The following is a 72,089-nucleotide window of genomic DNA, read 5'->3' as shown; positions in this document are numbered from 1 at the left end:
TACAACACAACCAGGATTTAAATTCTCCAAATGACTGGTGGCCTATGGTAGCTGCTACCTGTATGTAACCAGATAGAGGACAGGGGAGAGAACAGCAGTGGCCCAAGTCCCTAAAGTTAGCTTCATGACCGGTCATGATGGACTCTGCACAGATTCCTAGATAAGGAGACCCAGAGGGGCCTTCTGGTACCAGCAGGTTTCCCCTTGAAATTTTGCCATATACCTTTTTAGGAAAACAAAAGATCCTGACAGGATATAATTTTAAAAACATTATTTTGTTGCAGGCTCAACATGAGTATAATCCAGAGGTCAGCTTAGGGACCTTCTGCTCCTCGCATTCTAGATTTACTTTCTCTGATTTACTATCCCCATCACACATTGCATCAGCTCTCAATTTCAGTGGTCTGGGGAAGTTCAAAGCGTGTTTCCACCATCCTCCTTCCCCGTGTTTCTGTGAACTTACAGAGATTTGCAGCCCCTAGATCTGTCTTCCGATGCATCAACTGACAGAATCAGCCTTTCACAGAATCAGTATCCATAGGAGATTCAATCACAGCAGGTTTCTCAAATTACATGGGGAGTAAGACAGTGGTGATAACAGAAAGGGCACAGGATTCTGTCATCATGCTCACCATTGCCTTCTGTGTCCTTCTCTCCCTCTCACCATTCTCTACCACCTTCCTCCTGAATCCACCTTCCCTTCCCCAGCTCCAAATTCTTTTCCATCTGTTATACAAACCATCTTTCTCCTTCAGGAACCTTGGCACCAACAGACATCCAGGCCCTGGAGGCTCAATTTATACCCCAAGTGGGCTCACAAGGCATTTTCCTGGGAAAGGAGGTGAGACATTGCTTCAGAGGAATTCTTATAGCTGCTGCTAAAGGTGAACCATCTTTTTGTTAAAAGAGGAACGCCAGGTTCAAGAAGCAGGAATCAAGCAACTATATGTTGAGTTCTTAATAGATGCAATGTATGTTGGTGCGCTGGGGCAGTATAAGGCTTGCCTGCCTGTGAGATGCATAAAATCTAGGTGGGCAGCACAGGAAAGAAAGGGTCAAAGGAGGAAAAGTCACTTCCAGTTGTGAGCTTCAGTACAGAAAGGATGTATGATGATTATAAATGCGCCTGAATAAGGAGCCAAGGCCCAGGTAAAAGTTCAAAGCCAGGTAGCATCCAGCTCTTCTCAAATCAGCACACAACTTCATGTAGAGGTAAGCAGGCAATATTTGTTTCCTGAATCTTTCCTTCTGCGAAACAAAATAGGAGTGAGCTTGGAAGTCAGAGGATGAGAGACATCCAAAGCTTAAAAACAATAGCAAGAGGTCAAAGAAAATGGTAATTAAGGGTCTGTACAGAAACTAACCCTGCCTCCCCAGAAGGAAAAGACCAGTAGATGGGAGACTCCTGGGTGATTAAAGACCTGTAATGTTGGCCATTTTCGTTTTAGAGTCTGTTTGGATGAGTACAACGGGGGGGTGGGGGGGTGGGGGGGGTGGCTGTGGTAATCAGATACTGTCCCTCTCACACCCATATCTTAAAGTAGCAGAGATGAGAGTTCTTAGTTACTACAATGGTTCAATGACTTTGTGTGTGTCATTTAATTTTCACCATCTGGAAGGCAGAAATTATTGTTCTCAACTTACAGGTGAAAAACAAATGAGGTTCAGAGTGATGATATGACTTGCCCAAGATCATAGGGCTTGCAAGTGACTGAGCTGGATTTCAGCAGTAAAGCTGCTACCTCAAGTGCCCCAGAGCCTTATAATCTGGTAGGAGAGGAAGACACATATATGAATAACTCAAAATCAAAGCTGACCATGGTAAGTGTATCACAAACAAAAAGACAACGTGCATGAGGACTGTCGGGAGGGGAATGTTAATCTTGTTCTTTTCCCTGCCTCATTAAAATGTGCACCGACTATGTCACAGGCAATATTAACAGAGAAGACCCACAGCCAGGAAGAAGAACTGGACTTCATCTGCCCATCAAGAACAAAGAGCATATGGATGGAGACCTGAGACCGTCCAGTTCAAAACAGTGGTGACCCCTGTCTCCCTCATACATTCCTCCAGGCAAAAAGTCATCCTCCAACGCAACAAAATATAATGAGGTGGTACTGAACCAGGAGGGGAGTCAAGAGAAATGTTTCCAAGTTTCAACTTTTCCATCAACTTGCAGTGTAGCCTGGAGCAAGTTATTTAAGACATCGAATCTCTGGGCCACAGTGACTTTGCCTTAAAATGAGGGAGACAGACTGGACGGTTTTCTAGTCTCCTTGCCAGCTCTGAGCTTCCAGGATTTTAGCATGATGCACAGAGCAGGAGACTGCCCCTGAGCATGGGTCCAGATAGAGGACCATGCAGAGCTAACTAAGTCTCTTGAATTTTTTCCACTTGACCACATCCTAATCTGCAGGGTAGCACTACTGTCAGGCTGCCCATCAGATTGAACATTCCACCTCACAGGTGGATGCATTTCAGTGGGTCGCCAATAACCTGCAAAGAAACCCCTGCTTCTAGGATCAGATAGTCTGTAATGGCAGAAGTATTAACAGACTTCATTTTCAATGCAGCTCCCCTGTAGAACCAAAAGCAAGCAAGTATACCCTGGCATGTTCCAAGTTTGGAATTTAAACTTTAGGATCCTCTGTGGCCTGAGAAAAGGTAATTATATCTAAGTTTTCCCTTACAGGACTTAATTATCATTCACTCAGTGATAGCAATAATAATTCCAATAATAAGTTCTTACGTCAGGACTTTTTAGCTTTTTAAATGGCTTTGACATGCTTTATCTCACTTGAACTTAATAATAAGCATGCAGCATAAATAGGGAAAGTATTATTATCTCTATTAATTCTAATAATAGCTAACATTTAGGTAGCCTGTTGCATTTATAAAGAGCTTTCATACATATTTTCTCATTGTACTAGAGGTTGAGTTCCTGAAGACAAAGACTGGGTCTTATTCATCGCTGTCCCCTGTGGTGCTTAGCACAGAGCCAGACACATACGAGTGTGTATGTAATTAGAAATTAATTTGGTCCTCATGAAAACCCCATCAAGTTGATAAGGCAGATATTTTTATTCCTAGTTCTCAGATAGAGAAATTGAGGCTCAGAGAATTTTCATGACATGACCAAAGTTGCACTGGAGTGTCAAGACATAGGAAACAATCGTTTCTAAATAACATCAAAATTTTGTGCTTTTTCCTCTATACCAGGGCTCATCAAACTTTAATGCATAAATAGATATCCAGCAATCTTATTAAAATGCAGATTCTGATGCAGCAAGTCTGAGGCAGGACATAAGACTCTAGATTCTTTAACTAGCTCTCAGGTAATGCAAATGCTGCTGGCTCAAGGACTACTTTTTGAGGGGCAAGAGTCTAAAGTACAGTGAAGACAAGGAAACCAAGAACAATTAAGTTATTTTCCCAAAGTCACCCCCTGAGTTAAAAGCAGAATTAGAATTGAGTCATTCCACTGACTTCCATTCTACCCTGGACTTGTGTTTAGACATTTGCCCTCATGATACAATAAAATGGCACACAGCATATAGTTTCCTCACATACTCCCATCCCCCTCGTATTCGGGTAAAGTTTCTGAACCTTTCACACTTAAAAAAATTGAATCCTAGAATCAGAAAGAACAGTTTATTGTTTAAGAAGCAAAGCTGCATCAAAAACTGCACTTCAGGAGCCATATAAATGAGCTGACTCAAAGAGAAGGAACTCAGTGCAGCTGTGAGTGACATTTTGAAGAGGAGCTGTAGCCAAGAGGGACACTTTGAAGAATGCACAGAAGCTGAGAGAGTAGCTGCAGATGAGAAACAGTTTGAAGATGGCCATTGAAAGCAGACTTTTGCTCTGGAGAAGCTAAGAGAGGACAAATGCCACAAGAGCAACTGAGAGTGACGTTTTTGAGGAACTGCAGCCTAGAGAGGAACGTCCTGGAAAAAAGCCATTTTGAACCCAGAACTTTGGAGCAGACGCCAGCCACGTGCCTTCCCAGCTAACAGAGACTTTCCGGATGCCATCGGCCATCCTCCAGTGAAGGTACCTAATTGCTGATGTGTTACCTTGGACACTTTATGGCCTTAAGACTGTAACTGTGTAGCCAAATAAACCCCCTTTTTATGAAAGCCAAAAAAAAAAAAACTGCACTTCAGACAACCTGATTGGATTCTGTTCCTGTTATGCCATGACGTTGTCCTGGCTCCCTGCAAATCCTAGTATTCTGCTGATTTTATGCTTACATGCTGCCTTTAGGCCCATTAGGCAGATATACCACTTCCCCTTTAGTCAGGCAGGCTCCAGTTTTCCCTAATGGTCTAGAAAGTCCCTCTGGGAAACATAAGCAGAGCAGGACGTGGCCCCAAGTCAAGCCAGGCTTAAGTATCAGAAACTCCGATTCTGCCAAACTGGAAACATGAGACAGGAGTCTGGAACCAGGCACCAGCAAGGGCCACACATGCTGGCAGAATAACTTTTCTGTGAACATTTCGTCTTTCTCCACTGGCACCAGCCAATCACCAGATCACAGGCAATGCCAACCTGTGACCTAGAGACCGGGCACCAACCACATCCGTATGCACTTCAGTTTCAGAGACAGAGCATTAAAGCCCAGCAGACCCTGAAACTTGCAACAACGAGCTTTCTGTTTTGTAGAATCCCCTCTTTGCTGAAAAAATTCTCTCCATGTGACTCTCTAGCTGCAGCCTGTGGGCCAGCCTGGCTACCAGTTCTCAAGGCATATTCGGAAGATCCTGGCTCTGAGAGGCCCCTTGCCAGCAGGGAGGTGGGGCAGAACGGAACACTATGAAGGCTGTTTTCATTTTAGCATCCTCCCTGTGGTGTCCATTAGCACATTCAAAAGGAAGAGCTCTAGCCTGACCTGTAAGTCATTCTTTTCCCTGAATACAAGACCTTTATTCCTAAACTCAGCACTCCCCCTCCATAGCTCAGAAAGGAGGGACGGTTTCTCAAAACTCAAATCAGCATTAAAAATGAATAATACAAAGAGCAGGTACATCCTTAGGTCAGGGGAATCCCCTAAGTGGTTAAAGGCCATAATTTGGCCAGTCCCCCAGAGTCAATGAAATCATTTGCTGACAACTATGCTCCAAGAAGACTCCTCAGCTATGGGCCTCTCTAATCTGCACTGTTGTCAAGCAGAGGACCTCGGAAAAGAATTGCCAAGTTACTTGTGTCCAAAAGGGGACAACAGAAGTCTAAGAAAATAAAGTGTGTGGGCTAATGGGTAAAAGGAAAAAAAGAAAAAAGTATTGTGTCAAGTCACAAGAAAGTGGAAAAGGTAATACTCACTGGATAGAAGAAAGGGTGGCATGTGTATTCTGCTTACTAACCCTTTTCCTGGTTTAATCCAGACACAGGCTTGTAGGAATCCCAACTACGACCACTGTGTGTGGTCATCCAAGTTGCACACTGTACAGTCATTTGTGGCATTCAAAAAGTATACCCATTATTTGCCAAGCATGGCACTAGTTACTAGAAAATATACAAAATACATATTAATATGTTCCATTTGCAAAAAGCTGTATCATTTTTCATATGTATGATCCCATTTAATCCCTACAACTGATTTCTGAGTTATATGTTGTAATCCCCATTTATAAATGAGGTGACTGAGACTAAGGAGGGTTAAGTACTTTATCAGAGATTTGTGAATAGACTAGAACAGAGATGGTATAACTAAAACAAGTCAACATATAACTGCACTAAGCAGATGTCTATCATGGTGATCTTAGAAAGCCACAGAGGAGTATCTAAAGTGACTGAATGAAACCATCCTGGAGTCTTCAGCCTCCATCTCCATGATGTCTTACCCCAAACCATCAAGTATCCAGGACCCTGATGGTCCACCCCCATTCCCTCCCCATCATCCACCAAAGTCCATTCTCAGACAAAGCTCTGGTATTCATTATGGTACTGGTCAGTGTGACTGACTGAAACCTCTTACATGTGTTACTGTACTGTGAAAACTGTACATTTTCTTTCCAATAGCAAAATGAAGGTAACTGTCCCCCACTAATGGAAAAAATGTTCTGCCATCAATTACCAAAAATTTAGAGGTGACTTGGAAATGGTACATAGGAAATCAGGAACATCTCTCCTCACACAGACTTCTACCCCAGGCACAAATCAAAACTCTAAAAAAAGGCATAGTCAGCTATTTTGACTAGCACTCATTCTTCATTTATTCATTCAGCATACATTTATCACCTATAATGCACAAGGGACTAAGGATTCAGAGATGAATAAAACCCAAGTGGGCCTGATGTCCTACTGGAGGTGGGGGAGAGAGGGCAAGACAAAGAAGTACACAATCACAATTCAAGTGCCACGACACAATTATGTGCAGAGTATTGCAGAGAGCTGGGGACCCTGACTCACACAGCCTAAGTGAAAAAGCTGCTCAAAAACGTGAAATTTGAGCTGAACCTTGAGGAATAAAGTGGAGTTTTCTAGACAAAGAAAAAGACAAAGTAAGGGAGGTTACTGAGCAAAGGCATGGAGGTATGAAGGGCATGGAATGTGAGTGGCTAGAACATAGGATATATGGGTGGAATCATGAAATTTATAGCTGGAGAATAAGTTTTAACTTAATCCAAGAGCAAAAGGAAATCAGGAGAGGTTTTTAAGGAGAGAAGCACCATGCTCAGCACCCAAAGTACTTAGCATATAATAGGTGCTCAGTTATGGGTTGAATAAATAAATAATAGATTTGGTTTTCAAAAATATTACTAGTATCTTGTACAGTTTAGATGGGCAGGGGAGGGGGATAAGAAGGAAGCAGGCAAGAATTCTCTTATCAAGAATGAAGAGCAGAGGAAAAGCTACATGCCTCAGTCCAACGTGAAAAGGTATTTCTTATGAGATGGCCTACATCAAAAGTCCTTAAATAATTTGATGGAGTATGGACTTTTAATGGAAATGAGGCTCTTTCTCCTACCAAAATTTTTCTTATCTTCTCTGGGTCTAAAATCTTCAGAAAATGTATTTTCTCAATAAATTATGGCTATCCTCTTGGTCCAAAGAAATCACAGAATTGTCTGCTGGGCAAACATGACATGCTACAAAGCTATAACAGAATTTTATAGCAATTTCCTGGAGTGCAGGCAGACAAATCCTGAACCTGAGCTTCTTCATGCTCACTACAGTCCATGGCCAGGCTCAGACAGGATAAAAGGTCATCTGTGGTTAAAGTTTGGTGGTAGGAGATTGCAGCAAAGTGTAACACCCCTTTCCATACTCTCTATATTATGGCTTGGTTAATGGAGGGCATTCTTTGCACAAGGCACTGTGGGGCACACTAAAAGTCTTTAACTCTGAGATGTAAATGGATGGAATATTAAATAGTAAAGGATGAGCAAACAATGCCTCAAAAGACAATCATACCAGGAATAATTTCAAGGCAGTAAATGGCAATTTACTAATGGGTGATATGGACAATAAGTGCTAGGAGGTCATTGCCCTTGTTCATATTGAATTCGTACCAAGACACTGCCATTTCCTCCTAACAGAAAGTGTGTGACAAACTATACACTTTAACATGTAGCTATGGGTCCAGGAGACCCAAGATTAAGTTGCATAACCCAGGTGACATTTCCTCAGTCATCAATTGGCAAATCATGTATGATGCCTCCATGTGCTGAGTACGCCAGTTGACACCACGGGTTAGGCAGAATGTGTAAAAGGCTTGATCCCTTCTCTCCAGGAGACTACAGTTGAATTTATACACGTATTTGAATCGATATTGGAGAATAGGTCATTGTAATATAATGCTGACTAGAGAAACAAGCGGAGTTGAGAGACAGAAAAAGTCAGAAGCGATTGCTGGAGGAAGTGGAACTTGCACTGTGTTTTGAAGGAGTGGAGGGATTTCAAGAAAAGACAGAAGGACTATCAGTCAGAGAAGTCTGTTTGAACTTGACTCTGTGGACAATGGGGAGTCACTATAAGAGCTTCTCAAATTCAGGAGTAACCTGACGGCATGGCTTGGGGAGGATGGATGAATTATTACCAAAGAAAGGGTGAGATGGCACTTGCCTAGATGGCCTATGGAATAACGTATCTTCTTTATAGTTCGGAAAGGAAACCAGGAATCAGCCTTATCCCCACAACCTCCTCTGCCTGGTACCTTGACTTCCCAGGGACTGCTCAGCCTGCTTGGAGAAGATATTTTGATCTTATTTGAAAGAACATTAAAAAGAAAGCACTGAGTAAACCAAAAGTGGACTCAGATCTTCTGCCTCAACAGGAAATCTTCCTTGTCTTCCTAAATCCATTTTTCTGGAGTTTTGTACCAGCTATTCCACTTCTTGCATTTGACAGAACAGTCTCAAGGTTGACCCTGAGAATCCACCTCTTTCAAACTCACCTCTGGTCTGTAGTAAACAACCTGGCAAAATATTTCACATCAAATTCATGCAATGAGGGCTGTGTTTTGTTTTGGTTTGGTTCAAAGAATTCTGAACCGGCTTTCAAAACTTCATTTAGCTTATAATTCACTGAGGTTTGACATATCTTGTGTGGGGGAGAAGGATGACTTTCATTTAATATTAACCAAGCAACTCTCCACTACTTCCTCTTTCCCATTGTTTCACTTTAGTAAACAATGGATTTAGCAAGTTGTTTAAAGTCGGCTGGGCTCTGGGGCATTCTTCTAAGGACTGCCTCACACATGACCTTCTGATGATTTTATTCATCTGTTTAGAAAAATACACACACATTCCATGCACACAAGACCTAAACAAACTATTGTATTGTTTCTAAGTAATGGTCATAACGTACTTGATATTTCTTGAAAGAGAAGTACTAAAGGAAAAAAAAAGTGTTTTCCCCTAAATTATTCATGCTGAACAGGAAAAAAAAAAAAATTGAAGTCAGAAACATTAACCCATGGCGAGTAACTCCCTTTCTAGCTGGGGAAGGATCAGTGATTGAAAACAACCCTTACAACTTCCTGGTTCCTGTCTTTATCACATTCACTAGGGTGCAGAGGAATATGAAGACTTACTATACCAAAAACTATGGCTTAGAGACCATGTAATGTCAGACCGTATTAGTAATTTCCACTGAGGAGAGCTGCATTGAGAAACACCAAATCAGCTTTCTCCTTAGTGAGGTCTCAAAACCAGGCTTCACTTGAAACAAGAAGGAAAAGATATCGTACGGATATAAATGGGCTGGAAGAAAGGAGGCAGTGTACCCTCCAGGAGAGACAAAAGCACTGTGGGCCTGGGAAAGACAAAAGAAACACTAGGAGCAGTGCATACTGGGAAGTACCAAATATCCTCCATAAATACTGGGTACAAACCTAAAACAAAATGACCCAGAAAGTTCTAAAATAAAAGAACCAGCAAAGATATGCCAGGTAAGTGGCAACAAATAAAGCAAGGATAGCTATATTTATAGCAGACAAATTAGAAATCATAGCCAAAAGCATAAAATGTTCCAGAAAGGGTTTTGTTATGGGGCTAATGGGTAGCATTCACAACAAAGAAGTACTTGTGATTGTTAGGGGTATATATTCAACTGAAGAGTAAAATATTTTAGGTTCCTGACTGTACATTAAATAGAAAGCCCACTAGATGCATAAATGCCCATTCCTTTGATCTCCTAAGACAGTATTCCAGACTGTGTACTGAGGTGCTCTGAGAAAGGACCTCAATGTTTCTAATCATTTGGAATCAGGAATTAGGGACAAAATTGCTGTTCTAAGACTACCACAACCATGCTTCCAGTGATTCTACCTTTGAAAGCTTGGATTTATCTAAAGATGAAGGTCAAGCACTTTTTGTTCTGGAGGCATCTCTAGGTGAGTCTTCTTCATCCTGCAGATGAACTTTATTAAAATATCTATTATTTAACCATGGAGGCTGCAGCTATGGTGAATTTTCCCAATTCAAATTCTGCAGAGTGTTAAATTTCGCTATAATGCTACTTTACAAACCAGCTAAACTGATAAAATCAACAGATTTGTTGGTGAATGTTACATTAGCCTCTGACGCTGCTTAAGAACACACTGGCATTTTACAAGGACTGTCCAGAAATAATGCTCTACTCCTTCATTTCTCAAACTTGAATAATACCAAGTCCCTTTGAAAGCTCTGGAGAAAGAGAGTACCATCTCAAGCAGTGGGAGACCATGGTGTAGGCTGGTGATCAGTGGCAGCAAGCAAGAGGTATGGCCCACAAGCACCTGGAGAAAAGCTTTGTATCCAGCACTGAAGCAAGAGTGACCCCATCCCTTCAGGCTCATGAGTTATTCCAGGTCCTTGCACCTTCTGCTTAGCACCCACTATATTGTCAGGCTTGAAGACATAAAAGTGTGACCATAACAGTAGCAGCAGCATGAGAAAGTTTATGTCAGTGATATCATCAGCATCAGGGAGAAAGAACTTGTCCCTGGAGCAACATTGCCAGAGTTAAGCACCCTTAGTGCTTACAGGGAGTATCTGTGATCTTCCTTTTTTTTTCCTGCACAGTGGATGTGTGGGTACAGAGAGTTCCAAAAAGGTTCTTCCCACAAAAGTGGGAGCTGAAATGCCAGTCCTTTTTCTTATTTCCAGGAATGCTGGCATCCAGCCTCTGACCTGCCCTGAGGAAAAATGAAGGTATAGGATGTTATTGTGAGAATAATTAACAGTACTGAATGGTGTGTGAATGTGGTGGAAAGGGAAGTTTAGAGTCATGTGTTTTGGTTTGCTAATGCTGCCAGAATGCAATATACCAGAAATGGGTTGGCTTTTAACAATGGGGATTTATTAAGTTACAAGTTACAATTCTAAGACCGTGAAAGTGTCCAAATCAAGGCATCAGCAAGAGGATACCTTCTCTGAAGAAAGGCTGCTGGCATCTGAGATTCCTCTGTCAGATAGCAGGGTACATGGCCTGTGTCTGCTGTTCCTTCACTCCCAGGTTTCACTGCTTTCACCTTCTGATTCAAGTCGCTTTTTCTCTGAGTATCTGAGGGTTCTCTCTTAGCATCTCCAGGGTGTTTCTCTCTCTCTGCTCTCTTGAAATGTTTATGCCTTTATCCTCTCATAAAGGACTCCAGTAAAGAATTAAGACCCACCTAGATGTGGGATGGGTCACATCTCAATTGAAGCAACCTAATCAAAATGTCCCACCCACAATAGGTATTTTAATCCACAAAAATGGATTAAAAGAACATTGTCTTTTCTGGAGTTAACGTAGCATCTCCAAACCAGCACAGTCATGTATTCACCAGAAGGAAAGTTTGGAGGTCAAAACATGGGAATGTTTAACACAATGAATCTTGTGGTGGACAATATCTGTGATTAACTGTACAAATATAAAAAAGTTCTTTCATGAACTAGAACAAATGTATGACACTATTACAAGGAATTAATAATAGAGGGATATATGGGGAAAATGTACCTACTGCAAAGTACCAAATGTACCACACCAACACTATGGGTCAAAAATAGGGGGTGATAAGGAGTATGAGAGAATTGGTTTTCGTTTTTCTTTTTATTTATTTTCTAGAGTGATAAAAAGGCTCTAAAATTGATCACAGGGTTGTATGCACAACTATGTGATGATACTGTGAGACAGTAACTGTATACTTTGGATGGCTTGTATGGTGTGTGAATATATCTGTGAGGACTCAGGGCCCAGGACCCCACCCCCTCTTCCATTATGAGATACACACAGCCACCTACATGACCAGGCAACAGGCCCCTCCCCCCAGGGGGGGAAGCATTAAAACTTCCCTCTCATAATCACTGCTGGTAACCAAATTTCATAAAACCTTGTTGTAATCAAATCTCACAAGATCCTGTTGTAACCAACCTCATGAGAAACTCCAATGTCACAAACCTTTATAAGCACCCCACCCCCAACCTTGGCAGTCCTCTCTCTCTGTGCAGAACGCTGACTTCACTATTCCCGAACTGCCACAATCAGGAAGATTCATCTCCTGTGTGTAAGTCCCTAAGTAACACATGGATAACTCTGTGCCGGGCATGTTCTTCGGTCTTGGGGCTAATCTGGGTTGGAACAATATCTCAATAAAATTGCATTTAAAAAAAGAAGTGATCTGGGATTTTTTCTCCCAATTAAATTGCACTTCATAAACTCATTAAAAGTTGCTATTCTAAGGATTTGGAGAGACCAAGAGGGATTTTTTTTTTCCTTTGGTTGCATGCCAACTTTTTTCTAAATTCAGCAAAACTTTTTTTAGAAAGTACATTTTAATACATTTCTCTTGGATTTGTTCTGCAGTTTATTAGGAAAAAAAAAAAAAAAAGGTGTGGGTAACTCAAGAGGCCAGACCCTAAGAAGATGGGAATTCAGGTGCCAGAGCTGCCATATCTGCTACCAAGTTGGTCACAGAAGATCCAGAGAGTCATGGATCCAAATTCCATAAAAGAGTGAGAAAAAGAGGGTGAGGGCCATGATGGCTGTTTCCCAGAAATCCAGATGTAGTTATTATGGGATGGAAGAAATGCACTGGCCATTCAGGATGTTTCTGGTGATCACATTGCTGATAGCCTTTGATCATCATCCTAGGGCACTAAATGACTGTTCAGGTAACTGGAGTTCCAAAAAATGGGTTCTTAGCTGGAGTACAGTTCAGGGAAAACCATCCAGAAAGACAAGTTGAAATTCCTGGCAGGGTCAGGCCAAATGACAGCAATCTCATAAACTGAGAAGAGTGAAGTAAAAAGCATCCACAATCTCCGACTGCCTCAAGAGTTAATAGGGGATTGGTATTATTTATTCAGTTTTCAAGGTGGAGGTATCACTATTGTGATAACTATCACTTATTATTGTTTTGTGACTTTTCAAAATTTTGAAAATGGGATATTGTTAGATTAAAAGAATAACTTCTGTACAATTGCAGGCAGTTGTTAAAATTTGGTGGAAAATGAGGAATAGAGGCCTACATATCCCATCCAAAGGCTTTCACATGCAAAAACAACAACCAATGGAGGAATGACCTCCATTAAAAATAGCACAACACAGATAAACAAAATGTGGTATATACATATGATGGCGTATTATTCAGCTATAAAAGGAATGACGTCCTGATGCATGCAACAACATGGATAAACCTTGAGGACATTATGTTGAGTTAAGTAAGCCAGGCATAAAAGAACAAATATTGTATGGTCTCACTAATATTAACTAATTATAATAAGCAAATTCATAGAGTTAGAATTTAGAATATAGGTTACCAGGAGATAGAATGAGGGTGGAGAATAGGGAGCTGATGCTTAATTTGAACAGAATTTCTAATTAGATTGATCGTAAATGTTCGGAAATGGATAGAGGTGATGGTAGCACATTATTGTGAGTGTAATTAAAAGTGCTAACTTGTATGTGAATGTGTTTGAAAGAGGAAGTTTAGGATCATGTATGCCACTAGAAGGAAAGCTAGAGGATAAAACATGGGATTGCATAACACAGTGAACCCTGTTGTGGACAATGACTGTGATTAGTGTTACAAATATAAGAATGTTCTTTCATGAACTATAACAAATTTATGTCACTATTATAAGGTGTTAATAGAAGGGTGGAATATGGGAAAAATACAACTAAGGCAAACTATGGACTATAGTTGACAATACTTTAATATTCTTTCATCAGTTGTAACAAGGGTACCACACCAATGCTAAGTGTCAACAATGGGGTGAGGGGTATTAGGGTTATGGAGTTTTTCTTTGGGGAGTAATGAAAATGTTCTAAATTGTGGTGAAGCATACACAACTCTGTGATCATACTGAGAGCCATTGATTGTACACTTTGGATGGATTGTATGGAATATGAATATATCTCAATAAAAATGCTTTAAAAATAGCACAACAGACATGCTTAGACATAAATTTAACTAGAAATGTTCTACTGAAACAAGCAAAAGAATACTTAAGAAAATAAAATGACGATTGTAATCTTGAGAGTAACATTATAAAGATATCAATGATCTTTAAGTTCATTTGCAAATTCAATGTAGCAATGAGGCTTTTCAACTATACAAATTGATTCTAAAATTATATAGAAAAATGAACAAGAAGAGCCAGTACACTTGTGAAAAAGATTAATAAAGAAGAAATAGTTTTATCATATTTTGCAATGTATTATAAGGTTATAACAATTATACAGTGATATATTAGTATATGAACAGACTGATCAATAAACAGATTAGAAAATCCAGAAATATACTCAAACAAGAGTTAAAATATAGTAAATTACATGATGCATTTTAAGTCAGTGGTTAAAAAGTAAGGATTTTATTAAGAATAGTTTTGTGACTACCAAGTAACCATCTTGAGTTATAAATAAAATTGGCTCCATATTCCATAACCTACATCAAAATAAATTTTATATGGATCAGATTAAAATCTTTAAAAAGTGAAAACATAAATAGCACTAGAAAAAATCATGGGAGGATTTCTTTTTATAATCTCAGAATGAAGACAGTGTTTTCTAAGTATAACACAAAAGTGAGAAGCCATAAATAAAGAGACTGACAGAATTTCTGCTTCTGGCCATGATGGAATTACTAGTACTATATAAGCCTTTCCATCATAAACAACTAGACAACTGGACAAAATATGTGAAGCAATTCTTAAAGCATTGGATAACAGGAAGGATAAGCCTGACATTTCTGGGAGAAGGGAAACAGGAGGTGAGCAGAGCTCAGGAGTCCCGCTGAGCTGAGGCGATGGAAGGTAGAGTGTGGAACAGCTGAAATGATGGATTCTATAGGGCAAGGCACAAAAGAGAAAGAAGATGTGCAGAGATGGGGAGGGCAGAAACCATAAGTCAATAGCTGAGGGGTGAGTTTTACCTGTTCGGGACAATTCCATTCAAAGCTTAGCAGATAGCAACCATTACCAAGATTCTGGAAGCTGAGCTGCGCTGAAGGGAGAGTAGTACCAGGGAGCTCTGGTCCTGCCAGAGTGAAGAGACCTAATTAATACCCCAACATTGGTCTGAACTACCAGAAAAGCTTTCCTTAGGAGTAAGAATCATACCCTAGAGCAAGATTTATTCTAGATCTGCTCCCAACAAAACCTAAAACTATGCCCTGTCAAGATCCTTAGGGGCTGGAAAACATCCTAGGTTTTCTACATATCCACCAAAACAAAACATAAAATCAAGCCTACACAAATTCAAAATCATAAGCCAATAATTTCACAGCCTGCTAAAACATGTCTCAATATTCTTCAGAGAAAGATAACAGAATCCAGAGTCTCTACAATGTATTATTCCAAATGTCCACTACTCAATTAAAAACCACTATACATCCAAAGAAACAAGAAAATGTAACTCATCATCAAGGAAAAAAGTAATCAATAGGAACCAAACCCAAGATAGCCCAGTGGTATATTTAGCAAACAAAGATGGTAAAGAAGCTGTGGCAAATTGTACTTTCAAAAGAGAACTACAATAATGTCTTCCATCCCACATGCTCTTTTTAAGAGTGACTCTGCCATTCTCCCATCAAGGGGTGCAGTCTAATTCCCACCCTGGGGAATCTGGGCTGGCCTTAGAACTTTTTGACCAACAGGATGAAATAGAAATGACACTCTGGGACTTCTGAGGCTAGGTCATAAGAACTCCTATGGCTCCATCTGTGTCTCTTGAAATGCTCTCTTGATAAGCATCCTCTGAGAAGTCCAATGCCATGGTATGAGAGCTCAAGCTACATGGAGAGGCCACATGAAGGTGCTATGGTTGATAACCCCAACTTAGCCTCCACCTGACAGCTAGCATCACCTTTCAACCATGCGAGTGGGTCTTCTTGGATATCTAGCCCAATCACCCTTCAGATGATGACAAATCCAGTCGACACCTAATTGCATCCACATGAGACATTCCAAATGAGAACTGCTCAAATCCACACATAGAATTATGAGAGATAATTCACTAAGTTTGGGGGTGATTAATTCTGCACTATTATTACTTTTAGCTGTTATATAAATACAGTCTACATACAAAAATATAATCACCAAAATAAAGAAAATTCACTGGATAGGCATGATGTTATATTAAAGATGGCAGAAAATGTCAGCAAACTTGACGACAGCGTAATGGAAATTATTCAAGCAATGGGACATAGAGAAAAAAAATTGAAGAAAAATGAACAAATCCTTAGGGATCTGTGGGAAAATATCAAATGGTCTTACATATGTGTAATAATCTCAGGAGGAGAGAGACAGTGAGATGGGGCAGAAAAAGTATTTGAAAAAATAATGGCTGAAATGTTCTCAAATTTGACCAAAAATACCGACTTACAGATACAAGAGTCTCAGTGAACCCTAAGCAGAATAAGTATAAAGAGAGCTACACTTAGGAATATCATCATAAAACAACATCAAAGATAAAGTCTTAAGATCAGCCAGAGGTCAAAAAGCACATTATAAGTAAGAGAACATAGATAAAGGCTACTAACTTATCATCAAAACATAATGGCAGCCAGAATTTAATGTAATGGCATCTTTAAAGTTCTGAAAGAAAAAAAAAAAAGTACCTAGTATTTTATATCCAGTAAAAATGCCCTTCAAATATGAGGGTGAAATGAAGACATTACAAGAGAACAAAACCTAAGAAAATTACTTGACTGCAAAACTGTATTACAAATAACGCTAAAGGATAGTCCTCAGTCTGAAGGAAAATGATACCAGATGGAAACTAGGATCTACAGGAAGAAATGAAGACAGCCAAAAATGGTAAATAGTGGGTAAATATAAGATAGTATGTTTTCTCTTTCCCTAATATACTTAAAAGATAATTGATGGCTGCAAGCAAAATTATTGACACTGTAGGGTGGGGTTTAAAATGTATAGAAGAAAAAATATGACAACTATCTCAGAATTCATAGGGAACAGGTAAATGGAATTAATTTTATTGTATATAAATTATACCTCAATAAATTTAATTGGAAGAAGGTTGAATATCTGACCACATAAAAATTTTAAATTTGTAAACATATGCAAGATAAAACCTAGTCTAATCAGAAATCAAAAGACAAACTCAGGGAAATACAGTTGCAATTCATATTATAAAGGATAATATTCTGAATATATAAAAGCACTCCTGCAGATCAAGTAAAGAACAATAACTCAATAGAAAAAAAAAATAGACAAAGGAATGAGCATATAGTTCACATAAGTGAAAATACCAATATTTCTTAAATACAATAAAATATGCTCATCCTCACTCAAAATGAAAGAAATGAAAAATTTTTAAAAATACACCCTATTTAAACTATAGACTATAGTTAATAGTACAATTATAATATTCTTTCATCAACTGTAACAAAGGTACCACACTAATGCAAAGTGTTAATAATGGGGCAGGATATATGGGAACACTGTATTTTTTTACATGATTTTTCTGTAAACCTACAACTTCTCTAATTTAAAAAAATTCAAAAAAATTTAATAGAAGTACACTAGCATGTCATTCTTTACCCATCATACTTGTAAATGCAGATAATTTGTCACAAATTTGAAGACAAAGGCACTCATATTACTGGTAAGGCATAAATTAATACAACTTCTATGGCCAGTAATTTAGGCAAAAATCTGTCAAAATTTTGAAGATACATACATTTTGACCCACCAATTCCACTACCAGAAATTTTCCCTATTCTAAACATTTACCCTAAATATATAGTCACAAGCATAAAATAAAATCTATATAAAGGCATTCATTGCTGCATTGTGTTAGGAGCAGTGAGTTGGGAAGCACATAAATGTCTTAAAAAGTTAGGGTACATTTGTACTATAATAGAGGGACACTATTTAAAGTCACCAAAAAGAAGTGGCTATGTGCGTACTGATATGAATTGTTCTCCAAGATATCCAAGATGTTAAATGAAAAACAAAACAAACATGAAACTGTATATAATACGCTACCATTTGCGGAAGGGGGTTCCTAACCAGGAGAGGGGTATGTCTTCGGAAGGATACACAAGAAATTGATTACAACAGTTACTTCCAGGAAGGAAATGGAGAGCTAGAATTAGGATGAAAGGGAAACTTCACCAAAAAACCATTTGTGCCTTTTAAATTTTGAATCATGTCAATGTTTTACCTTTTCAAAAATAAATTTAAGTTAAATAAAAATAAATCAAAACAAAAAAAAAATCTCTACCTAAACAAATTCCAGTAAAATCCCAGATCTCTAAAAATAAACAGAAAAACCAAAATCATCCAGAAAATTAAAAAGTAGCTAACATTCAATGGAATGCATTAAATTCAATGGAATGGAGTAGCTTGCATTAAATGGAATTGTGTTCGATGGAATGTAAATCAAATTGGCATCAGATTTCTTAACTGCAACACAAGATGCTAAAAGGTAGTGGAAAAATACTTCCATGATCTTATGAAATTATATAGAACATAAAGTTCTATGTCTAACCAAACTATAATTAAATGAGTTGAAAATAAACATGTTTTCAATACGTAGAACTCAGAAAGTCTAGCAGACACCCTTCTGAGAGAGTGACTTAAGGGTACATTCCATCAAAACAAACAAGAAAAAAAAATTTGCCTTAAAAGAGGAAAATATGGAATACCTAAATAGTGGTCACTAAAGAATCCAATAAAAACTTATAGTTAAGGCCAAATAATTACAAATGTATAACTTTAAAACATTAGTATGATTCTGTATCTAAAATCCCAGATAACAATTTGGGTGTTGGTAAGAGTGGAAAAGGGGAAAGTCATAGCATGCTAAAATATTCTTGAGGAAGAATGAAAATACTAACTAATGCTAGCACTCCCTAGAAAAAAATATAAGTCCAAATATGTCAAACTATTAGTGATACATTAGGAAACTGCAATTATGATATATAACATCTAAGCCATTGGGGAAGGAGAAACGGAATAAGAAATACCTCCTTCACTTCAACATAAGGCAGGAAGGAAAGAGCAATAAGCAGACATTAGAAACTAATAAACAAGATTCAAAAAATAAGTGAGACATATCAGGAATCACAACATACATAAATGTTGTAAATCCCCCATTTGAAGATAGATTCACTTGTATTGGGTTAAAAATATCTATACATACTATTTAGTAGAGACATCTAAAACAAGGTTTCACAGGATATTTGAAAATAAAAGGAAATAAAGTTACATATTACTCAATTGCAATTGAAAAGAATACGAGTGGAGCTGACAAAATAGATTTCATGATGAAAAGCATTAAATGGGACATAGAGGAATAGTTTATATTGTTAAAATGTATAATTCACATACAAGGTACATATTCGCAAGTCTTTTTGTTCCCAGTGACATAGTTTCCAAATACACGAAGCTTCCTGGAATCTCCCATCCTTTACTGGTTATCCTCCCACCTCACTGACCTCTAATTCAAACTCTTTTATGGGATCTTCCTCCCTTCCCTGACCCCTAAAAGAGGTTTGCCTTAGGGGAACCTAGATGATTTCATCCAGTCTCTAGGCTTTAAATATCATTTGATGACTTCCAATTTCATTTTGAGAGTCTAAACCTCTCTCCTGAACTCTAGACTTGTACAGACAACTGCTCACCCCATTTTCTGCTTCAGTATATATTGTCACACCAATTTATGTATAAAATCTTTTATTCCCCTTCCCCCAAACCTAGAATTGCCCCTTTAAAAAATTACTTATCTAAAAAGGAAATCCAAAATGAAATTACAAATTACTGAGAAAAATTGATAAATAAGAGTACCACTTAAAAAAATCTTTGCAATGTGGCCAAAATAGCTTTCAGGGAAAATGTATATACTTAACACATTATAGAACAAAAAACAAGTTTTAATAAATTAACTCACATTCCAATCCAAAAGACTATAAAATTAACAGCAAAATAAACATGTAAAAACTAGAAAGAATAAATAAAGATAAAAATGGGAGTTAATAACTGGACTCAAAAAAGAACCATCAACCTCTCCATCTCCCCCATTTCATGCACTCCCACATTCAGGGCTGCTTAAATGAGCAGGCATCTTATACATATACTACGTAGACTATGCTTTGTGATCCCTGGAGTTGTGCAACACAGCCACCCTGCTCCCACTGTTGTCTAACTACATTTCTCAGTTATTCATCAGACTTCAGCTTAAACACTTCCTCCTCTAGGGAACCTTCTCTGACCAAGCCAGGTTACATCTGATTGTTGTCTTAAATTTTTGAGTTACAACACTCAGCACCCTCATGGCTATTTGTTCAAAGTTAGCTTGTAATTTCCACTAGCCAAACTAATTAAATTAATAGAGATCTGAACATAATGCTATACATTAGAATATGGTTGAACTTCTCCCTTGGAATGTGTCAAGTGCCCTAAGTAATATTTAACAACCTGTATTTTCTCCCTATCCCTGCTGATGATGTTAGCTTACAAATAGTGTGAAAGAAAAGAAAAGTAATATGATAACGCTTTTCATTTCAATAATTTGGCTTTTTCAGTTTATTTGTCATTTCACAGAGCTATGAAGCCTAGAGAATGTACGTGTGTCAATGTCTGCACCAGCCCCCCAAAAATTAGGCGTAGGAAGGCTATCAACACAGAAAGGCTTATAGACCAGACCTTACTAATGAGGAACCTTACTAATGGGGAATCAAATATTTGGATGGCACACAAAGGCCCTTCTTTGAAAAGGGGTGCTTTAAAAATTAGATTCTGCAACCTTTACCAGACGTGCCCCCAAGGAGAAAGAGATAAGCTTAGAGTTTTCCCAGCAGTTATAAGGAACAAGGAATTGGGATCCTTCAAATGAACAGTAGTAATAGCTGTAACTCTAAAGATCCTCTCTTTATGCAAAGAGAAAGCCAAGAAAACACTGCACTCACATAGACTCATCGAAGCAGTTATTGCGCCCCCACTTCTGTTTTTTCAAGAAAATAGCCCACAACCAGAAAGTGGGCCAGTCGCTGAGAGGCAAAAGCCATTTCAACGGGACGATGAAGGAAACAGAGAGAAGGGCAACCCAGGTGGTTTTGTTTTGCTGCAGTGTTTTGGGTCGCCAGGAGCAAGCTCAGCAGCAATTACTAGAAGGAGCAAAGTAAGGAGACAGCCAATGGGGAACTGTGCCCAGCAGAGAGGCACCAAATGAAGCAGTACTCCTAAGCCTCTGGGTGCAGCCTGGCCTGACAATCTGGCATCATCGGTAGCAGCAGAGACAAACTGCCATGCTGGAGAAGAAATACCCTTCAGGAGTGACCAAGTTACTTCCCACTTACTCTTCCAACAGGTAGTTTGGAAGAGGTTTGTTCAGTGGAAGATAGCATTTTCAGGGATGTAAAGAGAAACACATCCTTTCTGTTACCCTTACTAAAGTAATACAAAGAGGACTTCTATGTACAGAAATGGCAGTGGAATGAAAATGGGTTATTGTCATGTCCTGGACATAAATATAATTATTTCTGCATAAAGTGTATCAATTTGCTTTTATAAGCAATACCAGTAGTTAAAATCCTGGGATGTCAGACAGCCTCAATGTTGAATCCAGACTCTACTTCTTATTGACTGTGCTTCCTTGAACCTCACTCTTTGTAGATACTACATGCATACTAATACCTGTATATTACACTGCTGTTATGAAGATCCAATGAGTTATGTCAGGCACCTAAAGCCCTGTAGGCATGTGAGTAAAGGTAGGTCTAATTGGGAGTATGGCTGTAAGGAAAGGAGCCTGGGAAAGCAGGGACAAAAGCTGGTCCAATGCAGAACAAAAGCAAATCCAGAGGATTTACATGGGAGCTAATAGGCTTTAAACTAGCATTTCCCAAAGTCAGCTCTAAGGAACACTAGTTCTGCAGGACACTAAGAGGTGTTACTCATAAAATAGGGTTCTGAGTCAAAACAAATTTAGAAAACCTTGGTTTAAAAAAAAATTATAAAGCTCTCTTACTGTAGGATTCCTGGAGAACCCATGGTGAACCTCACCCCTAAAACAGTTTTGAGCATGAGGTCCTTTTTCCTTAGTGCATTTCAGAGAACTAGTGCCTCTTGGAAAATCCTCTGGGATATGTTGATCTGAATGAACAGATCTCTAGGTCATGTCTCATAACTGCTGCTTGAACCTAAAACTCAGAGCCATGTTATTCATTCATGCCTATATGAGCTTTTCAAGGGCTTAACAGTGATTGAGAACAGGGGAAAAAGTTGACTGACTCCAACAACAACAAAAAAAACCCTGCAAATTCAAAAACAATGTTTAAGTAAATATCTACAAAACATGACATTATGTCATCTAGTGAGCTGCCATTTAACACATTATATATAGTTAGATAAAAATATACTTATCATGGTGTGTGGATGCATTTTCTCCTTTTTATTTTTATTCTTTTTGTATATTTTTTATTTTTTATTATTTTTCTTTTTTTAAATGTCTTTTTTTTTTTTTGGAGGGAGGGGTGTATTTTAACATGTTTGCTATGCTGTGATTCAGAGGTTCCAATAGAACAAGAGCCTAAAGTTTATAAAGCCCTTTGGTTACCTTGCAAAGGCCATACCTTTATGTCCACTTGCATTATGTGTGCACTCGCATGATACACACACACACACACACAAACACACACACACACAACATACCCTGGAACTGGAGAAGTTCTGGCCAACAAGGAACCATAATTATAAACCAAGCCACAGGCATGAGAGTAGCAGCTTGATACAGTTACTTAATCTAATGGTGGAGTAGAGGGGCTTCTCCACCCCCACCCTCCACAAGCCCTTGGTGCCCACCAACTCAGCAGATTTTAGATTCTTAACTATGTAGCAAGTTCTTTTTGGCAATAGCCAGAGGATCCTGCAACAAAGCCGGGCTCTTTTTCAGCAAATCTACCCCTCCCTGTGAAAAGCCATTCACAGGACCTGTTTTACAGCTGATGTCTTCGCATTCACTGCTTCTAAAAGGAGCCCAGGGCTTTCAGTGGTTCTTTCCAATTCATGGCAAAAGGCAACATTTTCTGGGGGCTGAGAGGGACTGAAAGAAAATCTCACACTTTCTAAAGGTCTTCTATAGACACAATTTGTTTGAAAGGAGACATGCAAGGATTAGTTGGAGGAATAGATTAGCAGAGCCTCGCTTACTGTGGACGTGAGGCAGCTCCTCACGTCCTCCTCAGCTTCAGCCTGGGATGGGATAAGGAGCTTGTGTTTTAGGGCAAGACACGGGTCTTTAGAGAAATGACTTCATTTCCAGGCACCTCTTTCAATGATCTGGAAAGACATCTGGGCTCATGGAATTAGTCTAGGCTGTCAGTCCGATTCTCTGCCTTTTGGAGAAAAAAATGAGAAGGCATGACTTAAAAGGCCCGAAACATTGATCCTTCCTTCAAATCAATCTAATTTTCAATGTCTGTTTTAATATCATCTCAGGATACACTGTTTTTATGCTTCTAGTGTTTGAATTTAAGAATATGGCTCATTTCTCATTGCTTTCCATATTCCAAAGTCTTTGTGAGTGACATAAACACCTAATGAAGAAAGGGATAAAGCCCTCTCCCTGACACACACACAGAAAACTGCACTTCATTTGTTAATATAACAAGAGAAACAGTAAAACCAATCAATTACAACTATGTTGAAGAAATTATAAGCACAAATATGAGAAAGAGCAATGAAAATATAATTAAAATTTGCTGTATGTAAAGATAATATTCCACTACCCCATGCTATTTTTAGCGAAATTTCCCTGTCTTAGTGTCAGTGACTACACTGATGATGTTGCTTGCGTTCAGGATTTCCCACTTCCTCCAAAGCTGTAACATTTTCTCTCTCTTCCTCTCCCTTCCTATTATTGTCACAAGGGAGTACAGAATGACATGTTTAAGAAAACGTTTGCCTTGAGGCCAGAGTGTGTTTCCTCTGCACTTGCATTTCCATTTACTCCACTAAATTTACTTACAATTAATTTTTAAAAGGGCTGAGAGAGTTCATTTCCCAAACAGCTGACAAGAACCGTGATCCAGGAAAGCAAATGAACTGGCTCTTGGTGGCCATTTTTGCTACCAATATAAAAACCCTTACAGTATAAATTCTGACTCTGCATTCTGTTCTTTATTACTCTGATACAATAATCGGAATATATTGATATTCCCATGATAGCCATCCAGAGCCAGGAAAGAGTTTATCTTAATTGCACTTTTAGCCTTAAGCATATCAAATGCAACTTGATTATAAAATGCATCTGAATTGCCATAATAAATTTCTTGGCAAGATTTCTAAACATCAAGTAAGGAAATCTATAATCAACTAGTCTGGCTCTTTTGCTGGCTTACCAGGTAACTTTGTATAAAGGCTGTTCCCTCTCCATACCTCCTTTTCTCAGCCAATAAACTAGTAATAATAGATTTGTCTAGCACTCAAGAATGGCTGCAAGACACTTCTTTATACTTGGACAGCATTTTGCAAATGACAAGCTGGCTTTAGGCTAAATATGTCAGAATGGTGCTTCAGCATGTGTTGTTGGAGTGAGTTATTTTCTTAATTTCTATTTTGCAAACTCATTGCCATCATCAATCAGTCCTATTTTTCATAGCCCACAGTTTAACACTGTACATATGCCACCTTGTGTTCCACTCATGCATCCATCTCCTGCCCGACAACTTGATGGTCTACACTTTTCACAATACTTACGCCATTCCAGGCACAGAGACTTAATGAATGCTCACTGATGGATGAATTAATTGTCTGAAGTAGTAAGCCTGACCCTATGACTATTAATTGCAGCAGGTTTGCACTGACCACTGTGTACGAGGCCTTCCTTCTCATACCATGTGCATTATGACAAGCCTGCCCAACCCCTTGTGTGTTCCAAACCCACCCCATCATCTAGCAGAGTGCAAACCCCTTCTTTTGTAAAAGGGTTATGCAAGGCCCAAGAAACAGGAGAGCACTCATGCACAGGTTTGCTTCCAAGTCTGCCTCCAGGATAACACTGAAAGATTTCCAAGCAGCAGGATAGGCACAAAAAGTATCAGAACCAGAGTGAAATGTTATTCAGCCTTGAACTCTGTGCAGAAATGGAAGAGAGAATGCTAAGTAGAAAAATGGATGAAAGAAGTTTCTTTTTTCTTCAGTAATGAAGAACAATGCTCATTACCTGCTTGAAAAGGAATCCCTTTTCCAAACCATTCAAACCAAGGAGCTCACAGTGACATGTGTGTTATTTGATTTACCCTCTCATCTGCCCTGAACAATTAGAGTACAGATATTTTCCTTCCCCTCAGCACTGAGCAGAATAGCTAAGAAACTTTGTCTGCAACCCACTTCCTTATTAGCCAGTAATAGAAGGAGGTACATCGAGAAATGTAGTACTTTGGCAAAACTTCCAAATACATAAAACCATACCAATCCGCAAGCTCACCTACTATGACAACAAACATACATTATACCCCTAAAACAAATCTTGATGGCCTGAAACATGGGCCAATTTAAAATAGCCAGGATTCACAACTTTTTTTTTTTTTTCCTTTAATTTGAAGGAAACATTTCCTCGGTGTTGGTTGGTTCGAGCGCCCTCATGTGTCTCAACAGAGTAATTTCGTTTTAGGTCTTCCAAAGGGCGATTTTTAACGACAGAATCCATGACAGACAAATCCTTTTCATACTTGCTCCAGGAGCCTCACAGGACACTCTGAAGACTTCAAGGCAGCAATAGCACTGCGAATCCATCCTCTGTGACCTAAAGTGATATCATAACTTACGCCTGAAGGAATGAGAAGTAGATGTTAACAGGACTGGAGGCTCATTTCAGCTTCCCGGTTCTGGTTTAAACGTGTTAGGCCATCTTTCCTATTTCTTTATCTCCCACATGCAGCCCACCTCCACCACAGTGATGGTCACACAACCGAAGAACCCTGAGCTACTTCTATCATGAGCAAAACTCCAGAGACCAGCTCCACCATCCACTCTTTGACTGTGGGTAAGCCATTCCCACTGGGTCTCAGTTTCCTCCTATAGATAAAACACATTTTTTTCCACAGGTAAGGGATAAGAAAACATCCACAGCAATGCATGCCAGAGAGTAAATAGGCACCTAGTAAATGTTAATTTAATCCAAACCTGTAAACTCAATGCCAACCTACTTGCTGTATTATGTTTCCAGAAAGCAGATATTCTTCCTCAAAAAAAACATTCATTCTTTAAGAACTAACTTGTGAATTCATGGAGCACATGAAAAAACTCACCATTTCTCTGCATTTCCCACAGCATCTAACCTCGTGCCAGGCACGTAGTAACCCTCGATAAACCAGCAGGGGGTGGTGTGCCCTCCTCATATATTTTCTGGCTTTCTTTCTTTGGTAGAGTTTAAAGCAGTCAAAGACAAAGGGGCACAGATTCACTCAAGAATTCGGGACCATCCACACAGCAAAACTGGTATCCTTGAATAAGGATGAAAGAATTTCTTTTCTTCTCTTTTCCCTTGCAGGGTCACAGTCAGGGCATCATCATCCAACGTTAGGTTCTGGCAGCTTCCCTCACACACTTTCCAGCACTTTCCCTTGTCTGGGGCAAAGACGACCCTCCCCTCCCATCCCTCCCTACCCCACCCCCACCCCTACCCACTGGATCTAGAGGCATCTCCAACTCACAGGGCCAGACTTGAGAACGTTCCAGACTTGGAAAGGTTCCTCATCTACCTGAGGTATAGTCAAGTCCTCCTGTTAGATCATTCTACTACCATAAGGAACTCCAGAAAGTGCCAGCCTAATAGAGGTGTTATCTAGTTCTGTCAACTAAAAATTGTAACTTATAAATGGGGAGGGAAGAGCCCTGATGTACACTGTCTCCATTATCATTAAATCGGAAGAAGAGTTTTTGTTCAATAAAGTTCTTAGGTTAATTGACAATTTCCATTTTATTCGAAATAGCTCTCATACATATCTCTTTTCCTTCCCTACTGGCACCATCTCTGCCCAAGACTACATCACCACAAACTGGTAATAATAACTGGTGTTAGAGCCAACCTTCTTTTCTTCCTCCAAACCATCATGAGTATGATCAAAACTGAAAATGCTAATTTCAACACATAGTTCAATAATTCCTACTCAAAATTATTACTGACTCCCTATTGCTGGGAGGATAAAATCCGAATTCCAGAGTCTAATGTTCAAACGCCCCTATATTCTCCCATATCCCCAAGAGAGGTTACAAAGGAATCAGACATCTTGTCCAGAGTTCCCAAGACTCTTATACTGATGTTATATCAAAGTCCAAGGCAAAAGCACAATGACTATGGACAATCAGATATCCTCCACCATGGACACCTGCAAAGAAGCCCTGACAATGGATATTTCCCCTTAGACTTTCAGCTCCTCCCTTTATATTTTCCAATGCATTGACAGTCACACTAACGTTGTCAGATCAATGTGGCTGGCCACCACTGGATTTCTTAAAATGGCAGTTTGCCTGTCATTGTGAGACACTTTGCACACCTAACAATGCACCTCCAGGCACAGGACAGTAAATCAGCAAAATAATGAGGAACAATAAATCAGCATCAGAAAAACACACAAGACACATCATAACACTTGTAGGATTTCGTGTTCTGGTGGAAACACCAGAGTTGGCCAAAGGGTGTAGATGTTGGGAGGTAAGTCATCCCCCAAGGGCCAGTAGATTAGTGCGAGGTTAGTACAAGGAAAGCAAACACCTCTGCCTTTAGCAATGGGAAATGCCTAAGGACATAGAGAATATTATAGATCAGAAATCAAGGTCCTCAGCAAGAATATGCATCTGTCCTCTTCCTTCCCTCCTGAAAGAGAAGACTGAACTACCATATTTCTTTGCCATATATCAATTGCTCCTGTTGAAAGCAATAAAAAACCTCCAAGATTCTTCAGAATCTACAAACTTTTTAAACATGAAATATTGTAACTTTTCTCTAAATTCTTAAAAAGCAATAACAGCAACTCATGTCTTTTTCCCACTGATACTTCTTTGAAGATCTCTCTTGAAGTCTTCGCCACACCTCTAGCCAATACTGACCATCGCCATGTCTTAACCATTCAAGGTCCTGACATCCTGAACCCTAAGGAAGTATGACTGAGGTTGGCCATTTCCCACCTTTACTGCAAGTTCTGTGAAGACAAAAATCTTTACTTTTTCTTCTTCCACATCTCTTCCTTTTTACCATCTCCCACTTGTTTCCTCGCACACAGCACAGAAGAGGCCACAAACCAGTTACTCAACAAATACTGACACTTGGTCTCAATTGAAAAGAAGGTGTTATCTGACGGAAATCTGAAAATTCCCTTTCTTTCCTTTACTGGCCTCTCTTCTAGCAAAGCAAAGGTTCATGTTTTCTAAACCACTCTTTTTTTGCAAGGGGAACTATAATCACCCAGCCAGCCCACTCTCTCACCATACAGAGTTGATTACTGGTTTGGTTTGTAGTTAATAGAGTTGGCACTCTTTCTTCAATTTTTGTGTGAAGGTTTTAGGATTTCAGCTGAAGCCGCTGGCTCATTCCTTTGCAAGATGATGCTGCCCCTGACTATTCAAATCACCAGTGGCCCTTTCTCATTTACCTCCAGAAAAGTTTTAAAGGTTTTATTCCTTAATCCTTTAACCTCCTCCCCAGCCTTAGTGATTACCTGAGAAGATCTCTCTTGGTTCTTTAGCCATCTTCACAAGTTAGAGACACTGATACTTATAGCCTCCTTGCTAGAAAACACTAGGTATAACTTGTGATTCCATTGTAATTTTCCCATTGTTTAATAAATTGAGTCTAGAACTTATCAGTATTCTCTCCTACACATTCTGATCTTTCCCTACCCCTTCTTCCAGTCCTGTCCATCCCTTCCCTTCCAAGAAATGAACAGGTTTACTCAGCAGGTTTAGTCTTGCTTTGGCCAGTTTATTGTTTCAACATGATTATGAAGTTGCTGGACTTGAATATACAGTTTATTAATTTTCAGACATTCATGATGTCTGCCTGTTGAGTGCAATGTGTTTACGTGTGCATGTGTGTACACATGTGCATGTATATGTGCCTATGATAACTGACACTCCTGGGGTATGGCATTCTGCCAGTGACCCAAGAGACAGAGTCAAGGTTAATTTGTGTTACTAGAGAATCCATAGTTTCAGAGGTGTGAGGAAGGCTGAAGCCCAACTTTGGCAATTTACAGATTAGAAAACAGCTACTAATCAATAGAATAATTGGGGTCACAGTTCAGAGCCATCATATCTCAGGCCCTTCCACTCATCTACATGCTTCCTGAAAAGCTCAGATATGTGAGAACTCAAGATGCCCACGGACAGCAAAAATACATCATAGATCTGTGAACATGTACATGCAGAGAAGATGGGGCGGCATTATGTATGTATGTAGCCTACAACACAGAGAATGTGCTGTTAAAATTACAGTAAAACTGCTGTGATTGGGTTAAATTAGAATCCAAAGAGATCACCCCTCCCCATTTTGCCCATGATACCCATTTCCCCCAACTAGCTCATTAAAAAGATGCACATATTTTAAAAAGCACCCTGGAGAGATTTTCATATGATTTTCCTTCAGTTTGATCAATACAAAGTTATCCCTTAATTCCGTGAAAACAGCGTTTCATACATCTATGCACACACATTCACACACACAGACATAAAACATTGGCAGCAGGTACTTTTAATTTGCTGGAAAATATTTCTAAGAAGTCAAAAAGCTCCAGCTGAATGAGAGTGCCCTCCTATTGGTTAGCCAGACTAGTTAAGGGACCTGATTGGTCCCTGATCCAGAGGACCGATAAGAACGGCTATAAAATCCCTGGGTGCAGCTCTTGGGCCCCCAGTTTGCAAAAGCCAGAGGTGCAAGAAGCAGAGACTGCAGCAGCAGCAGCAACAGCAGAAGCGTCAGCAGGAGCAGCAGCAACAAAAAAAAAATCCTCATCAAATCCTCACCTAAGTCTCCAGTGTATCCAGATCCACATCTTCACTCAAGCCGGGAGAGGGAAAGAGGAAAGGGGGGGAGGAAAAAAAAAAACCCAACAACTTAGCGGAAACTTCTCAGAGAATGCTCCAAAACTCAGCAGTGCTTCTGGTGCTGGTGATCAGTGCTTCTGCAACGCTTGAGGCGGAGCAGAATGACTCTGTGAGCCCCAGGAAATCCCGGGTGGCAGCTCAGAACTCAGGTAAGCAGCAAACCCAGGACCGGTTTCTCCCCTCAAAGAGCTGTCCTCATTTGCCTCTAGTTTTTGCAACTGTGTCTGTGACGGCTGATCTTGATAATAAATGTGCTTCATGCCTGATGGCAATAAACTGCCAGTGTAATCTAATAGCCTTAGGAAGTGGAGCTCCTTTGTTTAATAAATTGCATGCAACTAACGAAGAAGCCGGGTGCTCTGCTGAGGGTATTTCATTGCATAAGCCTAGCCTGATTGCCTGAAATCTGGCACGTACCCTTCTGCAGGGGGAGGGGGCGGGGGAAAGGCTTGAATGTTGGCATGCTTCAAGGCGCTCTCTATACTTTCCAAAAGCTGATCTTAAGGTGAGGCATGGCTCAGCTGATGCTGCCCCTCTTCCATCCCCCTTAAGACCCTTTAACTTGACATCTCTGCCTCTTCAGACAACCCGCAGAAAAGCTCCATTTGCAGACCGACTTACAGAACCATAACCTTCCAGTCTGATAAATCCAGGGTGGATTCAGAGAAAACTCTACACATCTACCACCCACCCACCCACCCCCACCCCACCCCCACCACCACTGCTTTTTCTCTCACTGCCTGCATTCAGGCTCATTCAATCGCTGATGCAGCCACTGGTCAGACAGCCCCCTTGGAAAAGAGTATTTGTGAAATGTAGCAGCTGTTTTCCGAGGGAGAGGTCTCACTTTAGTCCTGTCTCCTGGAGCAGCTAATTGTGTATTATCTTGGCCTGTAAAGGAAAAGAGGCACTAAGAGGCCAGTGTTGACCCCTCTGCCTTTTGACTTCTCTTGCCCCACTTGCTCCTTTTCCATTACTGCCCTCTCTCCCACAACTGTCAGCAAAGATGGGATCGCAGGTGTCAAAATGCTGCAGACGACAACGCTCCCCTTGGAAGAGCGCAGGTCCCTGCTGAGAGGAGGGCATTTGCTTCACTTCCTTTTGTACTTAGTTGCTATAGAGATGCAGTGATTCACAATTCGAGCTTGCCTAAAACAATAGCAACCCTAATGCATATTAAAACTGCTTAAAGCAAAGTTATAATTTGAACCCGTGGAAATATATAATTAGGGAAATGACTTGTAACATCCCAGAGGCTGCGGGTGGCGGGAGGGGGTGGGGGAGCCTAACTGAACCACGCGCTTGATCTCAGAGGAGAATCCTATGGTTTGAAGGTTGTGGATCATTTGTTGCCTGAGTTGCCTGCCAGAACACCCCCCCTACTGTAGGAGAGAAATTACTTTTACAGGAGATCGTATCCAAAATATAGAAAGCCTTATCCAAGTTCTTTGTGGTTTTCTGCCAGTCTTGCACAAGGGGTGCCTTGGCCCTTTTACTCCACACCTGTGTTTCTCTTAAAAAAAAAAAAAAAAAAAAAAAGGCTTTGAATATGAGAGATTATACATACCTCTAAGCACTGTCCTATAATGGGGGGTTGGGTTGAAACCTGAGCAGATCAGATTCCTTTCTGCCCATATGAAAGTAAGTTAAATGCCCAAAATCAGAAGGGTCTCCAAGTGGACTCCTGGCAAATTCTTCTCAGCCATTAAGACTAAAATTCCATCCTCCTTTCTCTAGAGCACATTTTCGGAAGGCAGATGTTTTCCCTGGCCCTCCCACCTCCCTAAACCTGACCATCAGCCTTTGCTTTCTGTTTTCCCATGCTTCCCTTTCAAGGGATGACTTCTGATTCTATAGAGCTGCTTTTTAAATGCATCATGCATTCCATGAAGTCTAGCCTTTCCTCTCCAGCCTCCAAAATTGCGTGTAATGGTGAGATGGAGGGAATGTGTCTCAAAGGGAAAACTTATTCCCTCTCCTTCATGCGCTCTGGCTCTTAAAAGCAAAAGGGGCCTGTTTGTCCCCTCTCTTTCTCACCCCCATGCTCCATGTTGAGTGGGCTCATCTACTAGCCCCATCATAGACTTCTAAGTAAGTTCTTCTGACCCCTGCCCTTGAATTTTGCATCTGCACCTACTTGATCCCACTGAATTGCACCCACTATTTGACCTAGATTGAATGGATTTCTCTCTTCCAGCTGAAGTGGTTCGCTGCCTCAACAGTGCTCTGCAGGTTGGCTGTGGGGCTTTTGCATGCCTGGAAAACTCCACCTGTGACACAGATGGGATGTACGACATCTGTAAATCCTTCTTGTACAGCGCTGCTAAATTTGACACTCAGGTAATAAGACCTTGACCTCTGCCCCTGCTTGCTGCTTGCCTTTAACCCTGTATTAGACTATTGTTCTTATGAATCAGTCTTGTAAGAAACCAGTTCTGCTTCTCAGCCTCCCCACTCTAAATTCCCATCTCCAACATACGAGCCCCCGTAAGTTCCCCATTTTTGTATGCCCTGTCCTCTCTTGTCAGGTCACGCTAAAGCTTTTCCTCCTATCCTGTCTCCTTGGCAGGGAAAAGCATTTGTCAAAGAGAGCTTAAAGTGCATCGCCAATGGGGTGACCGCCAAGGTCTTCCTCGCCATTCGGAGGTGCTCCACTTTTCAGAGGATGATTGCTGAGGTGCAGGAAGAGTGCTACAGAAAGCTCAACATGTGCAGCATTGCTAAGCGGAACCCCGAAGCCATCACGGAAGTCGTCCAGCTTCCCAATCATTTCTCCAACAGGTACAAAATGAGTCCACTTTTTTGCAGTTAGGGGATGGAGGGGATTGGCTGGCAGAGTCAGACAGGGAAGAGGGATTAAATTGCCACAGTCATGCTCTTATTTTAGCTTACAGTCTTCCCAGTTTTTGCAGAAAAAATATGTTTGTGACTGGTTGTGACAGCTTAAGCAGCCTGGATTTTTTTTTCACTATTATAGAAAAAGTCTCTCCATGCATCTAACAGAAAACTTCATCGGCAGCCTCACTAGGGGTATTTCATTGTCTATTTCTTGCCATAAGCCTGAAGGAAATTGTGAAGTTTCAAGCTTTTGAGACATCAAATTTGGCTGAAATCATGCCTATGCAGCAATGCAATTGGCCATTACAAAAACTCTGGTCAAAATGTCATAATGCAGACTTTAAAATCTGCATGGATTTAGAATCAGTCCCTGGCTCAGTCAGGCATTTCAATGGATAACCCGGAGCAAGCCGTCTCACTTCCCTGGGACTCAGATTTCCTGTGTGAAAAGTAAAATGACAGGACTAGATGATTCCCATGTTTCCTTCCAGGCCTTATGTTATCCCATTCCTCTATTCTAAGATTTTCTGAAATGATTTCCGGTGACAGTCCATATCAGCCCCTCATCTTGGAATTCTAAGTTTTACTGCCCTAGTAGCATCTGATCATCCTGCTTCTGTCAGCATCTGGGCCACTGTCCTGACCAGCCAGGACTGAATCCCTCCCACAAGAGAGGGCTGGTAATCCTCACCCCATGCACATGGTTGGAAAGGTTCTCTTCAAGAGTTAGGCTTCCCCATCTGTGATTAAGTTGAGAGATCCTGACTGGGTGGGAGCATGGCAGGGGCAGTGCAGGCTGGTCACGTTTGGCCTTCCCAAGCCTACCGTGGTGTCCCACAGCCTAAAACTTGAATCCCAGCTCTGAAGTTCTATGATTCTCTGACTCTCCAGCCATATCTGTACAAAGTCAGGAGGACTGGCTTTATACACATTACTCTGACCACCTGAGCATTACCACAGGCTTAGTGACTCAATTCCTAGCCAGCTGCTGCCACCTCCTACAGATAGTGCTGACAGCCAGGTCCCTCTGGAGCGTATAGGTGACTTAGCCACGTACATACATACTGCTGGAAGATGGCAAAAGTAGCTCCTTAGGGAAAGAGTAAGGCCCCTAACATAAAATCTTTGTAAAATTTCCAATTCATTCTTAACCACCCTTAACTGAAATTCAGTGTTCTTCAGAACTGCATGCCAGTTTGTAAAACTCATTTGTCCAGTCTTGGAAGTGACTCTATCATAGGGTTCTAACCAATGCTCAGAACAGTAAAGGCAAATCCATCATTTCTCTCAAATGACCTCTTTATTTTGACCTTGGTTTTAAAATTCTGCTAGGAAGATTCTTGCAGCATTTGAAAGAAAAAGAGAGGTGTGCCAAATTTTTAAAGACTGCCTTCATCATAAGGAAAAGAAATAAAGAACCCTTTTGGTCAGACAGGGCTTAAGAGCAAGTACGTGTTTGTATGCAGTAGTTGGGGTGTGGGTGGGGTTGTTAGCAAAGCCATTATTCCACATTTAGATCTTGAAGGATCTTTGATAATTCATGATCTATGATATGACATGTAAGCAATTTTCACCTGTTTCAACTGAATTAGCACCATCCATTATGAAGGGAAAGGTCTTATAAAAAGGATGACACAGATTCCAGACTGCTGACCCCAACATATATAAGAAAAAACTAGTAAAAGAATTGTTAACCAGGCCATTTTTCCTTTTAATGGGTGCCTGCATTCACCATCTTTAGCAAATGGTCACAAAGAAAGTCTTGCTATTTCCCTCTTTCATCTTAGTGGACTCACACTTATTAGAAAGGTCAGTGGAAAAAAAAAAAAAAAAAAGATTGGCCCTTGAAGGCCAGAATCTTCCATGCAATCCTTACCCTTCTCCAATTATTTCACTTCAGCTGGCTAATACTATTCCTATTCAGAACTGTAGAGATTTCCGGTTCCACGCTGGGCTTGATTTGCTCTATTTAAGCTCCTCACCCTTTTGAAACATCCTGCTTTCCCAGCCTCTGTCCCACCATAGACACACGCTAAGTTGGTGCCAGTTGGCACAGAATTGTGAAAGGAAGTAGTTACAGGTTCATTCCACCTTCCTGTGACTTATCTAACGTGAGATTTGGGGCTGGGAGAATCTAAAATCCTGTGACCGAACCAGGAGCCAAAACAGGGAAGTTTTCCATGAGAGAAATGCAGCTAGAAGAGAAAGGATGGCTCCACTGTCCCTCTGGCTGAATTTGCAAACTATACCTTCAACCATAAGGGAGGCAGGCACAATTGATCAGACAGGCAGGGTAGTGTGAGGGTTGGGAAGCAATTAGACCAATCCAGATTCAGAGTAGGAAAACTGACAAAGCTTCCAACTCTCTGGGGCATGGATTGGGAACAGGAAACAGAAGAATAATATTGATCAAGGGAAACAAAGGACTATTTATAAACCCTCACACAGAATGTTCCTAGGCAGTGTATTTGGGTAAGCATGGCTGAAACAGTAGCTATGGAGAATATCTGATCTTATTCTTTACCAAGAAAAAAAATCAGAGATGGAATTTTCAAAGTGGGAAGAAAGAAACATGCCTAAAAAGGTCCTCTGAGGCTGGAGGATCAGAACATAGTCCACCCAGGCTTTGCAACACATCCCCTCCTCTCTGACCCCCATAAAGATGAAGCATCTTCTTAAATAGTTCTAACCCTTCCTGAAAAGGATGAACCTTAATCAAATCCACACTATTGTTTGTTAAATTGAGAAGGAACATATGTATTGAATTCCTAGAAACATGGAAAGTCACAACTGCAGATGGCCACAGAAGTCATCTACTAATTGTCTCATTTTAATGATTAAAGAATGGAGGCCCAAAGATGGGGAGGAACCTGCTGAAAGATACACAGTTAGGGAATGGCAGAGTTGGGCCTAGAACTCATGTGACCTTGAGCCAATCTATTCAGTTACTACTTCAAATATAGCCATCCACAGAACTTGCAGGATATATCCACAATCCAAAAACAGAATGCCAAGTACAAGTGAATATATGTGTACCATGGTGATCAACAATTAAATTAATTTTCATTCCCTCCTAAAAGAGAAGACACATCTTACCAATAGCTATAGTGACAACAGGACTTGGAACAAAAAGTGCACAATAAATAGGTGACAATTGCTAAGTCAATTTTTGCTAGAGACACAATTCCTTAAATAATCGATCTCACTTAGTGACTTATATCAAAGATCTATGTCATCAACCAATACACTTCCAGAGGTAAATGCCACATCCCAACCCTGAATGGAGAGGCATGGGATTAACCTATTGCTCTCTCTGGAAAACTGCATTGATATTACACAGCAGCCTGACAAGTTTTCCAGGTTTTGAGGAGCTACTAATGAAGCCATGGACTTTTCTCCTATTCCAAAGAGCACTCTTAGCCTGCCTTTCTTGACTTAACAAAGTTCAGTGAGGGAAACAGGTAAGGGTAGATTTGGGGAGGTCACTAAGAACAGTCAGGCTGACAAGGGTCACCATCAACAAACACCAAGATTAGGTGTCATATCTGGGCCAGCAGGAGTAATGGTAAAGACAGGGACATTCAAAGAGAAAAAGCAGGCACTTTGACAGAGTGGAACCAGAGTGAAACTTCTAGCCTGAAAGAGGCAAGATAAACTACAGAAGCTCAGTTTCCTTAATGGAATTAGACTTCATCCAGACAAGAGCTTTCAATGTTGGTATCTGAGGAGAGACTGTATTTTCTAGCCCATTTGGAGGCTCAGCCAGTGCACAGTTCTTTCTGGAAGTGGAAGGGTTAATTTCCTAGTTATAAAGTCCTTATGAGGGAGAAGGGTCGTCATAAACCTTATCTTCTCAGTTCTAATCATCTTCCGAAAGAGACGCAGAGATCAGTGGAACCCAAGTCCTAGCAGAGCCCAAGACAGGGGATGCCTGAGGATCTATGTGGGTGTATAAGTGGCTACAGCTATTGCTACCAAGTAATTTATTCTCAGTTTTTCCAAAACCAGTTTTCTCCCCATTTCCCCATCCAAGTGAGATCTGCTTTGACTCATGTACTTTGTAATTCCAAAGGGTTGGAAAATGTCCTTCTCTGCCAGAGAATCCCAATTTTAACAACAACTGGATATAATCCACCCTTGAGCAACCCAGACCCAGCACTTCTCTTTCCATCCCCAACTTCATTCTGCTCACCCACGGAAAGGTCATCATTTTGCTTCATTACTCACGTTCCATTCTATTTACCATACATCCTTGAAAGGACCTCTCTTGGGGATTAAATTATTCTGGAAAGATGTTTGACTCTGTGCTCTTTGAGGTAAGTTAAAAATAAACAGGGTTCTTTTCACGGAAGATCCTGTGGCCACAAAGATCCTCAGTCTCCTCCGAGGAAAGGGTCTCTCCCCATAAATACTTCAGGTCACTGTCATCAGGAAAGTCTCTTATTAGTGAATACAGAACTAATGAGTTTTGACAACTGCCACCTCAAAATGGAGCAAAAGCATCCCTACCCAAACTGGAAAGCATCTGAACTGTCTTCCCAAAGAACAGGACAAGCAACTCATATTCTATAAATATTAGACAGTTCAATCATTTCTGAGCCAAAACATGTCACTGCATTGTTCGGGATATTTAAAGAATTTGCATCAAAAACGAAGGTAACTTACACCAACACAAAGTTTTGGAGGGTTTTGTTTTGTTTTTGTTAAAATTCATTATACCTACAGATAATCTTGCTTCTGGGAATTGTGACTTACTGGAGAGAATTATATTCTAAAAAATCCATTCCCTCAGTGGCCATAATGTAAATCAACAAAAATGTAGTGCTATGACACTGTGCCATGAGGGATACAAGGAAATAAGGATGCAAATCCTACCTTCAAGGAGTTTATAGCCCAATTAGGGAAACACAACTAACCTCATAGGCCAATTACTAGACTATCAAATGCTAAACTGTGCGATGCTAACCAAATGTCGATAAGAAGTCCAAAAAAGGAGAAGTTAGCAAAAGCTAGAGCAGTGAGAGAGGGCTTCATGGAGTTACTGAATCTGAACCCTTAGGAACACCAATATTTCAATTTAATTGCCCCCATTGCCTGGCATTTGGCCTTCTTACTACAATGTAACTTGGGAGGAAGACTGAAAATGTGGCCAGTCAATAGCATTTATCAAGGCTGGCTGAGTGTATGGTACAGAATTTAGATTTAGTAAGAAAATGCGTAAGACCCAGGAGACAGGGGCCCACTTTTGAAAACGAAGTTAAGGCAGAATCAGCACTCATATGCACATGCATCTGCATGCACAAAGCCAAGATAAAGGAACATTAAAAAGAGGCATCAAAATAACTGCAAATTTGTGTGCAAAGACTATCAATACAAGTGTTGAGTGTTTGGCTTACTTCATTATATTTGGCTGAGTCCTGCTTCTACGACCAACCCAGAGTATGATCTTGGGCAAGTCACTTCATCCCTACCACCTTGGTTTCTTCTCTATAAAATAAGAGAGCTGATCTCTGCCATCCCTTCTTCCTCTGAGAGTGTACCCTTCTACAAATTTTAAACATCGCAGTTTGCCTACTATTCAAATTGTTTGCTAAATCTCTGGAGCTCTAAACATGATGACAGGCCTATCTTGTATTGTAAATTCAGGGAATAGAGGTGCACACAAGCTAAAATGATACTGTATAAGGGTTAAGAACCAAACTTCAGCTTCATCTGAGAAACTATTTATCTTTACATGCTCTGGTCACTCAGGAATGCAAGTCTTGCCTTGCTCTCAGTGAATGACGACAGCACCTGCTCTCTTCTCTCCCGATGCAGATACTATAACAGACTTGTCCGAAGCCTACTGGAATGTGATGAAGACACAGTCAGCACAATCAGAGACAGCCTGATGGAGAAAATTGGGCCCAACATGGCCAGCCTCTTCCACATCTTGCAGGCAGACCACTGCGCCCAAATCCACACCAGAGCCGAATTCAACAGGAGGCGCCCCACCGAGCCCCAGAAGCTGAAAGTCCTCCTCAGGAACCTCCGAGGTGAGGGGACCTCTCCCTCCCGCATAAAACGCACCTCAGATGAGAATGTGTAAGAAGGGAGAGGCAGTCACAGCCTCACCGAACTAGTATCATGTTAGGGGTGTTATCACACCAACTTTGAGTGTACTGTGCCTGGTTCGTTTTCCTTTTTTTTTTTTAAGTAGTTCCTGTTTTCTTTCCCCCCCTTTAAAGAAAATTGCATGAAACTAGGCTTCTGTAATCGAAATCCCAACATTCTGCAATGGCAGCAATCCCACAAAGAGATTATGTGTGATCTTCCTGCCTCTCCTCAGGAGAAAGTACCCTCTTCTGTCACCTTCCTCTACTGTGTCCATCCCCACTTCCCCTCAAACTACCCTCAAACCCAAAGCATTTATGTAATTCCCAAGTCATTGTAATTTGAAGATGTGGAGCCCTTTAGAATGGTTGCCCTAATAGAATTAGCTGATAAGAAACAACTTAATTTAAATGCATGTCTTAAATGCTCATAAAGATGTTCAATGGAATTCGTGTTATGAATCTGTGCTGGCCATGGACGAATATGAATGTCATGTTTGAATTCTTGGTCTCTAATGAGCTAGTGTCTTATGGTCCTGATCCTCCAGTGTCGAATTTCCTTTCCAAGTCATTTACCAAATTGCTCAAGCCTGGCTCTTCAACCAGACTTGGAGCTTGCATCTTCTTGCATCTAATGAAAAACAAAAAGCTAACATCTTTATGTACTGTAACTGCTCAGAGCTTTAAAAATATCTTTAACAATTGTCTTAAAACCAGAGAATCTTAAGGTCTAACTGTGGAGTATACATAGCTGAAAACTAATGTACTGTACATAAATTCCAGAGGACTCTGCTTAAACAAAGCAGTATATAATAACTTTATTGCATATAGATTTAGTTTTGTAACTTAGCTTTATTTTTCTTTTCCTGGGAATGGAATAACTATCTCACTTCCAGATTTCCACATAAATGCTCTTTGTGGCCTTTTTTTATAACTAAGGGGGTAGAATTAGTTTTACTTAACATCAAAACTTAAGATGGGCCTTATGAGATAGAAAAACCAACAGGTTTATCTGAAGGACCCCAGGTAAGATGTTCATCTCCCAGCCCACCTCAACCCAGAGGCTACTCTTGGCTTAGACCTATCCTGAAACAGCTCTGTCACATCCGTCTGGGAATTACAGGAATCAAGAGCATCCCTTTGGGCTTGGACCACTTACAGTGTAATAAGGTCTATACCTTGAGAAGTGGCAGTTCTTGACCCGTGACATTTCATCAGTGCCTAGTACTCTGGCAAAACAATGGCGGAGCAGGAAACTTCCCATTAATTCAATCAGGAATGAGTCATGCAGCCTTTGGGTCTTTAGCTGGGGGGGCTTGGGATAGAGGAGGTATAAATAACCCTGGGCTGTCCAGCCTTAATAGACTCCTCTTACATTTTTGTCCTGTAACATGCTGCCTGCCAAAGTAGTCCTGGCAGCTGGACCATCTCTGCAAAAAACAGAAAGAGGGAAAAAAAAGAGCTGGTGGTTTGATCATTTCAGCCGCGATGTTTACAAGATGGCAACCACCAAAGCAAAATGACTAACCTGTCTATGAACAACAGTAGTTTCTCAGGGTCACTGTCCTTGAACCCAACAGTCCCTTATGAGCTCACTGCCCACCAAAGGTCAATGTTGAGGGAGGAAGAGAGAGAAGTAGAACTGCAGGGGCCACTCAAACACACTGAGGTAGAAACTATTGGTGCTTGACTCTCACTAGGCTAAACTCAAGATTTAACCAAATCTAGTGATATGGATCCTGGTGGGAGGAAGGAGGGCACATCTCCAGAAAAATGAAAAAGCAATACAACTTTACCATAAAGCCTTTAAAACCAGAAACACGCTGCTTAAGGACCAAGAAAAATTGCAGCAGACCCAGCAGCAGCCGCAAATGTGGCTGCCTTTGTTCCCACACAGCCTCTAAGTGTGCTGACATCAGATTGTTAAGGGTATTTTTATACTCAGAACTGTCCACCCTAAACATATGGCCACTGCCTTAGCCTCTTGGAAATCAGGTAGACCCTATTCTAAGTTGACTCTCTCCCTCCTCTACCCGCCCCCCCACCCCCAGGCAAGGCTGACTTCTCCAAACCAGAAAAACTACTAAAGTTTGTGTGTTGTGTCCATTTCACAAATCCACTAAGCAAGGACCCCAATGCGACAAGAAGTTCATGAATATTCCTAGCACAATTCTCTCTTACTTTAGTCCAGGAGATTCTCTTTTTTGCTGTGACTTCTTCAAATCATGGTACCCCCCCCCTTTTCTTCCCACGACAATATTTATATATGTATCTGTAATACATATATCTACACATATGGAAAGAAGCAGTTCTCACAATGTTGCTAGTTTTTTGCTTCTCTTTCCCCAAACCCACTTCCTCCAACTCCCCCTCAAACTTCCAAAGCTTTGTCATGTGTTTGCTGCACAGAGTGATTTGGGGGCTGACCTAGACCAGTTTGCATGATTCTTCTATTGTGATTTGGTTGCACTTTAGACATTTTTGTGCCATTATATTTGCATTATGTATTTATAATTTAAATGATATTTAGGGTTTGTTTGGTTTTTTTTTTTTTTTTTTGGCTGAGTACTGGAATAAACAGTGAGCATATCTGGTATATGTCATTATTTATTGTTAAATTACGTTTTTAAGCTCCATGTGCATATAAAGGTTATGAAACATATCATGGTAATGACAGATGCAAGTTATTTTATTTGCTTATTTTTATAATTAAAGATGCCATAGCATAATATGAAGCCTTTGGTGAATTCCTTCTAAGATAAATAATAAAGTGTTAAGTTTTATGTTTTCTTCCCCAATGTCTTTCATTGTTCTTTAAAAATTTCTTGAATGAGAATTTCAGAACACAAAGATGCCGGTTGATTCGTTTCTTTAAGGTCACAACTTAGGTGTCAATATGTAAATGAACATAGTTTAAGTCAATATTTTCCAAATTTCCTTAAAACCTTTTAGTGGCTCCCATTACCCTCATACACACACAAACACACACACGCCAAACTCCTTCAAGCTTGGAAGAACCTTTATCGTCTGGACTTGCCTCTGCTTTCCAGCTTCAAGGCTCATCCTTCCTTCTGTTGAATTAACCCTACCCTTCCACCAAACAGACACTCTCTCCCTTCCAGGCCTTTGTTTATGCTGTTCCCACTTTATGGAAGACCTTTCCCTCCATCCTTGGTCTAGGCTGGAAGTTTCACGTTGCTGACGGGGTATTCTCATTTACCTGTCCCCAGCACTAAAGCAGTGCCCAGCTCACAGGACACCCTCAATATTTTGAAGGAATGATTTAGAAAGAGTGAGAAGAGGGAAGAAAAGACAATTAAATCAATATGACAAGGGAGGTAGATAGCTTTGTGATCCATCCTTGGGGTCAGACTTCTGGGACTTGAATTCTGGCTCTGTCACATATTAACTTCGTGATGTTCAGGCAAGTTACTTAGTCATCCAATACCTTGGTTTCTTCCTGTATAAAATGGGGATAATAATCACTATCGCACAGGATTGTCATAAGGAGATAAAATAAATGAAGTGCTTACAACATGCCCAATACACTGAAGCTCCATAAATGGTGGATATTATCATCTCAAGTAGAGGGGATGAGAGCAAAAGAAGGGGACCCTTCATCCCAAAAAAATGGGGGAAGGATTTGTGGCAGAACAACATCTAGCCGGGTCTTAAAAAGTGGTTACAAGTTCAGTCAGAGAAAAAGATGGCCTTCTGTAGTTTAGTTTTTCAAGGAGAGGGCTTATATAGTTTGTTTCTAAATTAGTGACTGTTTTCCCCCATTTTAAGTTCAAATGGGGACATTTTTCTTAATATCATCCTTTTCTAGCTCTAAATTTTATTTTCCCAAATCCAGATGTGCACAGGGCAGCCAACAAATAGCACAAGGGCTGTCACTCCAGGGCAAAAAATGTATTGCATTTGCTTTACTCTGAAGTGGAAAGAGTGCATTTATTTCATGATTATGCTTCATTCTCAATCTCCTTCTACCAATATCTATTTATGAAGAGAGGCTGTAAACTACACCGTAGAATGGTGTTTAAAAACTTTGATCCAGGATTTCTGTGAACTGAGTTCAAATCCTCGTTCCTCAACTATCTTGATGGGCTTGGACCAAGTGCCTTTCATCTCTGAACCTTAGTTTACGCCTCTGTGAAAGGGGGATAAATAATAGGCCCTAATTCCCAGAGGAACTGTGCAAGTTAAATGAGTTTTATACAAAGCACTTTAAACAATGTCTAGCACATAGCAAGTACCCCCCAAAACAGTATGTATTGAGCACTCAACAAATGTAACTATTCTCATTTACAGTAATGCTATCACCTTCATTTAGATTCTATCCCCCACCCCAACATGACTCTGAAGGTGGTTTTTCCTGCTCTTTGTCCTCTTGTATGATTACTGTTTGATCAAGGTTTTATGAATTTGAATTACAAAATATTGCAACATACAAACAAATGGCAAATTACAATATAATGAACACCTGGATCCATCGTCACACTTAAGAAATAAAATGGCATAGATAAAATAGTCTCCTGTGTATGCTTCCCTGAACCCATTCGCATGTTAGTGATCCATGACTTTAAAATGTTTGAAAAGTCATGGCTTAAAAGGATAGAATTGCTCAAATTATTGAAATATAATTAAAATATTTTCACTCTCCATCAGCTTTTCAGAAATGAATTAAAACTATTATGGAATGGTATTGCCTGTGGCTGTGAGTCTGTGGTATAACTGAAGATGAAAAGGTCAGGTCAGCCCTCCTATGGAGTCTACATGAAAGCCCATAAGAGTCGTCATCATAGCTCTCCTAAAGCAGTGCTTGTCAGACTTTAATGTGCATACAAATCATTTATTATAAGTTCTTGCTAAAATGATTCAGTAGGCCTAGGTGGGGGCCAAGAATCTGCATTTCTAACCTGCATCTAACCTGGTGATGCTGCTGCTGCTGCTCCAAGAAGGATGCATTGAGTAGCAAGTTCAGCTCCTGTAACATTTCTGCATCAGTCCCTCAACTCTGGAGCCCTCCACACAGCCCCGTTCAGGGATGTCGCCAAAACACGATGATAACTTCCCTTCCCAGCCTTGGTAGCTCCTCATTGCCTAGGAGATACACGTCAAGCACCTTGACTCCAAATCTAAATCCCTCAAAATCTGGGCCCTTCTTTCTAGCATGCTCCCTACATTCTGCTAATGTTAACTTCTCCCAAAGACATTGTAAACGTCCTCCCTCATTACCTTCAGACATAACATAAATATCATTCCTTCCAATGAATATTTTTCTCCCCAAACTCCTTTTCATTCATGAAAGCTCATGTCATCTTCTGTGAAGACTTCTCCAGCTTAACCAAATATATAGCAAATTATTCTGCTGACCACTTGCAGGGACAGAGTAACTTAGTCATCTTTGTATTCCCAGAACTTAACACAAAGCTGGCATGAAGTAAACATTTATGAGTGAAGAATGAATAACTGAATGAATGAATGAATTATTTCCACCACCACCAACTAATCCATGGCTTCCTCCAGTAGGATGTCGGGGCCATAGGAGCAATAGCAGTGTAAACTGGGAAATGGAGGGCATGCTGCCGTGGTGAGTAGAGAAACTAACTCCATTTGCCATTTTGGGTTTGGGTATCCTTAAGTCTTCCAACTTATAACAACACCACATCACTATATTTCTTTCCAGGCGCTAGCCCTGATAAATGTGTACTCTTACTGTTACTTTGTCCTGGGAACCTGTACAACAAAAGACTCATCAACAAATATGTATTAGACATTTGCTAATTCTGTGCAAATCATACAAGAGAGCCGGGATACACAGAATGTATATGACCACCTGCAAGTCAAACTGCATCATGTTTCCTTGTATCCATAGTTGTTTTGTCAGGTAATGATTCTAGTAATGCCCCTCACCTTGCCAGTTCTTTCCTACGCCCAACTCTGCCATGAATTGCATTCTCCAAGGCCCTGATGAACGTTTTAGACCAAGGAAGAACTTGAAGGCCAGGAGGAGATATCAGCTAAGCCCACCCCACTGCTCTACTCCAAAATCTGAAGAACAATGCACATGGTTCCATTTTGCAAATAACTAATTGAAGCCCAATTAATGCATAATTATCCATTGAGTATCTATGTGCCACTCACAGCAGCAGTGGTGGAGCCCCAGACAGAAACAATTTCCCCCTCCATGGGCAGCTCCAGAAGGTGGGTGACCAGCAGAATTTGCCCTGTAGTGTGACCCCAGCCCCTCCCTCTGACTACAACCAGGGCCAGCAAGGGGCCACTGTATTTGGAGGCAGCATGTGGCATGCCAAGCTAGGAACTCAACTAATTCAGACCCCCACCTGCCAATTAAAAGCACCCCTGGTATACTAAGGGATTTGGAGCTTCCAGTTAAGGACAGAATTCTATTCCCACTCTACTGCAATTAAGTCACACTGCAGGTGTACTCTGCCGTAGAAAAACCAGATATAGCACATGTCCCACAGAGACCACAGTCGTTTCCAACATTTAGTCAAAGTCCTGGAACCAATTCCAGTGATGGCCTGTTCACCGGTCCTGGGATTTCATGGAAGCACAATCACTCCAGGCCATGGCTCGCTACTTCCACACTGGCCTGAGCTCCAATCCTTCCATTCCCTATCCTTCAGGAGACTGCTAGGACTGATTATCTGGAAAACTTGCAGCCCGCTAACCCCTTCAAGCCCTAGGTCCTGGTTATTCAAAGTCACTACTCACAATGTATGACTGCCCTCACCACCACCATCCACACATTCCCATAATGCTTTATGTTCTCCCTCCTTGAATCAATCTCCCAGTACTCTCCTCAGTCCAAACTCTGCCCATTCCAGGATAAACAAATTCTACTACATCTTCAACCTCTTCTTTTAATGTCCTCTCCAGTTCCTTGCCTTAACCAAAAGCTGATTACTCAAAACACATTGCCCCATGCAATCCTCCCATATGGTTGCTTATTCTTTCCAATCTTGAGGTTGGCAAGTGAGGTCTGTATGCCTCTTTTCCCCAGTGTTACTCCAGGCTATGATTCTGCCATTATCTTAAAGACTTCTGACTGGCTGGGACTTGGGCCTCCTGCTACACCACTTTCCTCCTCTCTTTATCACTGCTATCCAGTCCAAAATTATGTTGGAAAGGTATTGCCAGGAATAACTTCTCATTGATTGACGATATTGGAGCCAGGCTCACGATTTTCCTTTTCACTCCCAAGTCAAATCATCATTCTGGGTGAATTCAACATCCCTAGGAATGAGGTATCCAGTGGCCAAAGTCTTAATCCTTCCTCAACTCCAACACATCCACCCCGGGCCCACATCTTGGAATCAGGAGTTAAACACCAGTGTGGCTGTACTGGTTGTTTACAGCTGGCCTCAATTCTTATTGGTCATTGCCCATTTCATATCAGTTGCTAAATTTATTCAACGTTACTCTTTTGTGAAACTGTCACTATTCTGAAATCTTAAATTCAAAGTCTCTCTCTCTCTGACTTCAACTTCCATTCCTTGAAGCTCTCCCACACATTTATTTTTTCTATGCTTGTTCTTTAACTTTATCCAGACGTCCAGTCCCTTGATCCTTTTACTTTTTCCTGATCTTTCAACTTGCCTCCCTTTTATCAATTCCTCCCAGTCCAGCCTTGAACCCATGATTAGTCACTTTACCCATGTGGTAGTACTGCCCTCAAATGGCTTGCCCCATCAACCTTTTGTCACACCCAACTGGAAAAATCCCAACCCCAGAGCCTGCCTTCACAGCTCCTACACCTGGACTGCTGGAGGAAAAAAAAAAAATCATAAACACACACAGATTTGGTGTCACTGAAAATCTGTCAGCTTCAAGCTCAAAAGGCCCTCAGTGCTTCATGGAAATCTTCTTATCCATCCCTGCTCAGCTCCCTTTTCCACTCTCCATAGCAACTATTAAAACTTCTCCAATCCATTCAAACCTCCCACCCAACCCCCTCCCTTCTAATGCCCAGCATAAAAATCTTGCCTCCTATTTCACAGACAAAATAGAAACCATCACATGGCAAATCCCTTAATTCCCTGCCATCATACCCATCCACACCCTTTGTTATTTTTCCTCGGTCACAAAAGACACAGAACTACTTTCCTGTCTCGGGCTAATGAGTCCACCTGTATTTTAGAGCCCCTGATGCCCCCTCTGCAGGACTTCTGGCCTTCAGCTGTCCCTTTCTCTCCTACATCAGCAACCTCTCCCTCTCTGCTTTCCCTGAGAACACTCTCCTTTCAGCTACCACCTTATCTCTCTCATCCCTTCACAATCTTCTTTAAAGAGATTTCTACATTTAGCTTCTTCATTTGGTTTCCTCACCTCCCATTCACTCTTTAACCCTCTAAATCTGGAATCCACCTCCATTAACCCTGAAACACCTCTAGACAAAGTAAAAAATACCCTTGTTGCTAGATCCAAAGGAAGCTTTTTATCCCACATCTTATTTGATTAATCTGCACCATTTGGCATTTGATAAACATTTTGTCATCTTTAAAAGGTCTTCCATACCAACACATTTTCTTTCCCTAAATTCTGTATCTCATTCTCTAACTTTCTCATCCCAGCTCTTATACATTAAATTTCCCAGCTTTCTGTCCTGGCCTGTGGTAGATTGAAGCATTTACCCCAACAAAAGGTATGCTTAATCTCAATCTGTTTGCCAGTGGGTGTGAACCTATTTGAAAATAGGACCCTTTGAAGATGTATTATCAGTTAAGTTGTGTACTCATTTGTGAATAGGATCTTCTAAAATCCTATTTAGGTGTGGCAAAACTGAATCAGGGTGGGCTTTAATCTGTATAAATCTTTTAAAGAGAAGCCAGAAGTCAGAGAAAACCATTAGGAGGAGACTAAAGATATCACCATGTGACACAGGATTGCCATCACCAAACTGCTATCAACCCTGGCAAAAAGCATGGCCTTGCCAACATCTTGGTTTTGGACTTCTAGACTCCCAAGTCATAAACCAATAAATTCCTGTTGTTAAGGTAACCCACTGTGTGGTATTTGTCATAGCAGCTCTGGCAAAATAAGACATGGCCCCTCTTTTCTTCTCGTATATACTCTCTTTTTGGTACTATCATCTACTCCCAACTACCGCTTATGTGTTAACTCCAAAACTCTATATCTTCCTTAAGAACTTCTCTTTTGAGCTTCAGATCTATGTATTCAACTGGATAACTCCTATGTATCACAACCACCTTAAACTTAACATATCCAAAACCGAACTCTCCAAACCTCCCTAACCCCCAAAGAGACCTGTTCCTCCTCTTTGTTCCCAAACTCATGAAAGGCATCAACACCCACCTGAAATATGGGTACCATATTTGACTCCTCTATCCTTACTCACTCAATGAATAAGTGATACTCATTGACTCTTCCTCCTAGTTATCTCTCAAATCTGTCCACTTACCCATTTTCACATTGCTACTACTTTGATTTAGGCCCCATCCTCCAGAGCCTCCTAAATTATCTCCCAGTTTCCAAAAATTCCCTGCCCCCACCCCTCCCAATCCGTTCCCTACCTTGGTCCCAGAGGATTCTTTCCAGAAAGCAAATCTAATCCTGTCATGCCACTACTTGAAAACCATCAGTGGCAACTATAAGAGCCACATTACTTAGTACGTAATATAAAATGCTATATAATCTGGCTCCTCACTTCTCAGCCTTATCTCTTACTAATCCTCCCCACCTTCAACTGTACATCTCTCTGCAAGCTATAGCCATGTATATAATATATGCAAATCCATGCAATTACCTCTCCTTGCCTTCTGTTAATACTATTTTATTAACAGTACAACAATACTTTGTTAATATTATTTCATCTTACTGGGACCACACACATATACACACAAACATTTCCATGTTTGGCTAATAGCCAACATCCTCTAGAACTCAACAAACTCATCCTTTCTTCCAAGAAGCCTTCCATGACTACCCAAGAAAGGTTAGATGCCTATTCTACCTGCTTCAAAAGCATCCAGTATTTGCCTTTCCATTGGAGGAATTAAAATTGCCTTTTGGCCACTTTTCCTTCCCTTACTAGACTATATATTCTTTGAAAGCCAGCTCAATGTCTTTCTTTTTCAAAATTGTATGCCCAGTATTTAGTATTGTGCCTGGCACATAATAGGTGTTCAATAGGTATTTGTTGAATTTAATTTACAGAAGACACATTTACAGAGACACATAAAGAGTCCTAACCATCTATGAGTATAAACACTCTGGTAGGAAAAGTGGCAAAGGAAATGAATGTAAATTAAAAAAAAAAAAAATACAGTTGAAAGAACATTACAGATGAAAAAAGTTCAAGTATGTGCATTAAAATAACGCGATACAATTTTCACCCTTCTAATTAGCAAAGCTTTTTTCTAAGTAATCATTGGCAGTGTTACCATTTTCACCTAATTAGCAAAGCTTTTTTCCCAGATAATCATTTCCAGTGTTGATCAGTATTTGAAGAAAACAAAACTTTCAAACACTTCTGATGGGAATGCAAAACAGAGTAACTTTCCAGGGGATATTCTATTAATATCTGTAAAATGATTAAAATTTTTCAAAGACATTGACCCAGAAATTCCACTTCTAAAAATATAGTATAAGAAAATTAACATATGCAACAGTTTACTATGGAGTTATCTATTGCAAAAGCTTTCCTGTTATGAAACAAACAAACAAAAATAGTCTATATATACAACATATTGATTAAATAAATTGTGATGAAATATCTAGCCTTTTAAATGAAGAATATTTACAGAGAGAGGAACAGGTTCAATATATAAAGTGAAAAAAGGAGTTAACAAAATGTATCTGTAATATGATCTTATGCTTGTAAAAACATATGCATATCTGTATATGTACTCCTCTGACTTCTTATACAAATGGCCAGAAAGTTATATAATAAAAGTCTGATAGTGAGTGTCTTTCTTTCATAGAGGTATTTGCTATTTGGGGTGTGTGTGTGTGTGTGTGTGTGTGTTTATTTTCAGTATTTTTATAATGAAGTACTTTTCTAATAAGAAAAAAATAAAATTTAAAGAAAAATAATCAAAAAGCAGGCCTTCCAGTATAAAATGGTGCAGCTGCCGTGGAAGAGCAGCTTGGCAGTTCCTCAGAGAGCTGAGCATAGAACTAAATGCCATATGACCTGGCAATCCCACTACTAGGTATATACCCAGTGCAAAGAAAGCAGGAGCTCAAGCAGATATTTGTACACTGATGTTTACAGTGGCATTGTTCACAGTTGCCAAAAGATGGAGGCAACCCAAGTGTCCGTCATCCAATGAATGGATAAATAAAATGTGGTATGTGCATACAAGGGAATATTATTCAGCTACAAAAAGGAATTAAGCCCTGATACATAAGACAACTTGGATAAACCTTGAAGACATCATGTTGAGTGAAATAAGCCAGACACAAAAGGCAAATGTTGTATGATCTCACTGATTTGAAACAATTAGAATAAACAAACTCATACAGACAGAATCTGAAATACAGGAGATGGCGTGGGAATAAGGAATGGGAAGTTAAGGCTTAAAACGTACAGAGTTCCTATCTGGAATGATGGAAATGTTTTGGTAATGGATGCTGGTGATGGTAGCACAACTCATGAACGCAATTAACAGAACTGAAATATAAATCTGAATATGATTAAAAAGGGAAATGTTAGATTATGAATAGCATAACAGAATAAATTTTTTTAAAAAATCCTTGGAACTACACTAAACAAACAGTGAACCCTAAGTTAAACCATGGACTTCAGTTAATACAATTATAAAGATGTGCTATCATCAGCTGTAACAGATGTCCCACACCAATGCAAGGTGAGATGGTGTATGGGAATCCTGTATTTCATGCACAATTGTTTGGTAAACCCACAACTTCTCTAATAAAAAAATAACATTTTTTTTAAAAAGCAGTCCTTCAACAAGTTAGTCACTTATTGCCAAAAACTACTCTAGTCTGACACCTCTCTTCTCCATAGAAAACAACAGCAAGCCACAAGAGGGATCCAGAAAATTCATAACATGTTCTCACCATATATACAGTTTAAAAAAATAGGCCTCTTGAAAGTAGCACACTCCCTTGTCATATTTGATTACCAGCTGTTCATATATACATCCCATGAGAAATCCGTGTCTATTCCAAGAAAATCGCTGAATGCCACAAGTTAAGGTCGAGGCAATTCACACATGCAATGCCATTATCCAGTTCCTGCTAAACACCATGCCGTGTACCAATCATAGACCAGGACTAATAACCACCTTCAACCATGAAAAATGAGTACAGTTCATAATTCTTTAATTTTTAGTGAGTGAAAAGCCCTCCTTCTCAGGGTATTAATTTGCTATTCCTTTCTGTAGGATAATGAAACCATCAGGAGTGCACAACTTTGAGCTGTTTTCTCTGAGAAGGAACTAGATTCATGCATGATCTCCATCCCCTCCCCACTTTCTCTTTGGCCTCACAGCCAAAGGCCGCCATTTGCAAGGCAACTTGCAACCCATTGGATGGGTTCTGCCTGTGCTCAAGGACCAGAGCAAAACCCACTGTCTCACTTGTGATCAAACCCATTCCTCAGCCCTCGTTAGCACCCTCTTTTAATGCATTAAAATCACTTGCCTTGTTAGACTTCAAGGAGAAGTAGCAGACCTGGAAGTGCAGACTAAAACAGAACCCAAAGCCACTCTGTGACACACCACTGGAGAAACTTCAACCAAGCCTAATCACATTTTCCAATCATGACATGTGGTTTGACAAATGGGTTATAAAGTCAATGAAAAAGGACCTTGGGGAGCTGCACTATCTTATCCAATCCAGGCTGGAAAGTCACAACACCCAAAAGAAGTACTCCTACACCACCCCCAAGGAAACCAGTTTTCATCTATCTTTTAGGAATATTCAATGTCTAACAACAAAAAATAAAATGGTTAACCCAGGGCTCAGTACAAAGAATGGAATTAACAATGATGTCTTACTGCATAAAACCCACATTTCCAGCTCTGCCTCACCTGGCCTTTCCTGCAAGAGCCCAATTCTGCCAGCACATGCCCTTGGCCTTGGGCTCAATGGCTGTGGCCTGTAATGCACATAATCCTCAACCTAATTTCTCTAGAACCCTCTGGCCTCTCTCAACAAGTCCTTCTTGGCTCCAAAGGGGGCCAATTGTGATCATCTCCACCTTCTACCCTATCCTCCAACCTACCACCACCATCCCATGTTCTTCTGGAAAAGCAGCGCGTTTATAAAGCCTAACTGGGTTTCTGACTCTTGTCTGAACAATAGCAGACACAGTATACTCAGACAGTGAAAATGAGCTCCCTGTAGAATAAAAAATCCATGGTCCCACTTAACAGAGTAGCTGCGGGGGCCTGGCAGACAGCCAGCATCCCCTGCTGCCAAACCCCAGTTTTCCTTTATCTTTCCTTTCATGCCACTTTCTTTTTATTTAAGTTTAATGTTCCTGGGCTTTTTGAAACAGGTGACTCTAGCCATGTTAATAAAGCAAGGTGTGATAGCATCTTCCATGACTTCAGATGTCAAACACTGAGGAGAAGAGGGAAAAGTACTTTCAAATGCCCACATTCTCTTAATAACATTCCACAGGAGAGATTGCTTATCTTGATTTTAATTTTTCAGGCTCCTTTCATCTCTTCCTCTGAAAATACAGCTCAGAGAAAGATCACCCATGAAGCAATTATCGGAAAGACATTACTAACATTTAGCGAGAGCTGTCTGGAATATGGGGCAGATAAAGGGCAAAGGTTGGAGGGAAGAAAAGTGGCAACAGTACCTGAAGAAAATTCAGTTTATACTTTGAAAATCCAGGCACAATTCATAAACACAGACTTGAACAAATTTGAAATCTGAAGTCATTTGAACAAAGCCTGGCCTGAAGTTCACCTCTAAATTTCTTCTGAAGGGGGAATTAATTAAGCAAATGCTTAGGGACAGAAAGTTTAGCTGACTTAGGAAATTAAATTGTTTTCAGGCCCCAAAGAAGCTCTTGTTTAAAACAAATCATTCTTACCTGGTCTTCAACTCTGTGGCTTTAAATCTCTATTGGCCACATATCCTTCTTTATATGATAATATCCTTCTTTATATGGAAGTCAAACTTCCAGAAACTTTAGTACCAGCCAGTGTTCCTCAGAATACATGAACCACCTGTATCAGAAGCATCAGGTTCTAGGCTCTACTTCCCCTCAGCTCTCTTTCACTTCACCTTCTCCAGCAAATGTTCAGAATCAGAATCTCTGCTGAGATTTATGAGTTTGGAGTCTAGAAGCAATTCCAGCAAGGCATCTCTGGCAGACTGGAGGGATATAGGTGAACAGGCAGAGCATGACCTCTAAAAGACCTGGATCCAGGGACTCAGCTAAACAGAGCACTGAAGGAGCCTAGATATCCAGTGTCAGAGACCCAAGTGTTGATACCTGGGCTCCAGAGAAGTATGAAATTAAAGACCAGGGACAATAACTGCATCTTGTTAATGAGGGTTCAAGTCCAAAGATGGAAATCCTGGGGAAAAGATCAGAACCCAAATGCAGAAAATTTTATCAATAAATATAGAAAGAGCTGCAGTTGGCAGCAAGATGGACATGATGGGGTGCTAAGGTCTCCTGAGGAAAGGGCTAGTGACAAGTCACCCTGGCCCTTGAGTTGGGACAGGACATGGGCAGATAGAGCCAACCTGTCCTCAAAAGCACACAAGCACACCTGATTAAAGAGAGCAAATGAGTACTAATTAAGAGCCCAGGTTGTTCCCAACATCAGGATCTTCCTGAATCCAATGTAAGACAGGAGTTTCCCTGACAATGCCTTGTGTTAAATGTGGCCGCTGGCTGGGGTTCATCACCACATGGCAGGAGGATGAGGGTCACTGGGCCTGTGGGAGAGGGGGAATCTGACATCACTTTACATCCCCAGGCTGAGTTTTAACAAGGGCAAGATAACACATCCTTAGCACAGTGTGCATGCTCCAGTCATCAAGACACTGGAGCCCCAGGCCTGGGGGAACAAGCACATCTGTGGAGGAAGCGTTCCCATTGTTCAGCATTGAGCAGTTGGCTAGGAAAAGGTAGGAGCAGAAACTGGTACTTTTCTCATCTCTCTGGCTCTTTCTCCTGCCTACCAAGGACACTAGCATTGCATGGACAGGCCTCCTCCGCCAGGCAGAGGCATCCATGGCTCCGGGTGGTGGTGCTCCTCACCCTGACCTTTCTCCACTTCCTGCCACCACATCCCTGAAGTAAATGTCCCTACAGAATAGAAGAGGTCCAGAAAACTCCCCACAAGAGCAGTCATTCCTGTAGCCAGGGCAGCTTCCACTCTGTCCCCCAGGCACACCATGACATAAAATCAACCTTTATGGAACACGTGCTGGAGGCACCATGCTAGCTGCCTTCCCATGCACTATTCAACAGCCCCAACAACACTGACAAGTGAGTTGTGTTATCCCCATTCCACAGATGAGGAAGCCAAGGTCCAGGGAGTTACAAAACCTGCCCAATGTCTTACGCTTGTCAGTACTAGGACCCACTCGCACTTTGAACCCAATTCTGTCCAATTCCAAAACCATACCCTTTCTAGAAAAATCAAGCCGCACTGCCTCAGTCCTGTTCCTTCTGCTAAGGCATCCTTCCCAACTCTTTCTGCATGTTGAGATGTTACCCATTCTTCAGGGCCCAGTTCAAACCGCACCTCCCTAGGAAACCTTACCCTCTTTCTCCTTATTGTGAAGCAGGAAGGGACAAAGGTAAACTGTGTGTACCTAGACAAGTGTTTGAGACCAAAATTAGAAATGGTACAGGGTGAGGCTGCCAGGAGAGTAGAGATAGGCAATGAAAATGCAGTTAAAGCAGCCAAAGTAGTGTCAAGGTTGGTCTGAGTCCAATTAGCAGGTAAGGCAAGAAAACTTTGCAGAAACAGAGCTTTGCAGAAAACTTTTAAGAGGAAAAGTTCATGGGTAATTCCAGGGTTTGACATGGCCAGAGCTTTCAGGGAAACAAAGCATGGGAGCAGGGGTGTCACATAATCATTCTGGAGTCAATCCCGAGGCTGCCTGTGATAACTGGAGCTCTTCTGCCATGAGGGGGTGGGGAATGATGGTGGGGGTGTGGGAGACAGGGAGAGTTGTGCCCATGCTAACAGCAAGGCATTCACATCCCGCAGGCTGAAAGGCTGCCACCTTTACAATATGATTTCAGGAACACAGGGAATGTTCTTGCCAGTCCATAAAACATCCACCTCATCAACTCCAAAAATGCTTTTGGTTGTGAAATTGAACTTAATGGCTTCTATTATGGATGAACCTTAAAGAGCTACCAACAGAGAGAGAGAGGAATATAGGGCTCCTTTTCTAGGAAGGAGAGTGTGGCTCTAAGAAGAGTGTGGCTCCAGAAAGGCTGGGAAACATGGACATCAGGAGGGCAAAGGTGTGTGGAAGATGGCATAGAGGAAAATTGGATATTTCAACAACTCCATTTTACCTTCATCAGCACCGCTCCAGATGCTCCCTTCCTTCTCACCCAATCAAAGCCTGCATGGGGAAGGGGAGAAAGGAAAGGTTAGTGGTTAAAAGTTGGCATAAGGCCTTATGCATGCTCTGGGTGTTACTACAGAGGATCTAAGATAACTCAACTGTGGGAGAAAATACGTGAAGAGAAACACCGGGCACTAAGTCAATGTATAGCCAGACAGCTCTGCGATGGAGCCTGGGGATGGCAAACTGATTCCTGGCTGTCACTGATTTTTCTCTCTGATGTTGGATAAGTGCCTAAATTTCTCTGTACAATTTCTCTATACTTTCATTAATTCACAAGCAATATGTCTAATCCCTGTCTCATAAGAATGTTGTGAAAATTAACGAGACTATAAAAAAACTAAACAAAACTGATGCAAAAGTTCTTCGTATCCCCCAGGGATGCTATAAACACCAGGTGATCTAATTTAAAACACAGATGAGTGTTTCCACTTATGTGAGCCAATATAAGAACACTGAATGTTAAAAAGCAATGGCTATTTGATTTTAAAATTAATGTTCAGTGCTCTGAATGAGATTTAAATATCAATAAGCTTTGTTGAGGACTTAATATCTGCTAGGCGCCTTGCTAAGCATGCATTATCTCATTTAATCCTTACAGTAACCCATTAAGGTGTGTATTTTTATCCCCCATCTTGCAAATAAGAAAACAGAAGTTGCAAAAAATTAAATAACCAGACAGAGGTTACATTCTTAATCCATAGTGGAGTCAAGATTTAAATCCCAGTACTGCCTAGCTTCTGACCCCTTTCTCTCTCCCATTAAACCACACTGCCTCCCCCTCCCCCCCACAAACCATAAATATGGAGACTCCATAGAACATGTAGATTCCACAGAATATTTAAAATTTGTGCTGTGTTAAATGACAAAGAAAAAACAAAACTTGGCAGAGAAGGCTGAAAGAGAAGGTTTTGAAATGTAAATGTTTTTAATTCATTTAACACTACAGACAATAACTAAGACAAAGTATCTCTAAAATTAACATGTCAGCAGGAAATTAACATGAGATGCGTGAAGTTTGTATTTACATTTGTCCTTCCACCCAGTTTATTTTTAAAATAATTATTTATCATCAAGGTTCTCAAGAGCACAGAATTAAATAGTGCCCTGAAGAGCAGAGCATCTCCAGCAGGGAAACCAGCCGTCAACCCCAACATACTGCGTGAACTTGGGCAAGTCACTTCCCTTCTCTATAAAATCCAGTATGACACAATAACCACTTGTGGGGTGCCAATCAAGCACAGGAACTGGACCAGATGGTCTCTTCCAGCAGTAAGTTCTATGGCTCTCTGAAAGCACCTCCAAAGTGTAAAGTATGGTATCATCTGCCTGGTGTAATATAATGTGTAATTCTTTTCAATGTCTTACTTATTACTGAGGAAGAGAACTGAAAGCAACTATCCTCATCTCAAACCTAACAAGTCTTGACTCTGACTTTCCACTCTCTGCGCCTGACATCTCAGCGATCTGATGATTAACACGCCGTTCTCCAAAGGGAGCAATTGCCTCCCAGCCCCAGGTTGGGTTGGTGACCCCAGCTTCCTCCAGCCCACATGTGTCCACCTGTTTCCTTTCTGTCAGCCATGCAGTTCTCAAGACACTGCCTAAAGCCCAGAAGCAGAGAGGACCGCAACCCACAGCCCTAATCCCTAAAAGGGAAGTTGAGTTTAGTAAGCCATTCAGGACAGAACTGGAATCTTCCCTTTCCAGCCCGGAGAGCCAAGCCTGAGTCCACTGGGGCCCCTCCAAGCCACCTGCAGACTCCGTTTGCATGTTTCAGTCAGGAAGTACACAGTGTGGTGGGAGGGTGGGGGTGCATACCATTCTTCCTAGAAAGGAATTGTGGACGAGGTGAGAAAACCAAAACGTGAGCATGCATGAAGCCAAACTTACCATATAAATCTATCTGAAGCCAGGCTCAAGCTTATGGAAAATAGAAGTGCCCCCACCCCACCCCATCCTGACCTTAATGAAAAAACACTTCCTTCTCAACAAACTTGATAATGCCTAAATCCCTGGCTGCCAACTCCAGTCCCTTGACTTACAGCTTTGGTTTCCATGTTGCATGATCCTTCTGCACAGGCTGAAGTTGAGCCCCGTGGAGCTGCTGGACCAGGCTGAGGTGCTGTCCTGGGGGCTGGAGCTGCTGGTGAAGTGGTCACTAAACAGCAGAGCAGGTCCAGGAGTGAGGGGCCAAAGCATGGCTGGGGAGGGGCCACCCATCCTGTGCCTCTGCACCCAGCCATCTCTCCCAAATACCCCAGGGCTCAAACCCCCAAAATAAAAAGCTTCAGGCATTCCAGCTGCACTGACTATGTTTGTCTTAGATTTTCTTGTTCTGTCTTTTCCCTTGTTTTGTGTTGTGTTTGTTTTGTTTCGTTTTGTTTCTCCCTGGCTGCTCATTTCAATGCCCACTCAACTTCTAATGCTTTAACTTTTTTCTTTTATTTCTGGTCTTATCCTTGCCACCTTGGGCTAGACCCTGGGGCTCTGCATCATGGGATGAGGGCCTGGAAATATCACACACAAGCTTTGCAATGAGATAGATGAGAGTTGAATCCAAGCTCTGCCATTTATTAGCTGCGTGACCTCGAGCAAGTTATTTTAAACTCTCCAATCTTCAGTTTCCTTGTCTATAAACTGAGGTCATAGCACCTACCACATAGGGTGATTGTGAGGATTAAATGAGATAGGGGATGGAGAGTCCAGAGACTGGTAGGACTTGGAAATAGCCACACTCACCCTAACTCTTCCCAAATCCAGCTGTTTTAAGAAGCTGCCCCAGGACAAGTCAACCCAGCCCAGCCCACCTTCCCAACCGGTCTCATCCTGACACGGCTGGGGAGGACAGGGAGAGCAGCCAGGGAGCACCAGAGAAGAGGTAAATGTTGTCATCAGATCCAGTGGAAATAGAAGCACCCAAGAGGGAGGCAAAGCGAAGGCCAGTCCCAGGGGAGGGATTTGACTTGGGCTGAGAATGAAGTGAGGGCGTATGGAGCTTGTACATCTGCTATGTAGTGCTGACTATGTGGTTCTCAGATAGGACAGAAGAGTTCAAAATGAAACGTTGGAAGGAACATACTTGTAATAGCATCCAAACAAACATACATCACTATTACAAGGTGTTAATAATAAGGTATTATATGGGAAAAAAACACAGTTAATGTAAACTTAGGTCTATAGTTAAAGGTAACATTGTAATATTCTTTCATTAATTGTAACACAGGCACTAGACTGAAGCTAAATGTCAATAACAGGAGGATATAATGGGTGTGGGATTTTTTTCTTTAGAAGAAATGAATATGTTCTCATATTGACTATAGTGGTGAATGCATAACTATGTGATTACACCATGAGTCATTGGTTGTACACTTAGGATGGATTATATGGTGTATGAATAAAACTGTCAAAAAAAAATGAGAGCTTAAGACATTCATGGAAAAACAAAAACTTTAAGAGTTCATTACCAAGAACCTGGCCTACAAGAAATGCTAAATGAATTCTTCAAGTAGAAAGGAAAGGACAGGAAATCACAGCTTTGATAAGTATGAAGAAGTGAGGATCTCCAGTAAAGATGATTACACAGGTAAATGCAAAACCCAGTAGTATCCTCAGTGTGTAACTCTATTCTTTATTTCCTATGATATTTAAAATAGAATTGAATAAGAAATAACCATATTTCCATGTTATGGGAATGAAAAATATAAAATATAAAGAGATGGTATGTGACAAAATAACATAGAAGGGGAAATGGGGTAAAAGAGCAGAGACTGAATGCTATTGAAGTTAAGTAGCTCTCTTTTCAAATCAATAGGTTGTTTAATACAAATCCCAAGGTAACCACGAAGAAATTATTTAAAATACATATTAGATACCAGAGAGATATAATTTTTACTTTTTATTTTATCTTTTTTTCTGTAAATATTCAGTTTTGCTGATATGGTAAAGAATTTAGCCATCTTGGAGATGAGTCATAAATGTCAAAACTGTGATCTATTCATGGATATTAATTCTTTATCCATATACTAGTCATCCCAGGCAGACAAAAGACCTATAAATAATGTTCAATCTTTCCCTCCATTTACTCTTTCACATAAAGAGGATAATAATAATAAGCACCCTCGTGAGAAATAGGAAGGCTTATCTATGTTCATAGACTGGAGATTAAATACCATCAGGATGTAAGTTCTACCCAAAGTGATATACAGATTCAGCACAATTCAACCAAAATTCCAACACTTCTTCACAATTCATAAGGCTTCATATGGAAGGGTAAGCAGCCCTGAATAGCCAAAAACATTTTGAAAAAGAAGAAAAATGTTGGAGGACTCACACTTCCTGATTTTAAAACTTATTACAAAGCTACAGTAATCTGAACAGTGTGGTACTGGCACAGGAACCGATACATAGACTAATGGAATAGAATTGAGAGTTCCGAAATAGACCCTCACATCTATGGCCAACTGATCTTTGACAATGGTACCAAGTCTTCTCAGTGGGGAAGGAATAGTATTGAAGATACTATTAGTATTGAAGATACTATTAGTATTGAAGATGCAAATGGAGCTGGAAGTGCTGGATAACCATATGCAAAAGAAAGAAGGTGGACCCCTACCTCATACCAGATCCAAAAATTAACTCAAAATGGATGAAAGATCTAAATATAAGAACTAAAACTATAAACTCCTAGAATAAAACATAGGGGAAAATAATCAGGACCTTGTTTTAGGCAGTGGTTTCTTGAACTTTACATCCAAAGCAAGAGCAACAAAAGAAAAACTACATAAAACAGGACTTTATCAAAATTAAAAACTTTTGTACATCAAAGGAAAGGACTTTGTCAGGAAAGTAAAAAGACAACCTACAGAACAGGAAAAAATATTTGGAAACCACATATCTGACAAGGGTTTAATATCCACAATATATAAAGAACTCCTACAACTCAACAACAAAAAGGCAAACAATCCAATTAGAAAATGGGCAAAGGACTTGAATAGACATTTCTCCAAAGAAGAAATATAAATTTCTTTACATAAATCATACAAATGGCTAATAAATGCGTGAAAAGATGCCCAACATCATTAGCCATCAGGGAAATGCAAATGAAAACCACAATGAGATACCACTTCACACCCACTAGAATGCCTACTAAAAAAAAAAACAGACAATTACAAGTGTTGGAAAGGATGTGGAGAAATAGGATCACTCATATATTGCTGGCGACAATGTAAAATGGTACAGCCAGAATGCAAAGCAGTTTGGGGATTCCTCAGAAATTTAAGTATAGAATTACCATGCAACTTCACAGGTGCAGCTATTGTATATACGCCAAAGAACTGAAAGCAGAGACTCGAACAGATATTTGCACACTGACATTCATAGCGGCATTATTCACAATTGCTGAAAGGTGAAAGCTATCCAAGTGTCCATCAACCAATGAATCTGTGAACAAAATACATACACACACAATGAAAGATTACTTGGTTGTAAAAAGGAATCATATTCTGACACATGCTACAACATGGATGAACCCTGAATAACAACATTTTGAGTAAAATCAGTGAGACACAAAAGGACAAACATTGTATGATCTCATTTATAAGTACAATATGCAAATTCATAAAGTCAGAAACTGAATACAGGCCAGCAAGGGCCAGGTTGAGGAAAGGAATGGGAAGTTCATGCTTAATTGGTAAGGAGTTTCTATTTGGGGTGATGGAAAGTTTTGGCAATGGATGATGGCAATGGAGGCACAACTTTGTGAACATAATCAACATCACTGAATTGTATATTTGAAAAGGGATGAAAAAAGGAAAATTCCAGGTTGTATTTAAGTGACCACACATAGACACACAAACCCATAGAACTGTACAACACAAAGAGTGAACTCTAATGTAAACAAGAGGCTAAATTTAATAGCGTAATTATAATAATTTTTCATCCATTGTAACAAAAGTACCACACACCAATACAAAATATTAATAATAGGGAAAACTGTGTGAGAAAGAGGGTGGTATATGGGAACATTATATTTCTCCATGATTTTCTGTAAACCTACAACTGATGCAATAAAAAAAAAAGACTGAGGTTTCCTCAGGTGTGACACAAATCCACTGTGTGTGCAGCATCAACCTAGGCCACTGCACGTTGCCCCTGTAGGATTTGGGGGGCAAGAGGAATGAATAGAACATGACGCTCATGCTGCTTGCTATGCCATGAATAATAAAAGTTGTCTCTAAAAAAAATAATAATAACATCCAAAAAGTTTACTTTCTTATGCCCCCTCAGTTAGATGCATCTCAGTCTGAAAGGGTTTCCCTTCCTTTCCTGAGAGCAGAGTTTTTGACAGAGGAGAAGTAAGCATAAGGACACTGGACCCTGGAGGAGAGAAAGGAGAAAGGCATCACGGAGCAGGAAGTACTCCAAAAGGAAAGGGTATAGCCCTAGGATAATCTGACAAATTCTCAGTTTCCCCTGAGGTAGGCCTGGTTTCTACTGCTTTAGAAAGAACTGTAATAGTCCCCATCACCAGGAAGTAGATGCATCTTGCATTCCCAATAGAGGGCCTAAATGATGAAAAAATAAATGTCAGGCAGGTTGCTTTTAGACTCTTAAGAGAGTCTGTCCACCCTATTGCTGGCCCTTTAAATCTGGCCAGCATCACAAGCAGCAGTATTTGATCAAGGTATTTGCCAGCCTCTACCACACCAGTCCACTTAAACCACCCACTTAAACCTATTCTTCCTTGCCTTTTCATTCCCTGGAGCCACAATCCACTTCTTAAGAGGCAGCATGGCGTCACAGTTAGAAGTGAAGCTGCTAGAGCCACACCATGACTGTTCAAATCCTAGTTCTCTTAATTGTACAAACCTGGGTGATTTATGTAATCCCTCAAGTTGTTCATCTGTAAAATGGGAGATGGTAGTTCCTACCACATAAAATTGTTGGAAAGATTAAATAACTTAATACACGGAAAGAACCTATGCGATAGTAAATTCTTGATAACCTATTAACATCTGCTTTCAACTCCTCTCCTTGGTCTAACGACCCATTTTAGACTCCTTGTTCCGGGTTTCTGAACTCATCTCCCCAGTAGATTGTTTAGTTTACACATCACTTCAATGTAAGCATCATGCATAGCTTTAGATAAGAGTTGTTACCTCCACCAGTTCCCTGCTCCACCACACAAAGAGCCTCCACCAACCAGGCAAGCTCCACAGGTCCCCTGCAGGAAAAAGGATGCAGACAACCAATCAATATAGAGCCACAGAACACCGTAAGGATGCCTTCAATATATCATTTGAGGAAACTTAATTCTTTGGACCACAGGCAACCGACACTACCTAGGAACTATTATATGCAGAGCACTTATGCTCAACCTCATTGGCTATAGTTTCTTCATCTGTAAAATGAAAGAATTGGAGCAGACCAGTGAGTCTCAACCTTTTCTGCACTGTGCATCTCTTTGATAATTTCATGAAAGCTATGAACTCCCCTTTAGTCTATAGTACTGACCCTAGGATAAGAACCCTTGGATTAGATGATTTATGAAATAAATTTTTAGATTATGTAAAAAAAATATGCATTAAAAGCGGATGTCTCAGTTTGCCAGGCAGCTATGACAAACACCTCACAATAGGTTGGCTTAAGCAATGGAAATTTATTGGCTTATGGTTTTGCGCCTAGGAGAAGTCTAAAGTCAAGATACAGGCAAGTCTTGCTTTCTCCCAGAGTCTGTAACATTCTGGTGCTGGCTGCCAGCAACCCCTGGGACTCCTTGGCCTCTGTCTCTGCCTCCTGTCATATGGTGATGTCCTCTCCTTTCTGGGTTCTGTCTGTGACTGCCAAGTTCTCTTTAAAAAGCCTCAGATAATATGGATTAAGGCCCACCCTGATTCAGTTAGCCACACCTAACTAGGACCTTCAAAGATCCTGTTCACAAATGAGTCCACACCCTGCCTTGCCTTACCATACTCAAAGATACTATTTACAATGGGTTCACACCCACAAGGACACAGATTAAGATTAAGTACATGTGTTTGTTGGAGTAAATAATTCAATCTGCCAAAGCAGGTTAACTATATAAAGCAACAAATGGAGAAATGACCTTCATCCAGATGGAACTGTTACGTCTGTGCCAGTTGTTAAAACCGACCACCCACCTCCATTCCGGGTAGTCAATGGAATCTGTCCAGCAGCCCTCCCAACTCAGTGCCCCCTAATGCCCTGGCTACTCTGGCCCCTCCTACAGCCACCAAAGACTCCCCTCACCGTTAACAATTAGAGGGGAATGTCTGACTCAAAGGGAGGCTCCGGACCCTGTGCTAACACTGTAGCTACCAACAGCTACAGTGCCCAGTGTTTTTAATATCATCCCTAGCATGATCTTAAGAGACGAAAATGGCCTAGGAGATCAGAGGATGTCAGAAAAAGGGAAGGTGAAATCTGAGCCGGGCCTTGAGATTAGGGAAGATGCCCATAGTGCTGAGGGAGGAGTCCATCCCAGAGGAGGGACAGACCAGAGGAGGAAGGACAGGAGGCATGTTCAGTGGACAGCAGGGACCAGCCTGGGTGAGCAGATGACACACATTAGGAATAAAGGCAGAAAAGTAGGCAGACCCAGCCTGTGAAGGACCTTAAATGCCAAGCTAAGGAGTTTGGACTTTACCCTACAATGGAGAAACAGTCCTATACTAAACAGAATAAAAGAGCCAGAACCTTTTTTTAAGCAGTTTTATTGAGATATATTCACATAGCATGTAATCCATCCAAAGGGTACAATCAATAGCTTTTAGTATAATCACAGGGTTGTGCTTTCATCACCACAATTAATTTGAGAACATTTTCATTACTCCAAAAAGAAAAACCCCATACCCCTTAGCAATCACCATTCAATCCCTCTATCCTTCCCTATCCCTACATAACCACTAATCTATTTCCCTATATATAGATTTATTTATATTTACATTTTATGTAAATGAAATCAAACAATATATAGTACTTTGTGTGTGGTTTCTTTTACTTAGCATAATGTTTTTAAATTAATATTATTTTTTATTAGAAAAGTTCTAGGTTTACAGAAAAGTTATGTAAAAAGTATACTGTTCCCATATATCCCACTATTGTTGATGCTTTACAGTAGTGTGGCACCTTGTACCTTTAATACAACTGATGAAGGAATATTGGAACAGTACTATTACTATAGTCAATAGTTTACATTAGGTGTATTTTTCCCATATACCACCCTATTATTAAGACCTTGCATTAGTGCCAAACATTTTTATAATTCATGAAAGAATATCCTTATACTTGTACTATTAAACACCATCCACAACAGGGTTCACTGTGTTTTATAGTCCCAGGTTTTATCCTCCAACTTTCACTCTAGTAACAAGAACAACTCAAAACTGCCCCTTTCAACCACATTCGCATACATAATTCAGTGCTATTAATTACACTCAGAATAATGTGCTACCATCGCCACCATCCTTTTCCAAACCTTTACAATAAACCTAAATAGAAATTCTGTATAAATTAAGCATCAGCTCCCCATTCTCTATCCCCATTCTATCCCCTGGTAACCCATATTCTAAATTCTAACTCTATGAGTTTGTGTATTATAATTCGTTCATATCAGTGAGATTATACAATATTTGTCCTTGTGTCTGACTTATTTCACTCAGCATAATATCCTCAAGGTTCATCTATGTTGTTGCATGTATCAAGACATCAACCCCCTTTACAGCTGAATAATATTCTGTTGTAGGTGTATACCACATTTTGCTTATCCATTCATCAGCTGATGGACACTTGGGTTGCTTCCATCTTTCGGCAATTGTGAATAATGCCACTATGAACATTGGTGTGCAAATATCTGAGTCCCTGCTTTCAATTCTTCTTGGTATATATCTTGTAGCAAGATTGCCAGGTCACATGGTAATTCTATACTTAGCTCCCTGAGTTGCTGCCAAACTGTCTTCTACAATGGCTGCACCATTTTGCATTCACAGCAACAACAAATGAGTGTTCCTATTTCTTCACATCCTCTTCAACACTTGTGGTTTTCTGGTTTTTTAATAATAGCTACTCTAGTGGGTATGAAATGATATCTCATTGTGATTTTGATTTGCATTCCCCTAATCACTAGTGATGTTGAGCAAATTTTCATGTGCTTTCTAGCCATTCATATATCCTCTTCGAAGAAATGTCTATTCAAGTATTGTCCATTTCTTAACTGGGTTGTTGTCCTTTTATTGCTGAGTAGTAGGATTTCTTTGTATATTCTATATTAAATTCTTATCAGATATGCGGTTTCCAAATATTTTCCAAATATTACTCATTGAATAGGTAATCTTTTCACTTTTGCAACAAAGTCTTTTGATGCACAAAAGTTTTTAATTCTGAGGCAGTCCCATTTACCTACTTTTTCTTTCATTGCTTGTGCTTTGGGTATAAATTCTAAGAAGCCATTGCCTAACACAAGATGCTGAAGATGCTTCCCTACATTTTCTTCTCGGAGTTTTATACTCCTGGCTCTCATATTTAGGTGTTGACCCATTTTGAGTTGATTTTTGTATATGATGTGAGATCTGGTGTTCTCTTTCATTCTTTTGCAAATAGATATCCAATTCTCCCAGCACCATTGGTTGAAGAGACTTTCTTTTCCAAATGAATGGACTTGACAGTCCTGTCAAAAATCAATTGGCCATGCATGTGAGGCTCTATTCTGAACTCTCCATTCAATTCCATTGGCCAACATATCTATCCTTGTGCCAGTACCACACTGTTTTGACCACTGTAGCTTTGTAATATGCTTTAAAATCAGGAAGTGTGAGTCCTCCAAATTTGTTCTTTTTCCAGAGGATTTTGGCTATTTGGGGCCACTTACCCTTCCAAATAATTTTGGCAATTGGCTTTTCCATATCTGCAAAGTAGGCTGTTGGAATTTTGATTGGGATTGCATTGAATCTGTAAGTCATTTTGGGTAGGATTGACATCTTAACGATATTTAGTCTTCCAATCCATGAACACAGAATATCCTTCCATTTATTTAGGTCTTCATCAATTTCTTTTAGCAACATTTTGTAGTTTTCTGTGTACAAGTCCTTTACAATCTTGGTTAAATTTACTCTTGGTTAAATTTATTCCTAGACATTTGATTCTTTTAGTTGTTATTCTAAATGGAATTTTTTTTCTTGATTTCCTCCTCAGCTTGCTCATTACTAGTGCATATAAACACTACTGATTGTTGCATGTTGATCTTGTACACTGCCACTTTGCTGAATTCATTTATTACCTCTAAGTAGCTTTGTTGTACATTTTTTGGGACTTTTTTATATAGGATCATGTCATCTGCAAATAGTGCAAGTTTGTCTTCCTTTCCAATTTGGATGCCTTTCATTTCTTTTTCTTGCCTAATTGCTCTGGCTAGAGATTTCAGTACAATGTTTAATACAATGGTGATAGTGGGCATCATTGTCGTGTTCCATATCTTAAAGGCAAAGCTTTCAGTCTTTCACCATATAGTATATTAGCTGTAGGTTTTTCACAAATGCCCTTTATCATGTTAAGGAAGTTTCCTTCTATTCCTGTTTTTCTAAGTGTTTTTATCAAGAAAGGATGTTGAATTATGTCAAATGCCTTTTCTGTGAAACTGAGATGATCATGTGGTTTTCCCCCTTCATTTTGTTGATGTGATGTATTACATTAATTGATTTTCTTATGTTGAACCACCCTTGCATAATTGGGATAAAACCTACTTGATCATGGTGTATAGTTCTTTTGATGTGCTGTTGGATTTAATTTGCAAGTATTTTGTTGAGGATGTTTGTCTCTATATTCATAAAAGAAACTGTTCTGTAATTTTCTTTTCTTGTAGTATCCTTATCTGGTTTTGGTATTAGGGTGATATTGGCCTCATTGGATAAGTTAGGTTGTACTCCTTCCTCTTCAAATTTTTGGAAGAGTTCAAGCAGGATTGGTATTAATTCTTGAAATGTTTGGTAGAATTCTCCTGAGAAGCCATCTGATCCTTGACTTTTCTTTTTTGGGAGGTTTTTGATGCCTGAATCAATCTCTTTGCTTGTAATTTGTCTGTTGAGATCTATTTCTTGTATTCAATGTAAGTTGTTTGTGTTTCTAGGAATTTGTCCATTTCATCTAAGTTGTCTACTTTGTTGGCATACAGTTGTGTGTAGTATTCTCTTATGATCCTTTTTACTTCTGTGTGTCAGTAGTAATATCTTCCCTCTCATATCTGATTTTATTTATTTGCATCTTCTCTCTTTTTTTCTTTGCCAATCTAGCAAAGTATTGGTTGATTTCATTGATCTTTTCAAAGAACCAACTTTTGGTTTTGTTAATTCTTCTTTTTTTAATTCTCTATTTCATTTCTTTCTGCTCTAATCTTTGTTATTTCTTTCCTCCTGCTTGTTTTGGGGTTAGTTTGCCCTTCTTTTTCTAGTTCCTTCAGGTGTGCAGTTAGGTCATAGACCTTAGCTCTTTCTTCTTATTTAATGTAAGTGTTTAAGGCTATAAATTTCCCTCTCAGCATTGCCTCCACTGCATCCCATAAGTTTTGATATGTTGTGTTCTCATTTTTGTTCACCTCAAGATATTTACTGCTTTCCCTTGCAATGTCTTCTTTGACCCACCGATTGTTTAAGATAGTGTTCTTTAACTTCCATATATTTGTGGATTTTCCAGTTCTCCACCTGTTACTGATTTCCAGCTTCATTCCCTTATGGTCAGAGAACATGCTCTGTATGCTTTCAACCTTTCTAAATTTATCGAGACTTGTTATGTGGTCTATATTGGAGGATGATCCATGTGCACTTGAGAAGAATATATATCCTGCTGTTTTGAGGTGAAATGTTCTATATATGTCTGCTAGATCTAGTTCATTTATCATATTATTCAAGTTTTCTGCTTCCTTATTTATCTTCCATCTAGATGTTCTATCTATTGATTAGAATGATGTGTTGAAGTCTCCAACTATTATTGTAGAAGTGTCTATTTCTCCCTTCACTTTTGCCAGTGTTTGCCTCATGAATTTTGGGGCACCATGGTTAGCTGCATACATACTTATGATTGTTATTTCTTCTTAGCGGATTGCTCCTTTTGTTAATATATAGTTTTCTTCTTCGTCTCTTATAACAGCTTTGGACTTAAAGTCTATTTTGTCCAATATTAGTATAGCTAACCAGCTCTTTTCTGGTTACTACTTTCACAGAATATTTTTCCATCCTTTCACTTTCAACCTATTTGTATCTTTCGGTTTAATCTCTTGTAAACAACATATTGTTGGATCACGCTTTTTTATCCATTCTGCCAACCTGTGTCTTTTGATTGGGAAAACCAATCCATTAACATTCAGTGTTGTTACTGTAAAGACAGTACTTACTTCAGCGATTTTGTCCTTAGGTTTTTATGTCATATCTTTTTCTTGTCTCTCTTTTTCATTGTTACAGACTTCTTTTCTGTATAACTGATCATTTGTGATGTATATGATTGATCTCTTTCATTAGTTCTATATATTTTTTAAATCTTTTCTTTGTGGTTACCCTGGGGTTTATATTATACAACCTTCATCTATAACCTACTAATTTGAAAAGATACCAACTTAGTTTCAATAGCACACATGTTCTCTGCTTCCATATCTCTCTGCTTCCCCTCTTTATGTTGTTTTTGTTCCACTTTACCACTTTACATTTTGAGTATACAATACTATTAGGTTTTCCATTTACCTTTTTATTTATACTTACTGATGATCTTCATTTCTTCACACTACTCCAAGTCACTCTCCCATCTTGTATTTTCAACCTGCAGAACTCCCTTTAGTAATTCTTGCAGGGTAGGTCTCTTGTTGATGAACTCTCTCAGTTTCTGTTTATCTGTGAATATTTTAAACTCTCCCTCTGTTTTGAAGGACAGTTTTGCCAGATACAGAATTTTTAGCTGGCAGTTTTTCTAATTCAGTAACTTAAATATATGATACCACTGCCTTCTCACCTCCATGATTTCTGATGAGAAATCGGCACTTAGTCTTATTAAGGATCACTTGTACATGATGAATCACTTTTCTCTTGCTGCTTTCAGAATTCTCTCTTTGCCTTCGGCGTTTGACATTCTGATTTATATGTGTCTCAGAGTAGGTCTACTAAGATTTATTCTGTTTGGAGTATGATGAGCTTCTTGGACATGTATATTTATGTCTTTCATACAAGTTGGGTAGTTTGGGGCCATTATTTCCTCAAATATTCTTTCTATTTCTTTTCCCTTCTCTTCTCTTTCTGGGACAGAAAGACATTTGTGTGCTTTGTGCCATCACTCAGATCCCTGAGTTACTGCTCAATTTTTTCTATTCTTTTCTCCATCTATTCCTCTGACTGTATGATTTGCATTGTCCTGTCTTCTAGTTTGCTGATTCTTCTGCCTGTTCAAATCTGCTGTTGTATGCCTCTAGTGTGTTTTTAATCTGTTCTATTATGCATTTCATCCCCATAATTTCTGTTATGTTTCTTTTTATACTTTCAATTTCTTCTTTATGCTCATACATTATCTTCTTAATATCCTTTATCTCTTTATGCATGTTTTTGTTCATCTCTTTTTATTGATTTAAGAGATTTGTTTGAACATCTTTGATTAGTTAGTTGTTCCAACCTCTGAGTCTCCTCTGAAGTTTTAGCTTTTCTTCTTGGTTGAGCTGCATCTTCCTGTTTCTTTGTATCACTTGAACTTTTTGCTGATGTCTAGGCATCTGATTATCTTGATGAGTTAAATCTGAAGTTCTATTTCTCTCTCTTGTTTAGGATTTTATTGTTAATCAACCTTGTGTTATGGCTCTTCTTTGATGTTTGGTCCAACTTATTCTAGACCTTTAGAATAGCCCTTGTTCAACTATTCAGATTTTCTCAGCTCTTCTTCATCTGATTCTTGCCCTGAATATGGGGTACAGTTTTTAAGATTGCACTTTTTGTGCAATTGTTTCACATCCAGGAAAGAGCTTCCTTTCCTATACTCCTTCCTCAGGAATCTTAATCTGTTCTGGTTGTTTTTGTGCAGACTTTCATCCCTAGTTCCTATGATTTGTCTAAATTCTCTTCCTCACTCAGTGCCCCCTTTTCGTTATACTTTTCAGTTCCACAAGCCATCCTAGCTTTACAGCAGTTCAGTTTCACCACCTGTCTTTTTTCTTTATTTTTTTCCATGAGGCTTTTCTGCCTCTAGTTTCTTCCTCATTAGGATATCCCACCCTGAGGAGCCAGATGGGGTCAATCCAGAAAGGTGAGTTCACTTCATAAGAGCTTGTTTGCCTTTAGATGTCCAGCCAACTGAACCTGAATGGAGTGAGGGCACAAAAGACTTGTTCCAGCCTTTCTTTTGCTGTCTTCCACTCCTACTCCCACACACCCCTCCCACTCCCAGGAGCCCTTTTGTATGTGGCCCTTTGTAGCTGCTTGTGCTCCACTTTGGGTCTCTGTGGGGTCCTGTGCCTGGATATTCATGGAGTTCTAACTTGCTGCTGTGAGTCTACTGTCTCAGTCCATGATGGGGGGAGGGGGGAGTTGGGCCACGCCTCCTCTGTGTAACTCCCAGGAGGGCAGGACCAAGCGAGGGGGAGGGGTACAGTGACAGACTGGCATTCTGGATGGATTTTCCTGTTTCTTAGATTCAGTGTTTGTGGAGTCCTTCACCAGTCTCTGCCATCCTTCAGAATTCTAAGCAAGTGTATTTTGTCCTTTTATTCCCTAAATGTCTGGGCCGGCTTTTTCAGAGGATGTCTTACATTCACTATGTTAACAATATCACTCAAGAGCTAAAAAAACACTCTTAGTTAAGGTATTTTCATCAATCAAACCCATCATAATACTCTGAAACTTTTCAACCGCACAGAGTGAAATGAGAAATTCAGAAAATAAAGGAAGTATATGGTGACAGGCAGATCATCACACCAGCACCCAAAGGCCTTGAGTTTGTCAAAGTCTCTGAAGCTGGAGCTCAGACAAGATGGCAGGAACAGGAAGAACCAGAGTGTGAGGGCAAGTAAAGGTGCATCTGGAGAATGACAGCAGTGTAACCAGAGAACCTGAAATCTGTCCTTATGGAGCCAGATAAGGAAGATAAATCCAAGATCTAAGAGGAAAAGAAGAGCAGTGACAGGATGAAAAGCAAGAAAAAAAGTGAAGGGAGCTTGATTGAAAGAACTGCCTTTAACCGAGCTGTGATACCAAGGCTTATTTTAATTCAGTTTCAACTATGTTGTGGAGAGTAGGAAGGGAGGCCTGGCTTAAACTCACAGGTTTATGCACATGTTAAGCACATTCATCTCTTCCTCCCTTACCAGGAAAGTGAACACATGCACAAGTTCTGGTCCCCATTGCTAAGAGTCTGTGTCCACACAAATACACACACACACACACACACACACACACACACACACACAAACACTTTGAACCTTGGCGCTTGTACTTTAGCAGATTGTTTCCTCATCCAGGGAAGCCTATGGGCTAGACATAGGAGGGGAAAAAGTAGACTCTAGGCCTTGGTTTCATACTAATGCACTTGGGGACTTTAAGAAGAATCCCTTTTCCCTAGCCCTTGGTT

The 72,089-nt window shown here is 40.2% G+C and overlaps 1 protein-coding gene across 2 annotated transcripts; it reads left to right on the top strand.

The window, feature by feature from the left end:
• The first annotated feature begins 29,807 nt into the window (after positions 1–29,807).
• Positions 29,808–45,093, top strand: STC1 (stanniocalcin 1). 2 transcript variants are annotated; one of them, XM_037812836.1, is made up of 6 exons: positions 29,808–30,125; positions 32,174–32,316; positions 32,546–32,757; positions 38,632–38,849; positions 44,436–44,499; positions 44,596–45,093. In XM_037812836.1, the coding sequence occupies exons 1-6, from the start codon at positions 30,008–30,010 to the stop codon at positions 44,600–44,602; spliced, it is 762 nt and encodes a 253-aa protein (XP_037668764.1). In that variant the 5' UTR covers positions 29,808–30,007; the 3' UTR covers positions 44,603–45,093. The 2 variants fall into 2 exon arrangements, with proteins under 2 accessions (XP_037668764.1, XP_037668765.1); XM_037812837.1 differs by lacking the exons at positions 44,436–44,499; positions 44,596–45,093 and having other exon boundaries at positions 38,632–40,393.
• The last annotated feature ends 26,996 nt before the right edge of the window (positions 45,094–72,089 follow it).

Source organism: Choloepus didactylus, chromosome 20, assembly GCF_015220235.1.
Source record: "Choloepus didactylus isolate mChoDid1 chromosome 20, mChoDid1.pri, whole genome shotgun sequence".
NCBI classification, from domain to species: domain Eukaryota; kingdom Metazoa; phylum Chordata; class Mammalia; order Pilosa; family Megalonychidae; genus Choloepus; species Choloepus didactylus.
This window is presented reverse-complemented; position numbering and strand designations above follow the sequence as displayed.

What these genes read in the sequence shown, in the direction of transcription:
- STC1 (XM_037812836.1), top strand. Translation starts at nt 30,008, where the DNA reads ATGCTCCAAAACTCAGCAGTGCTTCTGGTGCTGGTGATCAGTGCTTCT. An exon ending in GGTGGCAGCTCAGAACTCAG is followed by an intron (nt 30,126 to 32,173) that starts GTAAGCAGCAAA and finishes TCTCTCTTCCAG; the next exon opens with CTGAAGTGGTTCGCTGCCTC. An exon ending in CCCAATCATTTCTCCAACAG is followed by an intron (nt 32,758 to 38,631) that starts GTACAAAATGAG and finishes CTCCCGATGCAG; the next exon opens with ATACTATAACAGACTTGTCC.